Raw genomic sequence first — 60,948 nt, 5'->3', positions numbered from 1 at the left:
CTGGGGGACCAACACTTCAGAACAGAAGCCAAGAATCCTGCTAAAATCCCCCAGGGCATGTGACAGCTCCTTCCCTCCTGTCCTGTGACAGAATTTTCTGGCCCCAAATAGCAACGGTACCCAGTTTGAAAAAAACCCACCTTCTCCAAAGCAAAGATGATTAGGCACATCTTTATCTCCCAAGCTGCATCAGGCTATAGTTTTTCTCTTTCTTTCCCTACATATCACAGGTGATTTTTTTTTTTTTCCTAGCTTCCCTGCCATTTCATTACTATTTTCCCAACAGCTATTCACCACCCAGCTTCAAAGCCAAACAGTATAGTTTAAGCTCTTGTTATAGCAATGACGTCCTGCTTTAGGAATCAGTTTGTGGCTCAGTCACCTATTGCAGTGCATGCAAGATCAGCCCTTTCTTTCCTGCTTCAGTATCACCAATACTGTGTTTGCACACAATTCTGTGAATCAACCACGTGGGCTGGGCTCCGCCGGGAAGCCGTTCCTTCGGTGTTGCTCAAGACCAGCCAACGCAGCTGCCATCAACCAGATGGTCTGGATGGAACTGAAAAGTCTCTAAGATTCACACCCATGCCTGCTGAGTGGTCCTGCCCGTGAGCCTAGAGCCCTGAGACCACCACGAGAAGAAGGTAAGGTCGCTTCTTTGAGATGAGCAATCATGCGCTATCACCCAAATAAAACGGTGGTTGACTTTAGCTGCTAAGTATTGGGGTTATTTGTTATGCAGCAATAACTGGTGTGGGTCCTTCACTAACAGACCGCTTATTTGATGGAGATCAAGAAGCTCTCACACCTGTGCTTATACTTAATCCTAACCTGGAGGAGAAGTTCGCCATGGGACCTGGGTCGAGATCACCTGTGGTTTCTGGAAGGGAAATCCCTTAGAACAGGGGGACGCTGGATGCAGTGCAATGAATTTATCTGTTTTAGAGAGAATTTTGTTTATCCCTTGACCCGGTTATCATAAAATGGCTTTGCTGCCTCAACCATAGGATGACTCAACCATCAGCCCTTCATTGGATTTTTCCCAGAAAGGGCTGAAATGTGCATGTCCAGGAATCCTCATTATGTAAACAAAGAACATGACATTATTTGTTTGCACATAAGATTTTGACTATTGTTGGGAGTAGTGAGTCTGAGTCATAATGGAGATTTTTTAAATGTTTCCATTTGGGTGAATTGATATTTTTTTGATTGATCTCATTTTTATTCATCTCAATGCTTAAATGCTGGTGTAATCTAAGGTAGAATCAGTCTGTCTGTTTCTGTTTTATTTCATATGAACTCTGAATATTTTGTATATGTATAAGAAGTCTTCTGAGAGTATTTAAGATACTGTTTTGATCTTTCTTCACTAAAAGCATGAAGCCGTATTTTTTTTTTTCTGAGAGTAGTAGAAATCTGGAAGAGATTTAAATCATGATCAAAACAGAAAACCCATGAAATTTCAATGGTTTCTAAACTTGGAAAAAAATAATCTCTTGAGCCTCTTTCCTTTTGGGAGAGAGATCAGATTTTGACTCCCTATCACTGCACAAAATTCCCTTTTTGGTTTACTCTTCAGTGTACGTAAGATTCAATTTTACGTGATACATTGATTTTCCCACCCACCACATTATCGCATTTCATCTCCTTACAACATCTGAAAATATGAGGATAATCCAAATGATAGCTTAAAAAATCATTTCCTGGCACAGGGAGTTACTTAACAGGTAATATGATTTATACCTGGTCATGATTTCTCAGGAAAAGGTGGTCACGTTGCTTTCAGTAAGAAAGTGGGAATTAAACAGTGAAGAATACAGACAAGGCGATAAAAAGTAAGTTTACATGCAATTCTTTGTACGTACATCGGTGGGGGACACCTGCAGGATGGAAGATACAAAATTGTTGTGCCTACCAGCAGCAAATATCAGAGAATTCCCCTAGCCCCCTAGCGTGTGCATCTCTGTGTGCCATGAAACATTATAATGAAGCACATTTAATTTCTTTTGAAACAGAACCATAGCCCTTGGAAGCATGGTGGGGAGAGCCTGCCTGAAAAATCTCCCTAGGACTTACCTTTTATTGCACGTGATGGGAACGGGAGGCTTTAGGAACAGGCTGGAAAAGGCAAGGTGGAACAACGTGTAAAATGTTCTCCATCTCTTTTCTGCCGTTTCCAGAAGCAGGAAATAACTTCCCCGTGCAGTGGTTCTGGGCTCTGAGGGGTGAAAACTCAGCCCCCTGAATTAGAATTCCCTCAGTGGCTGCTGGGCAAGGAGCTCGGTATGGAGGTGATTTACCTGGATGGTTGCCAGCCTCGGGTCCCGGGGTGGGGAGAGCCAGGTTCCAGAAGACCCCTGGGCCTCCTGGGGCTCTTGATGCGTGTGTGTGTGTGTGTGTGTGTGTGTGTGTGTGCGCGCGCATGTGTGCGTGTGGAGGGAGCACAGATGGTGACTGGTGGAGTCCCCGGGGCTGGGTGGGGGGCAGGGAAGGCGCTGTGGTGCTGGGCATGGAGAGGCAGGCAGAGGGGGCCAGAGAGGCTCCCCAGACATGGCCCCTAGCCGTGCCCAGGTGTGAGGGTGGGTCAGAGGGGCATCAGGTGCCCGTCACTAATTCCTGGAAGTGATTTCTGTCTGCATTTACCTAATTGCCCACTTTACCCCCCAAAAGTGTTTAATTTTAAGCATAGGTGAACATGACAAATTATCATCTATCCATTGGTATGTATATATGTATGTACATGTGTATATAATATATAAGAATAAATAGATAATAGGTAGATACACAGACAGGTTATAGATAATACCTAGATATATAGGTGATAGATGATAAATAGATATGCAATAGACAGCTGATAGATACACAGGCAGAGATAGATGATAGATAGACAGGTAGGTAGATAGATGGATAGATGGACAGACATTGATAATGATAGGTAGGTAGGTGATAGATAGATAGATAGATAGAGAGAGAGAGAGAGAGAGAGAGAGATACATAAATTTAAACAGCTTTCACAGATCGTAGCAAATACTTGGCTTACCCTTTTGGAAACTCATTAAGTCCATGGTGGGTCACATTACACTGGGCAGGTTATGCATGTTTTGGACACTCCATGATTGCTTTGACCTGTTTTCTGAATTGCCTCCTAAGGCGCATGTGATCTTTCTGTGCCCGAGCTCTCAGCTGGTACAGAGAAGCGAGCTGGAGCAGACGGAAGGACTCGTGCCAAGGGATGGATATACCAGGGGAGCTGGCACTGCCTTCCCGGGCCACACGAACATGCTTCGGTAAGTCAGTAAGACAGACCGTTTCTAGGAGTCGATCCTCCAGTGTATCGCCTTTTGGAGAACTGACCCAACGCCACGTAGGAGGGGGTGAGGACTGGGGGCAGGAGGATGGCAGAGCTGCGCTCGGGTGGGGAACAGCTTGAGCCGGGACAACCCCATAGGCTGGAGTCAGCAGCAGACCGGGGCTGTGGCCTGGAGACACACATGGGTGACAAGTTCCAGCCATCTCCTGGAATGGGATGGGGACTGGACTGGCTCTGTGGGGCCTTGCCACCATCCAACATGCCTTGTTATGACTTGCTCTGTGTTGTCTGAGAAGGGACATGCTCTCTGCCGTGTGCACTGCCTCAACTCCCCTGAAATTCCAGGTGGGCGACTGCTGCCGTGACAAAGCTCCCGCCCCCAAATAGGGGCCAGCCCCTGCTTCTTAACTGAATCATAATTGACAGAATGCATTACTGTGCAAGTTTAAGCTGGAGAGTATGTTGATTGGATACCTTCATATATTGGCATGTCATTATCATTGCAGCCATAGCTAACGACTATTACATCACATAAATTATGTCTTTTTTCCCCGGTGGGGATAATTCAGATCTATTGTCAAGCAAGTTTAATGTAGACAATGTAATATTGTTTATATTCACTGTCATGTGTATTACATTTCTGGGGCTTATTTATTACGACTTGCAAATTTGTACCCTTAAACTACATCTGCCCAACCTCCTCGATATCCCATGGAGCTATCATTTTTTTCTTTTTGTAAGTTTGACTTCTGGTCTATTTCATATATAAGTGAAATCATACAGTATTTGTCTGTCTGGTTTATCACACTTAGCATAATGCCCTCAAGGTCCATCCACCGTATTGTCACAAATAGCCTGAACCCCTTTGTCATGGCTGAGTAATATTTCCCCGTGTATCTCTAGACCACGTTTTCTTTACCCAGTCATGTCTGTGGACAGACACTCAGGTGGTTTCCACGACTCAGCTATTGGGAAGAACGCTGCATTGAACATGGGGGTGCAGGTATCTTTTTCGAGATCCTGTTTTTATCGCCTTTGGGATTTCCGCTCCTGCTTTTAATTCTGCAGAATCCAGATGCATTTGTGGGAAAATCTGAGCTTCCCTTCTGAGCATTAACACCCACTTTAGAAAGTAAATCAAGTTTTAGAGCCAGCAATTCCATTAACATCCTGTCACATCATGATCCAGCTATTTCTACATATTCTTTCATTCAGGGCTTCTCTAAGTGCTGGTGACATTTGGGGCTGGATAAACTCTTGGCTGTGAGGCTGTGCTGTGCAATGTAGGGTGTTGAACAGCATCCCTGGGTGCCACCCCACCCCAAATGCCAGGGGCATCCCACACCCTCATTCTGAGGATCAAAAATGCCCCCCCACCCCACATTGCTGAGTGTCCCCTGGAGAGCAAAACCAGCCCTCTTTGGGTGTCACCGCTTTAGTCCCTTATTTTGGGACTACACATTGTTAATAAAATATTGCTTTCTCTCCCTGCATACGTCTATGAAGAATGCAGTGATGTGTCTGATACAGACTGTGGCTGGCTGAGTGCTGGCACACACCTGGCACGTGGGCTTTTCTTTAAAGTTTTCACAGATTAAAAAAAAAAAACCAAGGTAGATGTGAGATAAAGAATGGCGTGTCTGGTGACCCTTTTATGTGGCCAAACCTCTTGACTTGTGGAAAATTAGGAAGGTGAGAACGTTTTAATGGTCTGATGTGCAACAGGGTGCCTGGACTTGAGCCTCCTGTGCCTTGCACATAAAATCTATGAAGAGGGAAGATCTCATGTTACGTGCTCTGACCACAATAAAAAAAAATTCTTTTTAGAAAAAGAAATTCTGTTAAGCTGAAGAGGGAGAAGCTACCTCTGCTTGTCCTGTGTGGTGAAGGGAGGTATATTATCAAGAAATGCAAAGTGCCCTTCTCTGGGTAGGAATGTGGTGGGGTTATCATCAGGTTTGAGAGAGAGAAAAATAAAAACAAGCCCGTCACCGCTGCCATCGGTCCAGAGCCCTCCGAGGTTAGCGCTGCAGTCGCCCACTTATCTGCTGTGCGACAAATAACCCAACAGGCATAAAGCGCAAACCAACTGGGATTTTATGGTGCCCGTTACCATCCAGAAATCGGCTTAACGCTGCTTTCTGTCTGGGAGTTGTCTTCAAAATGGGCTCTCTCACCCTAATCCCTAAAACCATGGCAATTCCAGGGAATTCAAGGACTGGTTACCCTTGCAGCTTGGAGCTCGTCTTCAGTGCAACTGTGAAGTCGCTCTGATGTTCGGCCCCCTGTTTGGGGACATCGGTGTGTCCTTGCATGTGGGCTAATGTCCTTGGAAGCAAGAAAAACACGTCAAAGTGGAGAGAAAGACAAGAGACGTTTATTTCCGCCTGGCTCTGACTGCTTTCGTACGCACGCAAAGGAGCTGCGCCAGGTCACAGGGAATCACCCTCGTGTCATCTGTCTTGAAGTCCTAACAGGAACCCCCTCATGGTTTTGAGCTTCCCTCTGTTATGTTCTCATCAACCATTTGGCCCTCCGATAATCACCGGGGAAAGACAGTGCATGTGCTGACTGCGCTTCCCTTAACTTCGTAAGTGTGCAAGCAGGTCTGAGGATGACTCTTTGGCACGCCTGGCCTGCCACATTCCTTTTCCCGGCGTGATGGAAGGCAGAGTCGGGTTTCGGAGGCGCTGCTCTTAGATCTGCTTCCCTCCCTGTCGTAAGCTTTCAAGAATCGTATCATTTACTGCGTGGCAGCTCGGAGGAAAATATGCAGAGTGGTTGGGGGTGCCCAGCTGAAACCTCCTGGCGTGTGTGAGAACAGACGAACCTACAGTCGGGTTTGGGGGAGGTAAGAACAATGTTCTGTTATCGGGAACATCATCCTGTCAGAACCTCCTCATTTCTCATAACTGTACGCAGTGGGTGAATAAATTAAGAATGCATGAATGGATGGAACAGAAAAACCCGAACTGATGTATTTTTTTCTACCTGGATGTTAAATCAAGCCATGTGGGCGTCATGGGTGAGCACATGGCTCCTTCGGCCCCCTCCCACTCCCTTGAAGGCTCATGGGCTTTCGTGATAAAACACAGCCAGGGTCTCTTTCTCAATAAAGTCTTTTAAAAAAGTAAAAAAGGAGGGAAGCCTTTGAACCCACAGCACTCGGGGAGAGATGCAGACACGCAGGGACACGTGCGGTGGGATCCGTTCATAGGCAGTGTCCGGAGCAGGGGCATGCATGTCGTGCTAGGAGGGGATGGGGAGCTCATGGGGACGGGGTGGACACGTCCTGGAACTGGACACTGGTGGTGATTACACAGCTTATGAATGCCCTAAATGCCCCCAAAGTCATCTCAATTTAAAAAAACAAAACAAAAAAAACAGACACAGAATCAAGCCTGCCAGCTCATTTCTTCTTCAATCCAGACTTTGCAAGCCAATGAAAGAGAAGACCCTTCTGAGCTGGCAGGCTTCCCGGGGAGCAGAGAACCGTTGAGAAGTCATTAAATATGTTAGAGCACACTCCAAGTCCAAGTCAGGGTCACTCGGCACGCAGACAGGGTCCCCAGAAACGTCCTCTCAATGCCTTAACGTTGTTGAGGAGTCAGCCCTGGATAGACGTGGACGCAGAGGCCAGTGGGACACTGTAGGAAATGGGACTGGGAGGGACAAGATGACTGTGGGGTGAAGGCCTGGATTCTGGGATGAGACAAAGCCTCTCCTTGGTGACTCACACCGACAGGTTGTGTGTTCTAAAATATTTAATTATTTCTAAACTGTAAGTAAGTGTTAGCCAGGATTTTCCAGGGAAACAAAAGTAGGATGTGTGTGTGTGTGTATGTATGTATGTATACACACACACACACACACACACACACGTGTATATGGTTAGGCAGATAGATACCTATATATGCACATCATTTAGCATCTACGTCTATAACCATATCTATGCGTCATCTGTATTGTGTTTATGTGCATCTCTCATCTATCTGTCTATTATCTGTCTATCATCTATCTACCTGGTGTGTCATCTACCTACCTGTCACCTGTCTCCGTCTCTTTATCATGTGCCTTTACGTACGTATGTTCCTGCTTTGTGTGTGTCTGTCTACCGAGATTTATCTTAAGGAATTGGCACACATGGTAGTGAAGGCTTGGAGAAGCTAAACTTTGACAAGCAAGCCAGCGGGCTGGAGATTCAGACAGACCTGGGGGTTCAAGGCCAAGGTCACCCACTGCAGAATTCCCTCTTCTTCAGGGTGGGTCCGTCTTTGCACCATGCAGGCCTTCGGCTGATTGGATAAGGCCCACCCACATTATGGAAAGCAATCTCTCTGCTTTACTCAACGTCCAAAGATATGAATGTTGATCTCATCTGAAATCCACCCTCCCAGAAACATCTAGAATAATGTCTTAACACCTGGCAAACATCTGGGGGGGGGGTGCCATCGCCTAAGCAAGCTGACACTTAAAATTATCCCTCCCATAGTAATACACGCTGATTCACAACAGCCCAGGAAACGAGGGTGTAGGTGTCTGTAGGGGGAAATTCTGTCCCCTAGGGGACACTTGGCCATGTCTGGAGTTGTCACCTCTGGGAGGAGGAATGCTGCTGGGATCTAGTGGGTGGGGGCAGGAAATGCTGTTCACTATGTCATAGGGCACAGGATGGTCCCCTGGAGGGAACGGTCTGGCCCCAAAAGGCAGTCATGCTAAGATTGAGAAACCCTGATGCAGAGCAAGCGACAAGCGACATAAGTTGAAAGAGACAGATAAACATATCAGAATACTGTTGATTTTATGTGACCAGTTCCACGGCACTGCAGTTTGTTTTTGAAAATTAAATGTCTTTATTAGACATTTGCTAATGCATTGTGATATTTTTCCATGTATGTCTGTCTGTCTCTCTCACATTCTGTCATCCACCCATCTGTATCATCTATCTATCATCTATTATCTTCCTTGGTTTATGTCTATCCGTTCATTCATTATTTTTAAACCTGATCTGGTATTTCAAACCCTTGTAGAAAAAACTGTGATGCAACTTTTCTGCAGAAGAACAAATCCGTGAGAGCCACAATATTAACATTCTTCTCATAAAAACACATTCATAGGAGGGACAAAGAACGTAACAAGCATTTTCCAAGCCCATCCCAATTATAGATAATTCTGGGGTTTCCAAAGAAGTGACCTGTATGGGCCTGGAAAGGCAGAGAACTTTCATATCCCGTATCACATTCAATGAAAGTGCAGTTGGTTTAAAAATACATTTTCATAGGAATACAGAGCTAATTCTTTAACTCAATATTGTCTTTTATTTTGAAACAGGACAAGATTCCAAATAAAAATTCCATGCTTTGATGAGCTGACTTAAATTTAAAAGCCCAAGTTAAAATTGATATCACAATGGGAAGAGCACGGAGCCCTCTTGGGCACCCTTGGTGGGAATGTAAATTGGTGCGGCCACTGTGGAAAAGCAGGACAGCGGCTCCTCAAAACATTAAAAAAGAGTGCTCCCATCCGGTCCAGCAATCCCACTTCTTGGAGTATATCCAAAGGAAATGAAAAACACTAACTTGAAAAGTTTTCTGCACCCCCATGATCATAGCAGCATTATGTACAGTAGCTGAGATGGGAACAAACCTAAGTCTATCAATGGATGAACGTTTAAAGATGCATGTCTATACAATGGAATATTATTCAGCCATAAAGAATGAGGGACTCCTACCGTTTGGGACAACATGAATGGACCTTCAGGACAGCCTGCTAAGTGGGATACATCAAATAGAGGTAGACAGGCCATGTATCATATCACTGAGGTGTGCAATCTTTAAAAGAAGAGAAAGTCATAGAAAAAAAGATGAATCTTTGGCTGAGCAGAGGGAGAAAGTGGAGGGAGGGGTCTTGGAGGATGGTGGCCAAGCATACACATGTCCACGTGCAACAAATACGTCCTAGGGATGTGACGCACCACACGGGCACTGTAGCTAACACTGCTCTGGGATGGACAGGACAGTTGAGAGAGTAAATGCTCACAATTGTCACGGCAAGGACAAAGCTTATTTCCTTTCTTTTCCTCCTATTATCTCTCTGAGAAGGTGGATGTTAGTTGAAGCCGTTGGGACAATCATTTCCTAGTATACCTCAATCGAACCAGCACGCCGTACACCTTAAACATATATAGCCATGTTGATCAGTTCTCTCTCAATGCGACTGGAAAATATTGGATAGCCCAAAATAACTGCTTGTAGATAATACAGAGATCCTTTCACCAAAAATAACAATGGGGCTCCTTTTGTTTTTAATGTGAAGTTGTACTTTAATAACATGAATTTATCCCTTGGCTTCGAATCATCTCTAGGGAGAAGAGAAAATACATTCATGCTGAGAAGACAGCATTGAATTCTTTCCACCCAGCTTGCAGTCCTCATGGTCTGTGAAGAACAGGGCATTTGCCTGGATGATTTTCAAAGCCCTGTCAAGGTATGTGTTCTAATATTCTCATTTCGAGACGCAAAAGGGATATCTTACAGGAAGAATCGGTAAATGAGAGGGTCCATGTCACTGTGGAATTGCCAGCATTTGGACAGACCCTTGGAACAAGCGTCTATGTGAGACTCGGCTGCTCAGTGTGCTGGGTCACATATGTAACTGAATGCATGGGTTTGCATCTCAGAGGTGTCTCTGGGGTGACCTGCTGCCTATATGGGGTGGCAGGGAGGGGTGCTGTAGGAATGTGCATGTCCCCCCAGAGTTTGTTTGTGGGAACCTGACCCCTGGGTTGATGGATGGATGGTGGGTGGGTAGATGGATAGACGGGAAGATAGGTGGGTGAATGAATAGATGGGTGGGTAAACGAATTGGGTGGGTAAACGAATAGGTAGGTAGAGTCATTGCAAGACCGGGTTATTCCACCTCAGTGATGACATCTGGAGCGGGATGGCTCCCTGGGGTGGGCATCCTGTGCACTGTGGGGTGTTGAGGTGCATCCCTGGTCTCCACCCCACCCCGAGATGCCCTCCAAATTGTAAGATCCAAAATTGTCTCCAGATACTGCCAGGTGTCCCCTGGGGATGCAGTCATCCAGGTCAAGGAGCGTGGGGCCAGATGGACACAGGACCACTTAGAATGTGGTGCATTTTGTCTCTGCATGGCCAGCACTGGGACCAGATGAGGCCATGTGCAGAAGTGTTTTTCCCCATTTCTCTGCTTCTTTCAGGGGCTCGTTTCCAATGCTTTGGAAAGCCCCTGGCTCTCCGAGGAGGCTCACATCTTCCTGGCTTCGTGGATCCAGCAATTAAGTGTTGCCACATTCTTTTTCAGTTCTGACAATGACTTGTGGAATCAGGAATAAAAAAATAAAATAAATCAAGCAGAATAAGGCAAGGGAAGCCTTGACTCTCATCTGTTGCCTTTAGGGGCCTTTGCTCTCCTTGAGATATTTTCGAGGATCATAAAATTGTGTAGAAACATCAGGCATTTTTCTGTAGTTGCTGCAGGATCGTATCACATCGTGGTCCCAGCGGATTTTGCAAACCTCTTTAAAGCTACGTAGGCCAAAGGGATTTGGACGCGATGAGTCTGAACATTTAAAAAAGAAACTTTATTGTTGCCTAATCTTTGCAGGAAAGAAGAAACCACACTTTGTAGTCCTTTGAACTGCAAACGTATCGGTCACTTGGACACAGAGTATTTGCTGGTATGGCGGATTGCCGTTTTGTGGACGATCAAACAACGATATAAATTAACTAGAAACATATGCAGGTTGACTTTCCTGCTCTCTTTTTACTGGAAACACTCCATGTACATGTAATCGCCCCCAAAATATTTTTTTTTGGACTAGGTCCACAGGATCCTTTCGGTTCAGAGTCCCCAGGAGAGGGCAGTGCATGCCACAACCCTGCTCTTTTCCTCTGGGATTTGGGAGCTGTTTTTATTTTTCTAGTAGATTTCTCTCCCTCTGCTTTAAAAGGAAGTTTCTCTGGGAAATTATTCATAAATTTTTTCTTATATTTATTATTAGTTATTTTATAGAATACGCACAGTGCACCCATGCTTTTGCAATAGCTGATCGTTTCACTTCACCCACAAAAATCCAAGGGACTTGAGTTTCCTCATCCACCGAGTTTCATATTCTGCTCAGATGGAAACATGAGATCACTTTTTTAAAAAAATGAAGCAGGTGTGTGAGTTACTGCAAGTGAGGATTCCTGTGAAAGGGGTGCAAGCACCGAAACCCATGTGCCTTTGGCATCTGTGGACGGTGTTTTTGAGCAAAAGTCGGATCCTCAGAAAAGGTTGCCGTTCCTTGTCCACGGGGAAAGTAGTATCATGGGAAAATCAGAAACGCTTGCTCTGTCCAAGCGTTAGGTTTTATAAAGAAACCATAGTAAAATAGGCATCGTCAAAAACAAAATAGAAAGGTGAAACTTTGCTTAGACAAGTCCCTTAAAACAAATCTCCATTAAAAAAGAAAACTTAAATTGTAAGTCTTTTGAGGGCAAATGAAAGACCTACAGTTGTTGCATGCCATCAAGTATTTAATGATTGCCGCACGGACTATCTTGATGTCTGCATTGTTTTACTAATCAGACTGTAGTAACTGGGTGTGCCTAGTGTTCAAGAGAAAGCGTGCCACGTGAGCATTGTGCAGCATAATCACGCCGATACATATTTCTCCATTCTTTCTTTCTTTCCTACTCTGGTTTTTTTTTTTTTCACCTTTTTCTCCTGTGAGTGGGCATGTTACAGATTAAAAAAGAGCCCTGTGTAGATGAAACATTTCCCAATGATTTTTGTACACAGCCTCAGACCTCAGCCTCTAGCTACACGTCATTCTTTTGGGATCTTTCTCAAGATTTTCCCTATCTGCCACCACTTCAGGCTTCACAGCTTGGTCACCCATCCAGTTGGGGATCTCTTAGCCACCTGCGCTGCCTGGTCCATGTCTCCCTAGTTTATTTTATACATATCCCGGGAGCAGGTCATCCAAGAAGATTGGTGGACTCCTAAGGGACCTTCAAGATTCTTCTGGGCTCTCTAAAAATACATGAATTAAGTTCAGAGCATTAACACACCTACTTCCAGACTAGTCGTTGTCCTATGTCATAAAGCAAAACCTCACATTTCCAAGCAGTCCCACGTTTTAAGTTGTGAAGTAAACAGACTTGGATAATATTTAGGTCTGAGCAAAGTGCATATGTCGGTAAGGCGCTCGGAGTTTCTCGTATTTTCTGAATTTTGAAAATAATCTCAGTCAGGTGGATTTTCTGAGCTAGTAGGAGCCTCAGAAACAAGGTAGTGCCGTGCACAGCAAAAGTCATGCACAGTTCCCGTTCATTGCTTGCAATGGTAAAATCTTAGAAACAAATCAATGTCCATTCACAGCCTCGACTAGGACACACAGTGAAAATAAATGAAGTGTGACTTAATGTATCCTTAAGAAAAATCTCAGAAAATATATTTTGGCGAGAAACAAAGTTGCAGAGGGTTATAGAAACATTTATAGGATGTCTCACGTGTGTACAGGGAAGGTTGATATTGTTTAAAAATAAGTATGGATGGGGTGAAATACGAAAGCAAGGATGTGAATGATAAACCCGTCCTTTAGCATTCTGGTTGACGCTTGCAGAGGTGACAGGAAATAGTGTGTGACTGGTCCTATCAGCCACTGCCTGCATGTCTACATATCCCGTGTTTTTCTCTGAAGTTCCTTGGGCATTTGTTAGATTATCCTTAAACTCTTGTTTACACTAACTCAACAGCCCCCTAGGGAACCTGGAAATTTAATGGCATTTAACCAATGCTCCCCAACATCTAAATGCAATATTTGTATAAAACACCCAATTCAGATAGAGACCATGTGAAGAGATAGGAAATTAAAGTCTTCTTTATCGAAATAAACAACCACTTTCTGAGGTTTGCTCAGGACAGGTTTCCAGAATAAAACCAAACAGGAAACAAGTAACTAGACAAAAAGTCTATGTCTCTCTCCCTCTTTTTTTTTTCAGTCCCTTATTTTCCTCTTGGACGGACTCCCTTGTCAAAAATTACATTTTGGATGGTCTTGCATTTGGTCTGAAAACGGCAGTGTTATTCTTTATAAAAGATGGCATGAGTTACTCTCTGTCTTTCTTCGTCTGACTTTACACTTCCGCAATGCTCCCAAATTTCACCCAGACAGAGAATTGTCATGGCCGAGCACATCTTCTTAGAGTTTTGGGAGCTAAAACCCTCCCAGAGGGCTGAGTGGCTTAGAAGGAGCAAAGCGCATCTCAGCAAACCCCACCTTCCTCAAGAACATGGTCCACACTGAGCTCCAAAGCCTCTAAGTGGATTCTGTACCCTAATCCAGGCATTCACTCCATGAGGGCCGGAAGGTGGTAGGTGTTCAGCATTTCACACTTGACTAGCCTTTGGAAAAATATCAGGCACTCCTGTTCTAATCCCCAGACGTGTGTTGCTTTGACAGATGTCCAGGTATGAGTATAGGATGATTGTGCCCCATTCGGGCATGTCAACTGGACCCATTGGCCAGTCATAATAACTATTCAGTGTGTGATCCCGTGCACACCGGCTCATTGGCAAATACTGACGGGCCTCCTCTTAAAGTTCAGTTTGGTTTGGATTCGTAAATACTTCTTCAAGCTGTGACGTCGGGCCACAGATGAGTCAGCTCTGAAATAAAAATACATCATGCGCCATTATGCTCAGGGCTATTTCCGTGGACCACGGAAGTCGGCACCAGTATCTACAGGAACTTACCACTGACGCAGCAAGTGGCCGAACGTCTTGCAATCCTCGGGGCATTGCATGTGGCTGCTGCAAGCTCCTTGTTTTCCCCCAAAGAACCCTGTTCCGTGCAAAACCTTCAACAAGGACTCCCTCCCCTATGACTTAGGAAATTAAGGACGGCAACGATTCTCCAACACAAAATAACATGTCTCAAAAGTATAAAAGTCTTAAGTATAAACCTGAGAGCTTTCTGGAACGATTAGAGTTGGAAACCCAAATGTAATACAAATGGGCATCAACGCTTGACCAAGAGTCTGTCTGACTTGCAACGTGATCATCCTTCAAAACATTGTCTCGGCCAGTGTGTGCATGGTGGTGCCAACTGCTTCAACAAACACCCGTGCCCCTTTTATATTAGGGTTACTGCGTTTGACTAGGAAGGATTTTTTACTGTGGTCTTCCCCCTTTTTAGCATAAGTTATACCAGGCTTATTTCACAAAAACTCATGAGTGTCTACCATCTGTCTGTCTAACGTCTATCTGCTGTGTATCTAGTGATCTGTTTGTCTACCTACTGTCTATCCTATCCTATCATCGATCTACAGATACCTGTATCTGTATCTGTATCTGTATCTATTATCTATCTATACATTGTGTGTTCTGTACATAAAAATGATCATGTTTAAATGGTGACAGCAAGGGTTGTAGTCGTTTATCTCGGCTCTAGCTGGGGTCAGCTCGCCGCTCCCACTGCATTATTTTTTAAATAATTTGTTCAGATAAAACTGACATAACACAGAATTAACCATTTCAGAGCAAACAGTCCAGGGGGCATTTAGTACATGCACAGAGCTTTGCAACCAACTCCTCTATCTAGTTCTGGAATATTCCATCCCCCAAAGGGGACCCCATTCCCACAAGCAGGCCGCTCCACCCCTCCCAGCCCCTGACAGCCACAAATCCACGTCTGTCTGTGCACCTGCCTGTTCTGGGCATTTCCTGTGAACGGATCCCACTGCGTGTGTCCCCGGGTGTCTGCGTCTCTCCCTGCACACCGTGGGCTCAGCTCCGTCCACGCTGTGCACGTGTCAGGGCTTCCCACCTTTCCACGGCTGCAATGACGCAGCACGACTGCAGCAAGATATCATATGCTTCCTTCCCACAAACTCCCCAGACACACATCTTCACCAAAGACCTGGGAGCCTGCCTCCCAGGGCTGCGAAGGGCTCACGTTCCACGGGCTGGACCTGCAGGCGTCTCTGAGTCCGGCTCCAGGTGTGATGAATGCTAAAGTCACTTCAGAGCTGGGAATACATGTGGCGAAGCTGCAATCATCCCCTGCAGGGACTATCCTGCAATCTCACTCACACGGCTTCCCCCCGACCCCCCCAAAAAAATTGGGAAAACCAGACAGTGGCCGAGTCCTCATCTTGATTCTCCTTGTCATTAAATGGCTGCATCATCTCCAGAATCATACATTTCGTGACAATCAGCCTCCGACCATGACACTGTAGCTTTACCTGCCTCCTGGGCTCCAGTTTCCTTCTGCATCCATTTCCATCCCAGACCAGCATTCACCCCCGACCCCCACCACCAACATCCTCACTTCCGTTGATGCTACATCACCAGCCCACAGCCTGCAAGGGGGTATCAGTCCCCCAAACCCCTTTTTTGGAGGCTGTACCTGGGCTCAGATTCCTATGGAGACTGTTGCCTATTATGGATCAACAGTGTCCCACCTGCCAGGTCTGTAGCGTGCCTGGGCATCTCTCTCCATGCCCATGCACAGCGTTTGCCTTCCGGGTCCACATGGGTCCTGCAAACCTTTGCAAACACATATCTCACCCTCTTCTCTCTCAGAAGACAGACTTACATAGATGTCATGATGCAGGTTTACAGCCACCAGGACCCCGTGCTATATTCCCAGACACACATGTCCCCAAACCCTTCATTTCCATCCCCATCTCCCTTGAGATATGATGCCATCTGTTAGTGGCCTCTGGTCCAGTGCCATGGGGTCACTTGGGCAATCGTACAACTGTAAATGTGAGTGTATCATTCTCTTGAATCAAATCTTTTCCAGCCACCCTCCATCACTTAACAGCAGAAATTGGTACATTTTTTTTTTTTTTTTTTACCTGGCCGGGTAGTAAATAATCTTTAACTTTGCATGTTACCTGGTTTCCACGGCAGCTCAGCTCTGCCCTGGAAACTATGTCAGTGAATGGATGTGACTGTGTGCCAATAAAACTTTATTGACAAAAAACAGCGAGTGGGCCAGATTGGGCCCGTGGGCTATAGTTTGCTGGCCTCTGACTTAGAGGACAGCGTACCAATGTTGAAGCCATCATGAATGAAGGTTCTTCATGGCCTGAGCTTACCCATGAAATGATCCTTTCTCCTGCTGTGTTCTCCAATGAGGGCCAATTCTGCAGGCATCCCCTTTGCCATAGGGACAGGCTGAGTAGAAGCTAGTGATGTACGCAGACTGTTTTAGCACAAAACATAGCCCTAAGCCCTAATATGTTGGAGCCCTCCCTGCCCAGTATCCCAGGATGGAACCTCATTGGGAGGTCTTGAAAGAGGGCATTAAGGTGCAAGCAGGTCACCAGGGTGAGCCCCAATCCCACAGGACTAGTGTCCTTATAAAAGGAGGAGATAAGGACATGGACCCACACAGAGGGATGACCTTGTGAGGTCCAGGGAGAAGACGGCATCCACACCCCCAGGGGGAACCAGCCCTGCTCACACCTGGATGTCAGATTCCAGCTTCCAGGACTGGGAGACAATAATGTGCTTGTTTAAGTCCCCTTGTCTTTTGTTATGGCAGAAACTCATACAGGCATCTTCTTGGTATCCCACAGATCACACTGCTTCTCGTCTTCTTAGCTCAGTCTCAATCTGGTGCTGTTGAGTTGTAAGGGGACAATATCGCAGAGATTCAAGGCAGAGTCACTTCATTGTACCTCAAAGGAAAATCAGAGGTGGACTCTCCTTGGAAATCTCAGACACTGCCCTCCCCATTTCCTTTGCATTTGGGAAGGTGACTTAGGAGAATGAAGCGGGTCTGATTTTTCCATTCTGCCTTTAGTTCACCAGATGCTACGATAGATTAATTTTTCTTGGTGCAATAATCTTCACTTATTTTTTTATATCCAATGCTGTTTCTAGTCTGGCTGAAGGAAGTGGAAAATTTTAGGCCACAGTCCCAGGATTTCAGACCATTTCCCAGTTCTGGCTATTGAAATAAAAATATTATATGTTCTCCTCTGTGATTGTGTCCAAGTGGACCTTCTGTCTTCATCACGTTCTCCTGGTAGTTGACGACCATTTTTTTATTTCTCCCTGTTGCCTTTGCTACGTTGAAAACACGCTCTCAATGTTCTTATTTTAAGTGACACTTTACGAGCCTTTCACAGAATTGGCGTGTCGGCCTTTGTAACGAGCCAGTGTACACATTCTGGGGAGTGTAAAGGCATTTGGCCACACCTGGGTCTTCTCACACCTGAGACGTGTTTGCGTTGGCTGAGACACGTCGACCTTACCGGGACTTGACACCTAAGTTTTGCCAGTAAAATAAGTAAGTGGGTGCGTCTTTAAAATTCACATGCACATATATTACACTTGAGTAGCTCAAGATGCCTCATCCCATCTTGTTGAATAGGAGAAAGAAAGCGCCAACCATCCATGTGTGCGTTAGAATATTGCAATTACTGCACAAAGCGCAGTACTGAAAAACAGAATATGCTGAGATGGGAAGAGGATGCTTTTTGCTAGCAACCATCTTTCTAGTGTTTTCCTTCTGAGAACTCCGTAGCATCAATTGCAACAATCGGCTCTTGGATATGATTGCTGTTACGGATGGCCCACGCTCGTGGGAGATAACCACTGTGCAGTTGAGATTCTTCTTGTGATTTCAGTGCTGGCGAATGCACGTAGTGAGAGGATACACAGAAATAACTTTTCGTTACCATTTGGCGGATTGTAAACTGGGAGCCAGTGTGTTACATGCCATTTGTCCCGTGACAGACCCAGTTTTTATACTGTCTCTGCTTACTACCTATGGGAACTTGGCGGAGGGCCCCAGTCATTTGGGGCTTGTGTTCCCTTTATGCATAAGATGAAGACGGTCACAGTGGCCATCCCAGGAGATGATTCGGTTATGGGATGTCCTGAGTGTGAACGGCTTAATGAAATGCCTTAAAAATATCAAGGAGATCCAAGGTTCTTTCTCTTTCTTCTCTTCTATTTCAATGCTATTTTCTTGTTCCTGGAAGAAAGTGAGATTTGGTCAGAAACCAGTAGAGAAAAGTCTAGGTGTCACTTGCTGATATCCAATATCAGAGTTCCCTGGAGCTGGGTCTTGAGTTCACAAAGGTTTCTGCCTTTAGGAAATGCCATTGGTGAGAATTCATGGGAACCCAACACTTAAGAACCTTGGTCAAGATGCACCTGCGTCTTGCTCTATTCAACCCCCTGAGACCACTGGGGCTGCTGTGACACAGCTTCATAGGCTGGGGGCTTATAAACAACACACATTTATTTCTCACGGTTCTGTAGAAGTCTGAGGTCAAGGTGCAGGCATATTCAGTGTCTGCTGAGAGCTCGCTTCGTGGTCCATGGATAATGTCTGTGCTGTGCCCTGACACGGTGGAAGGGGCTGGGCGCTCTCTGGAGAGTTATCTTGCAAAACTGAATTTGTGAAACTGTATTGACCTAATAATGCATATTATGAGATAACTTTCTGTGTTTATTGTCTTGAATTTTATCCACATGCTAAGAGTTAGCCTTACATGTTCCATATAAACACGGTTTCCCAACTTCTTCTACTCCACAGGACACATTTCCTCAGAAATAAATCTTACCTACTAGATGTTCTCTTTAAAGTGAAATGCAGCTCATTTGTCCCGTAGGTATTCTTCTGAAGGGCAAAGAGGGAGTGTGTAAGGAGAAGGGAGCAGACAACCGAAGGCCCAAAGTGCCGAGTGAGCAACTCACTTGTCCACCAAGGGGAAAGGAATGTGTCAGCTCTTCCAGAAGCAAGCGTTGACTCACAAATCTCCTTTGCCTCCATGTCTCCCCTGCCCTAACTTGGATCATTTCATGACCACCTGAACAGAAACTTCTGGTTGATACCAAAGTCTCTTCTCAATGGAACTCAAGTTTTCTATGGGTTAATATGACACCACCCCGGCCCCTCTTAATAAGCAAACTGTAGCTCCTAAATTATGTTCATGCAGCTACGTGTGACCACATGACTAAGTTCAGTAGGATTTTAGTTCACGTGTTGTGGGACATTTAGGAAGGTTGCCAAAAAAGAATTGACTCAATTGAAACGTAGGCCCTTTGGTTCCTCATTGCTCCCTTATTCCTGCTTCCAGGGATGTAGGCATGATGGCTGGAGCTTCAGCATCCATATTGAGCCACGATGCAACCACAACGATGGAAGAGCAGAGAGAGAAAAGGAGTCTAGATTCCTGAGTATCTTGGAGCCACCATACCAACCCTGAACCTTAGGCCACATTGTCTATCGTTTTCAGGTTTGCTGTTTTTACTTTTGTCCTCTCTGAGCCTGACACTTCTCTGCTATTAATTCTCTTTAAGGAAAACTACCTGGTGCGTGTTTCAGAAACATCTGGCTGTCACCAGAGGATTGCCAACTTCATCCACATCTTATTTAACTGTGATTTCGATTTCATACTCACTATGTGTCTCCAGTTTACTTGCTCTCAGTGTCAATCCACTAGGGTCCGACTGCAATTATTTGAGGAAACCAAATATTTTTATAGTTTAACCCAGAATGGAATTATGTAATTGTTTGTTTATTGTTCCCTTTGGTCAAGTTGGGAGCAGATGACAGTCAACTATGTCAAGGTCAAAACTCTGTGTGTGTGCGCATTTGGGGTGAGTTGGGGAGGGGAGTGAAAGAGAGACCCCCTAAAAGGATGCAGCCCCCAAGAGTGTGAAGAAATTAGCATTTCCCCAATACAGTTAAGAATATAGATTTGCCATCCTCTCCGGTTCTCCTTGTTTAGCATAGTTTCTACAGTGGGAAGAGCATAAAGTGCCTGGTCTGTTCCTACTGCAGATGTTTTTCTCATGACATCTGCTTTATGACATTAATTATTTGATTGCCGACCTTCACCTTTGATGGAGGGTTAGAAAATGAGCTGTGTAAAACTCACAAGCCCATTAGGGAAACCTCTTAGGATTACAGCAAAGACAAGCAGTCCAGCTTGGGGTGTGATTTTTTGGCAAGAAACACCCTTATAGGTGTCTACATCCATTCACATGCTGTTTCCCCACTGGCTTGGAATTACAGGAAAACGATCTTTCCTATTTGAATGGCCGTGATGAGCGCCTTCTGCCCTGTAATTTCAGCCCAGTGACAGAGGTGCCGGCAACAAGAACCATTTGGCAAGTTTCAGTTAGGTTTTTTTTCCCCTCTCGATCTCTCGTTGAGGAACACCGGTGCCCCTGACCCTCCTGGCCTCCCTGTGGGATGATAGGGTATGAAGCCAGGACTCCGATGGCCAAACTGAACACTGAATAGAATTGTAAGCCACATGTAGGCAGAACAGGAGGTCTCTCTGCTAGGTCTGTCTCTCCTGGAAGTGGGTCCCAGCTGTTCCAGTCGGACAGCCACCTCTAGAGTTGCATGACCTTCTGATGAAGTCCTTATCCATCCTGGATAAGCTAAGGGCTCCTTGTACCTTAACTCCTCACAGCAGGCAGAAAACACTGGAATTTTCAGCAGCCTCAAAAGCCTTAGCAGGAGAATGCCTTCAGGGTGGGATTTTAATTAAGCCCCTAGGGCTGTAGAGACACTATTTTACCTCCAGGGAGTGAGGGAGGGGATGAACATACATGTGTGTTTGCAGATATAGTGAGTTTTAGTGACTCGGGGACCTCCGAGTGGACAGACTTGTCAGACCGCTGGGGTTCGAGTGTCCCGACCGCACAGCCAGAGACGGGGGACTCATTTGCATTTGGAAATATGTGAGGGCGCGTAAGTCGGTGAGGTCACTTACATAAACAGAAACTGGCCGAGGCTAACGCTTACAGATACAGGGATGTGGGGGAGAGGATGTGATAAATGATCGCTGATGGAGGGAGAGAGACCAGGGGAGGGTGATGAAGGCCAGGAGGGAGAACAGAGCTCCAGGAAGGGATAAGTGACCAGCTCAAAGGAGATAAGCTCTTGGAAGCAGGTCCTTGGGAGGCACATGAGATCACGGCATGTACCCCCCGGGCAGCCTCAGCACAAGGGGTCAGACTGAGCAGTCCCTGGGGGCTGAGGAAGGGGAGAAAATGCCAGAGGCCTCACCGTGAGCACAGAGTGGGCGGAGGAGACTGTCAGCAGGTCAGGAGATGCCTGTGGTTAGTACGTGACTCATGAAGGGGCAGCCGGGGAGACTGGCTAGAGGGAGGGCTGGACGCTCGCATTGCCCACTCAGTTTCTCAGCGTGAGATGCCAGCTTTGCATCACAGACGGACTTGTCTCGCTGTGTCATGTTCCTTAGCAATACTCTGTCTTTATAAGGTGTCTCCATTCTTGTGAACCATCTCTTCGTGTCCCTCAACATACTCATGAATCATGTTTTGCCCTCCTGCGTGTGTTCCCCTTGGTGTAAATTATCATGCTGAGTAAGCCAGAGGGATCTGTTTGTTTCCTTTTTTGAACTGCACAGAACTCCCAAGGTACAGGAATCAGACTGATGTCATAGAAACCTCAGCATATGCTTTTCATTAATGGTGGAAAATTTCTTTCTCATCGGCAAAGGAGTTTATGTAAGCTAAACTCTTTATTACCTAAAAAAAAAAAAAAGTTAGCCATGTCCTGGGAAATGTTATCTGGAGATAGAGGAAAAGACAGGAAAGTTAATGAAAAAGATTCTCTACTGTGTATATCAAATGCCGCGTCCTCTATCATATGTATTTTGTCAAGCTATAAGAGTGCTTAATAAAAGCATCTTGAGTTCATATGGGAGGCTGAATATGTGTCAGTTATTTCAAAAATATGCCAAATTGATAGAATCTTGAAGCTCCACATGCAAAAAGTAAAAAAAAGTTCTCATCCCCTGCAGTTTCATCAGAATCCTCAGCTGTTTATGCGTGTTTCCTACTTTAGTGAGGCTATTTATTCACCAGTTTGGGAGAAGCTGGTTAGGAGGAAGGGCGTCTCCTTCTCCATGTTTCCACGGTTGAGCATTGTCTCCTTCCTTGCACAGTAGACATGACGCACGAACATCTCGGACCCCTGACTCGTTGAAGGCTGCTGGGTGTGCACGGGCCCCGTGGGGCTGTTTTCATGCGGTGCAGGAGTGCCCAGGGGCAGGCCACACCCGAGGAGGCGGACTGGCCAGAAAGTGCCCACCTGGAATGCTGTGAAGGCTCGTATTGTCTTCCAGGGGAGAGGACAGCAGAATGGAAACGGGAGAGGCGAGATGGCCAGGGCTGAGGATAACTTGAGGATGATTGGTCGCTGTTGAAGACAACCAAACTCCTTCTTGGAGAGACTGCATGCGGGGGGGGGGGTGGAAAGTGCTGGCTGGGCTCTGGCCCCGCTTGGTCCTTCTGAGCTCTTGCAGCCTCTCCCAAACATCTATAAAACTCCATGGGGAAGATTTCCAAAGTCCACTGGAGTCCTGAAACACTTGTGTCTTTCCAGCAAAGGAATGGCATTAAACAGGTGGTTGCTTTCTATCCGCATTCTCACCCTTTCCCAGGGAGTAATGGGGCTGGGATAATTTTTAAAAATACAACCTTTCAGAATTGTGACAGTGTGTTTCTCTAATAGCTACAATAAATGTCCCCAAAGATATCAGGTCTCCATCTCTAGAACCTGGGACTGCGACCTTATTTGCAGGCTGTCCGGGTCAGAGCTCAGCCTTGCTGCAAATCCGTCCATTCCAGGTGTGAAGAGGTGGAATGGAATCCTAAGGAGAATGTGTTGAGGGAAATCATTTTCAAATGCACGTTGAGCATGCAGCAATATGATTGCCTGACATGTCCCTCCATTCGGTGTATCTATTTGAGAGTCTAACAGGCACTTAAGAACCTTTACTAAAGATGAATGAGGTCAGCTTTGCAAAATGACTTTCAGTTGCATGGAGCCTCTAGACACTTTCCGTGTCCAAACCTAGCCTTCGCTTACCGCCTAGATATGTTTCCCTCCGTGAGCCAGCCCAGGAGCCTGCTCACCTACGTGCTCTAGGCAAACGGAACGGAACAGAGAAGTCTAGCCCTCCTCCGCTCAGAGGGTCTATGGGTTCCTTTCAAACGCATCGTGACTATTTAGGGGGAACTGCCTTCTTTTTAACTAAGAATTCTGGGTCACTGAGAAATTAAAAAGAATTAGGTTCTTAAAATTTGACAGATGACACCGAGATATACCAATGACTGTGGTACCAATTGAAATCGCTAACAGCTAATTGTTGGGTGACTTTCCATCAGAGGCTTAGCTGTATGGCTTGTGGGTATTTGTATAAATTCATAGAATATGAAATGCATATGGGATATATGAACTCTGTTTCATAGCTATCAATCCTCTCTCTCTCTCTCTTATCTATCAAATCTATCAATCTTTCATTGCTATCTACCAAATACATAAATCTCTCATCTATCCATGTCCATTCTCTCTCTGTCTAAGACCCATCACTTCTTATCTACATCTGCCATCGGCCCAGCTGCCTATATTGTTCTGTAGATATCTCACAGTAGTCCAGAGCCATGATAGATCTCCATGGGGTATTTAATTTTATTAAACCTTATTATTGCTCTGTAGAGTCCCTTGAATTTGTGTGTTGACCAGTTTTTCTGAGCTTGTGAAATACTTCTGTCTGGTAGAGGACAGAAAGCAAATTGCACGTGTGTGAACTTCTCAAACACCAGATTTTCCAGGAAGTGGGAATTTACTCTAGAATTGGCCTGTCATCAAGCCCATATGCATCTGTATGAATCTTCTTATATTTACCTTCTAGAGGCTCACCTGGGTTTCACTGTCAGGATGTAATTTTGTCTTATTTCACTACAGATACAGTAACCGATAACTATCTGATGTTTATTAAGCTATTTTACCCACTGTGGATGTAGTTTTTAAGCATCGCAGTCATGTTTCCACTCTTGAGCAATGAAGACACAGATGGAGTTTACTGTGCGAAATAGCCCAGTTTCCCTGGCAAGTGAAAAAATGCTCCACCTCCCCAATACTAAGGGTAATAAAAACAGCACATATATCTCAATAATATATTCATTTACTATTATCAAGGGGTGTGACCAGACCATTGCTCCTTCAAGGATGCTGTCATCCTAACAGCAGCTTGCGATACATTTTCTAAAATGCATGGAATTATTTTTGGCAGATGGTCACCAAGACCAGGAAGGATCGTGCACAGCGATTCCATACAGTGGTTCTGATGACGTCAAGTTATCTTCTGCTTGAAACTTCTCATGATACTTCACAAAGAGATTGGCTTGCTCTCATCCAGGTATCATCTGGGAGACTGATGGAAATATTTCTGTGGCTCAGTGACTTCTAAGGCTGACATTGGGACATTGCCTTGACTAAAATGGTCTTAAGTGATACCCAAGGGTACAGAAGATCAGACACTTGTCTTTCTCTCTCTCGTGTGTCTCTGTGTGTTTGAGTCAGAGAGGAGGAGAGACCTTCAATGCCATTCATTTGGGTCAAGCAACCACCTGAGATCTATACTGTGACACTACTTGGGGAGGATGGCTTGAAAGACCATTGGTCCTATACAGTATAGATTCTATTTTCATCTCACCCTGGACCATCTGCAAGCCGAATTCTTAGACGTCATCTGTTGAAATTCTCCACAGAATTGCTACTTTTGAGCAGCACTTTGTTATTAAGCACTGGGTGTCAAAATGAAAATATTTGCAGCAGAGAGCATTTTACCAATTGTGTTCCTGTCTTCACTGACGGGGTATTCTTCAGGACATTTTTGGTATTTATGACTCAGAGCTTATGACTGGAACAACTTTCCTTCCCAGGAAGAACTGTTGGGAAATGGTTATTCACATAACAGAACATGTGTCAGTTTTTCCTTTGGCTGCCAGGAAGCTCATAAGTAAATTGTTTTTTAAAATCTCATCACTGTCTTTGACAGGGACATATTTATTTTAAGAGATTACAGGGGAAGAGGGTGGGTGGAAAAGTAAAAGTTCAAATACTCTGCCTTCTAAAGTCTCCGTTATGATGAAATGACCTTTTAATGTTTCTGAGGAATTGTGAACACCATCAAAAGTAGGGAAAGTATTATATTGGATCCCCTGTGTACCCATAATGCTGAATAATTACCAGCCCAAGGGCAATCCTGCTTCATCTATCTCCATACCCACTCCCTTCCTATAATCCCCAAACTTATCTGCAGCTAATCCCAGACATAAGATGATTGCATTCAGTTATTTACTTATATATTATTTTGTTATACATCTTCTTCAGCAGTATGTACAGTACATGCAAAAACTGTGTGTTGGGGGTATGCACATGCATGAATACACAAACTCATGTTTTTTCCACATTCCCTCAACTTGTTCAACCATATTACTCAGTGTTGACACTTAAGTCCCAGCCTTGGGAACCAGCCCAGGACCATCACTGGCTGAAGAGTCCAATTGTCCAATCTTGCTGTGGTGTTGATGGCCCTTACCTGAACTTGTTCCTTTTCTTAATCCCTGACGGCATTTTCCAGAAGGGAAAGATGCAATTTAAAAAAAAAAATGCATCTTGTTATTGAAATATTTGTAAGATGCTCCCAGGACCAGAGGAAACCAATAGTTCTTGTTTTCCCCTGTCATACCTGGAGCTGGTACCGGTGGCTGGATTCACCAGTGAGGGGGTGTTGTTTTCTTTGGGGATTCCGGAAGGGGATCCCATTCTGTGCTAGCATGACAGTTTGCCTACGTGGTTTCAGCTCACCTCTCAGAGGGGCACCAGGATGGGGCACTTCCACCTCAATCACCCCCTCAGGGCTCTATAAACCAAACGGGAGGCTGTCGTGGGGAACGCACATTGGGTTCATAGTTTATATTCTTGCAAAATTGGTATTTGTGGTTCATCCATTTAGCAATTAGGGTTTTCTCCGTTGGTGTGAGCTTGGCAGGGAGAAGCTATGGTGTGGCTCCTTTCAGAGGGAGAATTAATGGACTGAGTTTTCCAAAAGGAGATGAGTCAGACCAGGGAATGCCATTGCAAGCTGCTTGGGGCTAGCTAGAGGAAAAATGGGAACTCTAGGGCCACACCCGTTGCTGGGGCCTGTCAGTGGTGAAATCCCCTTACAGGAGTTTATCAAGAAGGGGGGACCCTAATTTGCAGAGCATAAAGAGAGAATGCCCGTAGAATTCTACAGGACGGCTCTGCAGAAATAAGTGTCATCCATTGCTTAAGGTTTTTCATTCCGTCCTGAGTTCTACTCAAAGATGCAAAGCGTGTCTTGGAAGAACATTTTCTGGAAAAGGCCACAGAATAAATTCTTTTGGCTTTTTGGCCGTACATACGGTCTCTGATGCAACTCGAAGCAGTAAGCAGATGTAGAGGATTATCTAGGCAAATGGAGTGGTTGTGTCCCATAAAACGTCATTCATGGACCCTTGTAATTGAATGTCACATCATTTTCAGGTGTCGAAAGAGAGCTGTCAGAGGAGAAAGTGGCTCACGGGGTTATGGAAGCTGAGAAGCGCCACAGTCCGACGTCTGCAAGCTAGAACCTCCTTTCCACGCAGCTGCCCGCACCGCAGCACTTACAGTCTCTGCTCTCTGGCCGAGGATACTTGGCACCTGGGACGCGCACCTGGCTCTAATTCTCCAGGTAGATCTACCATCATTACACGGGAGCTGGGAGGTTGCTCTGGGCTATTGTGGGCATGCCAGGGACAGGACAGGAGCGCACCGTCCAGCTGGCACCATGGGGCAGGCATCTGGTTCCCCTACGGATGCCGCAGGAGAGCCCTCCGTCTGGTGCCGGCATCACGGGGCTGCAGAGCCGGCCAGCAGTGGTACTGCTTGTGCTCAGTGGTCCCATGAGGTGTGGGTGTTCCTCTTTACACCACGGGCCCTGGGGCTGTCATTCTTGTCTGTGAGCCATGCAACCTGGTCCTCTTTCCTGGGCCACTGCATCCCCTTCTAATAGGGTCTGTGTTCAGAAGATGCCCTCTTCCAAGGGCCCAATCCTCCTAGCTCTCCCTAGGGGAGCAGCCACCCCATTTCTTTTCCACAATGGTTGGAAATAACAGTAAATTATGTTTCCTTCCTGCTCAAATCAACTAGATAAATAGATCAGATAGATGGATGGATGGATAGATAGATAGATGATGGATAGATAGATACATAGATAGATAGATAGATAGATAGATAGATAGATAGATAGATAGATAGATAGATAGATAGATAGACAGATAAATGATAACTAACCAGGTAAAGAGATAAAAAGATAATTGATAGATGATAGATAGATAGATAGATAGATAGATAGATAGATAGATAGATAGATAGACAGACAGATAGATAAATGATAACTAACCAGGTAGAGAGATAAAAAGATGATTGATAGATGATAGATAGATAGATAGATAGATAGATAGATAGATAGATAGATAGATAGATAGATAGAGATAGATGATAGATTGCTAGACAGGAAGAAAGATAAAAAGACATTATAGATGAAAGATGAAAGATAGATAATAGCTGAAAGACAGATAGATGATAAATGTAGACCCTGATATCTCAGTCTCTATGTCTATCTCTCTTTGTCTCTGTCTCTCTTTTTCTCTGGAATACCCTAATACACAACCCAAAGGAGACACAGTAACAGGAGCCCCAGAAAAGACAAACACCAGCACCCGTGGGGTTCAGGGCAGGGCTAATGCACATGACATCCGTGAAAGATTCGAGCTCTTTCGATTAACACCTGGTGCCGTGTCTAGACAGGTCTTTGGTTTTACTGCATCTGAGCAGAGCCCCCTCCACACGTGCATGGAATTTCTGGCCAGCCTTTCTTGCATGATATTCTAAATACCTGTGGTCTGTCAGCCGGGAGGTCAAGATAAGCGGCTTTTATGAAGAAATTTAAACCTCAGACTCCGAGTGGCATTTCCAGGCTCTTACATCAGTTCTCACACTGTCAAGAGTGTCCTGAGGTTCACAGGGACTAAACAATCCTGCAGCCAAAATGCAGTTTTTAAAGTCACATTTCCCCTGCCTCAAGAATGCTTTGCGTACCTTACAGCTCCAGCTATTCAGCAGGTGCCCTTTGGACGGTGAGGGAAGCCACCTCCTTTTACCAGGCTAGCGCGTCCGTGTGGACAACGGAAATTCCCAGCCTCTCGGCTCTGCCTAAAGCATTTTCCAGGATCCTGGAAGGTTGCTCTGGGCTGTCGTGGGCACGGCAGCAGCTCCAGCATGCAGCTGTGTGTTGGGTGGGCAGGCTGTCTACACTATTCAGCAACCTATTCAGCAGCTGTGTGTTGGGTGGGCAGGCTGTCTACACTATTCGCATGCATTTTGTTTTTATTGCCTGGCACTCTGACGGGACAGCCACACACCCTGTCAATCTGCTCCTTCCTCCTACACATGGGTAACTCAGAAGTAAAGGCGCTGTGACCCCCGGTTGTATTTTACATCCAGCGCGATTGTCTTGTAGTCCCTTCCTGGTAATTTTCCCCTCGCCTGTGAACCAAGAAGACAAAGCACCACATTAACTAGACTTGCCCATGTCTCTGCGGACGTGTGTTTCTTTCCATTACGCTGTGCGTCTTTGTTCAAGCCTTCTTTGCAGGCGTATTGCCCATCTGACTCCCAGTCCGAAATTGCCCACATGGGGTGCTAACTCTCCGGGGGCATCCCGAGCTGCTGTGTGGCTAGACGCCACGCAAAGAGCCTCACCTTGTTGGGGACACTGCCTTCTGGTACATCAGCCTGCTTCTTTCTCGCTCCATCCAGAACTTTCTGATATACCAGAGTAGAAGATGATCTCTGCCATACTTAAAAAAAAAAAATTTTATTTTTTATAGGAGTCTTAGGTTGACACCATAATGAAGAGCAAAGTATAGACACTCCTCAATGCCCATGGCCCCCCCCAGCACACACACAGTCTCCCCCATTATCAGACTGGCCTCTTTCCATTAGTCATTTGAATTTAAGGTTCCTTTTACAGGGTCCTTTTGAAATGGGAGCTCTCGCAGAGTTTTACACTTCAGGCAAAAGATAAAGTCATGCATGTGCCTACTTATAGTAGAATGTCTAAATAAATATTCTGCGATTCCCCTATGGGCATCTTTCTTCTCCTCAGAATCATCAACCAATAATTGCTTCCTTGGCCTGCTTACGTTTCTAAGCGGTCCTACTCTCCCAGTGTGGTAGCCGGGCAGAAATACGAACGCACAAATATTTAAGTGTATCCATTAGCCACAACCTCCCACATCACACCGCAGGTATTTCTCAATGTCTAGCCTCTTCGTGAAATATATAGGCGTGGGGACTCACCCAATTTAGTGTTTTGGAAATGTTCTATAAATGTTAAAAAGTGTCTCGCCAGCACGCATTCTTGCACGCTCAGCTCACAAAATCCCGTCATCTCTTCCATGATCCCACCCTGGATCCGTGCCGCTGGCAGATGTCGCTTCTCGGGGCTCCACGGTGCTCTGGGTGAATGGCTGCATAATGAGCTGCCATTCAGTGATGTTGATGGGCAGCAGCCCAGCCAGGTGATGGAGAAGGTAGGCCGGGAGCATGTGGCCCGGATTCTAGGGGAATGGGAGCTTTGGCCCAGAATGGCAGGTAACTTGGTCTTGGGGTATGAATATGGGATAGTCCACACTTCCAGCCATCTGCTGCCTTCTGCATCAACGTGGCGGGTGGCCCGATTCTTAGACATCTCCCTGTAATACGAGCCCGCAAGCACGTCTGGGTTGGAGTTGAATAATGACAAGCCAAATCTGAACTTGTCAGCAAATCTGTGGAGCCAGACATCGCTCGCTGTCTTCGGGAAGAGCTGAGAACTTCAGCTGCCGCCCCGTTGACCGCTTGCTCTGGCCACGGTGGAATGCGACCTGTCTTCTGAGAATAGATGGGCTCCTCTGAGACCCAGGGAACCACGAAGAAATGCACGAAGAATTTCTCCAGCAGTTGACGCAGATGGTAAAAGCACACCGAAAAATGACGATTCACCTCCAGCAGAGAGAAATGCCAACCCAGGCCCATAGCATAGTGGCCACATCTTCCACCTGGTGACCATTTTGACGAGCTCCGCGATATGCTTTGTTTCAGAACTTTGAGGACTTTGGCTTGCAATTCCCAATCCCCCTTCCTAAAAAGAAAAAAATCCTCCAAATATTTTCCTCTTCTATGTAGAATTGCTCAAGGCAAAATCTGGAAGTCATTAATGATTGCTTCCCTTTTTAGTCTCGATCCAAATAATGATACATCCTGTAGCGTCCACCAGCAAACCCATCTCCTGGCCCGCGGCAGTGCTTGAATTTCTCCCTCCATGTAGCCTGCGTCTCCTTCTGACAGGTCCCTGGTGTGTCCTTTTTCTGTCCTACGCTCGGCCATGCTCTGCACTAAAGGTGAAGAGGTTAATGTTATCAAACTCTTCATCAGCTGCCAGCACAAACTAGGTGCTTCAGAATTGTTACTCATTATTATTCTAAGAATAATTAACTCCCGGATGCATTTATCTTTCAGTTGTTAGCCCAACGTTTATTACCGTCTGAATGGTTTTACGGCTACCTCAGAAGTGACCTGAGCATTCTCGTGTGTATGGAGGGTCTCAAGGTGCACTGCAGTTTCCGCAGTGTGTGGCTCTTAAAACTGGGATGATGTGGGTGGGTGGGATTTACACAAGAGGGCATCAGATGCATGGCACCATGGGAAAAGTCGTGGGCATGGTTAGCCTGAAAGGGCTTCACCACAACAGCAACACTGCGCTGCATGCCCCATCTGTAGCATACGGGAGCCGGCTTCATGTCCACTGCTGCATCTTTCTGTAAAAACAATGTTAAACAATCCCCACTCGAGTTCATGCACCACACGGTGATACACGACACCACAGACCATAGAGCACATTTCATTCTAGCTTTAGAAACCAAATCAACTGACTCTCTGGAGCTTCAGTGAGTTGCACACCGGGTGCATGTGTAGAGTTTTCTTCACTGGATAATCGATGGATGCCAGGGTGCCCTGCTCAGGGCAGCTCCAGGAAGCCCAAGGAAAATGGGATGCCTGTATGAAACATCTGTACAGCACCGCTCTCAAACGTTAGCGTGCTCCCGTGGAATCTCAATGATTCTGACTCTAAGCCCTGGAGAGGCTTGAGAATATCCATTTGCAGTGTGCTTCCAAATGAAGCTTGATGTGGTGGTGGTGGTCCGTGTGTTGAATGGGAAGGTCCCAGAGCTGTGTTACCTAACACAGTCACCACCAGCCACCTACAGCTAATACATTTAAATTATTTAACATGTATGTATTTATTATTTTTCATCGCTGAGATAATGGGGGCAACCTAACTGTCCATCAATAGATGAATGGGTGAAGATACATGCACACACCACACACACACACACACACACACACACACACAATGGCAAGTGACTCAGCCATAAAAAAAGAATGAGATCTTGCCACTTGTGACAACAGGAATGGACCTAAAGCCTATTGTGCCAAGTGAAATAAGTCAGACAAAGACAAATACGTAGTGATGTCACTTCTATGCAAAATCTAAAAAGCAAAGCGAAATGAACCATCCAACAAAAAAAAAGCGAAATAGACTCATAAGCACAGAGGACAAAGTTGTTTGCCAGAGGGAAGTGGATGGGTGTTAGGCAAACAGATGAAAGGGATTCACTTGTCTGCCCTCTGATAAAACCATCATGGAAATGAAAAGTACAGCATAGGGAATATGCTCAATAATATCATGATATCTTTGTATATGGAAAAGAAGATAACTACACTTACGGTGACCGTTGCCTAACAGAATTGTTAAGTCCCTATGTTGTACACCTGAAACCCACATAACATCGTATGTGAACTACACTTCCATTTAAAAACCCGAAGAAAAATTAAGTTGTGACCAACATTCGCTGTCATCTGCGAGGCATGAAATTATCACATTAAGAAGTCTGGGTATCTTGAGGTAATGCTAACGGGTGAAAAAGCAGAGACTATCATTGAAAATTTCATTATCCATTGTTTTCTTATTTTCTTACCCTGTGGCTAAATAAATGATCACAGTTTATTTATCTTAAATAACTAGTCCCTTGCAGGGGGTCTTTCCAAGTGGTGAGTGAGAGACCCAGGATCCTTCCAAACGGCTGCTCTGTCATCCCCAACACCTGCCTCCCGAGGGACCATTCTTTCCAACCACGGGTTATTTGCTGTTGGTATTTCCCTTGCTGCTGTTTGAATTCCGTGACCGTGACGCTGACTGTGAAAAGGCCTGTGCATTCTCATTCTCAGGAGGTCTCCACCGTGCACACCCTTCCACCCCCATCGCTTCGGCCAGAAGCCAACCACACAGACACACCGAGCTGTTCAGACCAGCTGGGTAGTGGAGTCAAGCTGAGAAGAGGGGGGAGATTGGTTTTGTATCTGTTCGCAGCCTCGACCAGGGACTAACCCGTCTCTCGATAGTCTGTCAGACACTCAGAACAGTCATCCCCTGCTACCGACTCTAACTTGGGGCAGTGCCTTTGGAAATCCGTGTGGCACCATCTTGTGAAACTCAACACCAGCCATAGGCCCTCGCTGGTTTGAACTGTACAGCAACACTTGCACACCTGTCCCAGGAGAAGCAGGTTCAAAGAGGTATTGTCTGTGATGGTGAAAACCTGCACACATCCCACAGGTGTGTTGACCGAAGAATGCATATGTCAAGTGTGAAATAGTCACACAGTGGAACTGTGTACAAAAGTGACATGAATCAATCACATCTACATGCAAGCGTATGGGTGAGTCTTAGACTGTTGAGTCTCCAGGGGTGGAGAAATGGCCTAGGTTCTTGAAGTGGGTGGTGCATCCATGCTTATTTTCTTACTCTGCTTCTTATTTGGTTTTTCTCAGTACCTTCGTAGCTTTGCATGTTTCCTTTGAAGATCTGCAATGTTTCACACACAAAACAAGTTAGTTTTAGATGCATTCAGTCGCTCCTGCGGGGCTTCCCACCCCAAAACAGGTTCCCATCCCTTTGACTCAAGAGTGTATTCTCCAGGGCCGTTTTGTGCCGTGACCGTCCTTTGCAAAGCTGATGGCTCAAGGAGTAGACACCTGACCCCAAATACGTCCTACAGCCGTGTCCACACTGTGACTCTTGTTCCGCTTGTGTCTCAGTGAGTACATCCCTTTGCTGGCCCTCGGCACCAGAAATGCTCACCCGGGGTCTTCCCCTGCTTTGCACACGCCTCTCCGCTACAATGTCCTTGGAGTCCCCCCAACAGAAGGAGTGACTCAACCTTGACCCTCCGTTTGCGGCGTGTGACCTTCCTTTTAGTGTTTGGTGTCCTTCGTCCCTCGGTTCGTCCTGCAGTCGCTGAGCGAACTGGGAGGGAAGGGGGTGTCTCTCCATTTTTCCCTGTCCTGCCCCCCGCATGTGCCTGTGTCCCCCACTGAATACCGTGGGGTGTTTGCTACCCAGTACCAGGCATTAGAAGCACAGCGCAATGAAGAGCTGTGGATGCTGTTGTGTCTGTGAGCTCAAGGATCCGTGGCTGAGGTGGGGTCCCCAGAAAGCAGAAAGCAAATGAGGGGGTGCAGCCCTGAGGGAGGGAGGGAATGGGAATGAGGAGGAGAGGAGGGGCAGAGAGAGCGAGGCGTGTCCTCACCACTGGACAGGTGAGGCTCATTGCTCTGTCTCTGAAACCTCCTCCCCAGGCACAAAAGGAGCCAAGTCTCAAGATGAACCTTCATGCAGAAGAAAGGAGGAGAAATTATGTGCTGGCTGACCCCTGACTGCCAAGGTCAGACACCCCCTCCTGCTTCAGACCTGCCTGTGTTTCTGGGCAATCATATCTCAGCTCAAACGGAAGCCTGAATATGTTTGCATACATATGTGTGTATGTGTGAATATGTGAATACATATATATTCTCTAGAGAATACCTAATATTTAATATTAGATATAAGATATACATAAGATAATGTGTTATATTATGCAAAAGATACATGTGAGTATACATATCATATAGATGAGTCTATGTGTATATGTGTGAATATGTGAATATATTCTCTGGAGAATATGTAATAGTCAATATTTGATATTACATATAAGATCTACATAAGATGTTACATATTATGCAAAAGATACATGTAATACATGTATATATTACACACATAATATCATATGAGTCTAGATGTATGTATATATTATATATAATATACATTATTATATAGATGTACCCATATATATGTTTGTCTTATGTAATAATATATGTGTGTGTGTGTGTGTGTGTATCGTAGTCTGTTTGGGCTGTGAAAATGCCACAGACTGGGTGGCTTATAATCAGCAGACATTTATTTTTCTCAGTTCTGGAGGCTGGGGGTCCAAGATCAAGGTGCCAGGAGATTGGGTGTCTGCTGAGAACCTGTTCCCTGGTTCATGAATGGCTGACTTCTCCCTGTGTCCTCATGTGGAGGAGGTGGGGAAGGAGCTCTGGGGGTCTCTTTATAAGGGCACTAATTGCATTCATGAGGGCCCCACCCTCATCACATACTCCCCTCCCAAGGACCGCACCTGCTAATACCATCCCTTCGGGGGTTAGATCTTCAACAGGTGGACATTGGGGGATCACAGACATGCAGAGCATTGTAACATATGTGTAAAGAGATTTGCTTTAGGGAATTAGCTCCTGTGGTTATGGAGGCCGAGAAGCCCCACACCTGCAGTCGGCAGGCTGGAGACCCAGCAGAGCCATGGTGTGATCTCCAGTCTGAGTCTGAGGCCAGGGGAAGACAGCTGGCCCTGCTCCAAGACATGCAATCAGAGGATTTCCTTGTTCTTCGTGGGAGGGCAGGTCCTTTCGTCCATGGAGCCCCACAACTGATTGGATGTGGCCCACCCAGCTTGGGGAGAGCCATCCGCTTTACTCAGTCCACCCATTCAGATGCTCAACCTCACCCTCACAGACACACCCAGAATCGTGTTTGACTAAATTCCTGGGCACCCCATGGCGCCCAGCCCATTTGACCCACAAAATGAACCATCATGATGTCTACATGTGTGTGTGTGTGTGTGTGCACATATGTATGCATGCATCATACAAGGCATGAAGCATTGGACTACCACGCAAGAAAGAACACTGCAAATTTTGCTGCAAAATGTGCATTGTCATAATATTCTACAGTCATCCTGAAGCGACATTTGTAATGTCCTGTTGAGAGAAAGATCAGAAAAAGATGCCCGTCTGGTAACTGTGTGATGACCACGATGTCTGGGGCTGCAGCCATGGCTAAAATGAATGGTTCCCTTTAAACAATGTGTAGGCTGCGTGGAAAACAAAACTGACAGCTACCACTGATTGATAGGGCAGGACGTGTTCTCATTCTCTTTCTCAAAGCAGCCACTGCAACCAGAAAACGCATGCCACGCATACGATGTTTCAGATTCTTTTCCCTGGGAATGCTGGAGGTTTATAACTGTGTGCATCAAGTCCAAGGAACAACCAAATAATCTTATTTGCAGGAGATCGAACAAATAGGGCTCACGATCAATGAAGACAAAAAGCACAAGTTGCAAGAATCTTTGCACAGGCTATAGACACACACAGTCTCCACAATATGCCTTAGAACTGTATATATTTATGAGAAACAAGCCTCACCACGACTCTAATATTTCAAACCAGAGCATGTCTGGAGAACCTAAGTATGCCTATTTCCCAGTAACAAACACCTAATTAGATCGCATGGAATGGTATACTTGTAAACAACCCTGTAGTGAGATACACCGCAGAATGACTCAACACGGCTTGCTCAACTTCCCTGTTGGGCAACCGACATTCAATTTCATTTACGAAATGTTGCACTCAAAATCTGTCACAGAAGAATCAACACAGGAGTTGAATTTTAAAGAAAATTTGGACTGTTCCTTAACTGCTAGACAGAATTATGGGCTAGATTCTATCAGCCTACATGACCTTGTTCAGAGGCGGCTCAGCCCTGAAGAATTGGCCCCAGGGTTTAAGAAGGTTCTAGCTCGTTAATCCGTGTGTATTAATGAGTATCACTATATTAATATTAATGTTAATTTCTTGTAGTAGATTCTGAAGCATAAAGATGTTCTACAATGCCTTTACTTCCCCCAATTGCATCTAAGCATAGCTTAGCTGCACACATATTTTAAAAAAAGGGGGGTGGGGGTGGACAAGAGAGAACACAAGACCCCAGAACATCTAGATCTGAATATATCTAGCTGATATGCTGAATACCCAAGACATTCGTAGATGTTTTGATCTCTATCCAGAGCAGATAAGATGGTTCCCAATGAACGATGCCGGCCACCTTATAAAGTCAAGAGGCAGAGACGCACACCCTGTCCAACAAAGATGAACACTTGATGGGCAGAAAGTATTTGTACAGAGTGTGAAGAAGGTTGTATATCCTGCAGAGGACTTCGCAAATGTTATGCGTGCACAGTGAAATTTCTTGGAAGGGCCATCTTTGAATTTCTGCTGAAACACCAGCAGAATTGTAGAGTTACTATATCCAGGCACGAACATAAATGTCATTAAGGATGTCCTCATCGTCACTGTACTCAGACTTTAGAAGCCATTCTGGTTTCTGAGCGTGATGTACATATATTGGATGTTGATGTATTTCTCACTGAGGCCAAGGCACATGTATGGAACATCTTCTGACACCTGCTCCTCTTTGTGCTTGGATATCTGACTCAGATCTCAACAGCATTTATGTCTGAAACGTTATGTCCTGTTTATTACACCTGCTCTTTCCTGATCTTGCATTTCTGAGTAAAGGACATGACCACTGAGTCAACTGTTTAAGGGCAAAAGCCAAGACCCGTTCCTGATTTCTCTTCTTCCTTCCATTATCCTCAGAGAAACTTCCAATTCATTAAATAATACTGCTGCCTCCAAAAGCTATTCTGAAGCTGTTCATGTCCTTCACCCCCAGTAAAGCCACTCATCCAATCCATCCCCATCACTTACCTCATCCCTACAGTAGCCGCCTGGGTGGGTTTATGCTTCCATGATCACACCCATAACATGCTCTCTCCTCACCAGCCACAGGATGTGGAAGAATGTACACCAGAGCATTCCACACTCAATTACACACACACACACGCACACACACACCATAACTTCTCATCACATTTAGGATAAGATCGGGTTTCCTTCCCAGACACCACATGGCCATGCATTCTTTGATCCTACTGTCTTGCCAACATGTTTTACCAGGTGTTTTTTCCATGCACTTCTCTGGGTGGGGATAATCCAGCTCTTCAAAGGATGGGTCTAAAGATTCCTGGATCAGCCTAAGCGTCACCTAATTCACAGTTGACCACCACACCTTTCTCTTGAATGCAACCAGCCAAGACATACATCATGGCCAAGAATGGTTGGAACCACAAAACCACATGGTATGTCACCACGACATAAGCTTTTCTTACCAGGTGTGTGGCGTCAGTAGTTGTTCTGCCCCTTGTCATGTAAAAGGGAGTCACTCAGCATAATGGCCTCTTTAATCTACGCATGAGATAAATTGTCAATAGCTTACAGATCATGGATGAATGGTGATTCATTTGTGAATTGCCATTAATGGAGGGTCAATATAAACTTTGCCTACACAGAGGTTTCCTTCCTGCAGTCAGTAGGCACTGAAGGATTTGAATGAGTTGACATGGGGCTTGCCTTTGAGCTCTACGTTGGAGCAGGGAGAAAAACAGCTGTAAAACGCAGAGACATGAATTGTCCCTTGGGCTTCCTTAAATTGCAGGATGAGTGAAACTTGATGTATTATGAGTATGGCTAATGCAAAGATAGTTGTGGTTAAGACAACCTTTCCCATATATGGGGGAAAAAATTTCAGACGTTTACAGTAAATGTATGTGTAAATATGGGCCAAGACCTATCAGCGCTGCTGTGAGGTTTCCACAAGTCTCATTTTGAAAATGCAATCACGTATTGGGGGAGCGCGTTCCTTGAACCACATACCGAGAAATAATGGCCCCCTCCCATCCCTCTGGCCTGCGGTCTGGCACACAGGTTTTGGCACACAAGAGAAGCGATTTTCTGTGTAATGATAAGGAGGAGGAGAAATTCAGAACCTCACTGACCTTGACCAGAAGCAGTGAGAAAAATAAATCTGTGTCCTGGTTGTATAGCGTCTCCCCAGAATTCCCATTCTCTTGGAGCTTCAGAAGGTCACTCTGGAAATAGGGTCTTTGCAGGTATAAGAGGTCAGACTGGAGGAGGCTGGAACCCTAAATCCAAGGACTAGTGTCCTTAAGAGTGGTGAGAAGACGTAGTGGCGTGCACGTGACTGCGGAGCAGAGATTGGAGCAATGCATCTACACATCATGGACTTGCAAGGATTGCGTGCAGCCTCCAGAAACTAGGAGAGAGAGGCAGGGAGCATCTCCACCCCTGGAACCTCCAAAGGAGCCAATCCTGCTGACGCCTTGCTCTCGGACTTCTGGCCACCTGATCTGGGGAAGAATATAGATCACTGTTTTCAACAACACGGCCTACGGCATTTTGTTAGCAAAGCCGCAAGAACTGGATACACTCAGTGTCGTTGATAAACTGTGTTAGGGAGAGAGTGCACCATCTGCAAATTTTACAACCTTTCAGGCACATCTTATGCCGGAGATTCCCAGGAGGAGTAGGTGACATAGAAACTGCAGGAAGTACCCCAAAATATCAGGCACCACCAAGTCCTCATCCATGCCACAAGTCTGGGATGGCTTTCTCTAAATGACCCCGTAAAATTCCTTTGAGCCTATAATTCAATCTATTTTTTTTTTTTTATTCATAAGAAACGTAAAATTTCTTCACCCGGAGCCTGGAGACACTGCCCCTCCCACAAGCTGGAAAAGTGTAGAAACAAGAAATTGAGCTCCTGATATCAGCTGCTGCCAAACCCTAGAGATAAATCATCCCTGAACTCAGGCCCACAGGCACTCATCAGGAAATTACACTTTTATCTTGTGTGTCTCTCACTGCCAAATGTTCTTGAGTAGCAATTAAGGCTGAGTTTGTAGAGTGAACATTCTAGGGAGGAGACGACCAGAATGTTTTCAAGACCAAGCACGGGGGATACAGTCTGGTCCTTTCCGTGTAGAGGTGAGCGGGGGTGGTGGGAGCAGGACGTCCTTGTGAAGCCACGATGGATTTCATATCCGGGAGGTCTGCTTGCGTTTCATCCAGTAGAAGGCTTGGCATCAGCCCCCTGCCCCATCACCACCCTCCTGCTGTTTACGCTTTTCCCCATTCGCCGGGTCTCAGCCCACCTGGTCTGCCTTCTACCCCAATCATTCCACCGTAATAGTACCCTTGAGCAGCCCACCGGCCGAAATGGGTCTAAAAGCAATGGACTGTTCAATCGTTTTACTGAGCCCACAGCTGCTATAGCTGTTCCTTGAAATACTCCTAGAATTTAATGATTGTTCTGGAATCAACTGTGTCCCCCACAATCCACATGTTGAGGCCTTTACCCCCAAACCTCAGAGCAGGGCTGCATTTGGACGTGGGGTCTTTAAAGAGGGGATGAAGGAACATGAGGTCACCACAATGAGGCTGTGGTCTGGTAAGACTGTTGTCCTGGTAAGGAGAGGAGGTCAGGACACAGACAGTCACACACACAGGGACGACCCCCTGAGGACACAAGGAGAGGACAGCATCCACACGCCCAGGGGTGAGGTTCAGGAGGAGCAGCCCTGCCCACACCTGGACCTCAGATTCCAACCTCCAGGTACCTGGACATATAAAGGTGGCATGTACGCTGCCCTGAATGGGGTTCTTTTTAGGGCGGCCCTAGGCAACTAGAATTGGGATATTATTCTACATTGTTTCTCCAATTGCTCCATCAGCTCCGTCATTTGGCAGAGTTATCCTGCTTGCTAAATGTTGCAGTTGGATTTTAAATATGCCCCAAGGAAGATTTACAGCACTTGTTGCAAACACTCATGAGCCCACCATTCATCTTAAGGGGTAGGACGTATCGGTGTCCTCTAGGACATCTGTGGGGTGTTTGTGACTTTGCTGTGGCTCTGAATCTTTCTCTGCACAATGCCCTCCTCACCCACAAGATCAATTACCTCGTACTCATCCATGATTCATATATATTCACATATATTTTGTAAAATCTATATTCCTATATGTCCATATGAATACATATATGTATATGTTCATATGTCATATTCATGAATACATGAGTGTGGACATACATGAATATGAACACATGCAATTATCAGACTTTTCCCCTGTGCTTTAGAGCATACATGGAACAATCTTCTCATGATTTTCAAGCTTCTTGGTTCCAGAAACCCTTCCCATTACTAAAAATTATCAAGGACCCCAAAGAGCTTTTGTTTACGGGCATTATATCTGTGAATATTTATCACATGAGGGACTAAAAGTGAGAAGTTAAAAACACAGAAATTCATTTTAAAGTAATCAAAATAATCTACCTCTATGGAAAATCAATGTTCTTCTCAAAATAAAAAATAAATAGGGAGCCGAGCGGCATCATTTGACATTTTTGCCAAAGTCTGGCTTAACTGAAGACAGCTGAAGTTGTGTATCAGATTTGGCATCGATCTGTTGTCAGTATGCTCTTTTGGTTAAAAAATATATGAAAAATATTGAGCCTCACACAGATGTGTAGTTGGAAGAGGTAGGCATGTTTTTACAGACTTTTTAGATCATATGGATATACTTCTTGAAGGCTACACTGAAGTTTGCTTGGTGGCGGTTTCTTGACTGTGACATCATATCAATCAAGCTTTCATGATCTGTCAGACTAAAACCCCATGGCTGTCCCTCACACTTTGAGGCATCTTTTACCCACATGTGACTCTATGGCCTCACACATCGGGCATTTGCAAAATATCTGTGGCAGAGTTTGAACATATTCCAGACACTGATATTTCGTCATAAGACATGGGGGGAAAAAATCACATATACGATGATCAGTCATGCAGAGATCCTAAGTATTAGGAATCTATCAAGCTCACAGGAAGGGAAGAGAATGCAAATGGATTCAGGGAGTGAAGTCCCATTCATGGCAATTCAGATCCTACAAGCCTATAGTATCAGAGGAGCCTCAAAGAAGCCATCTTCCAGCTGTGGAAACAGGCACTGGGGTGAGGAAATGATGAAATAAAACACGATGGGAGGCAGAACCCTACCTGCCCCCCTGCAGTACACACACCTCCTCATCGCTCCACCAAGCTCTAATCTAGGCGCCTCTGGGAAGGATTTCATAGATGCAATAATTGTCCCAAATCAGTCGCCCTTAACAAAAGGTCTGGGTGGGCCTGACCTAATCAGGTGAGCCATTCAAAAAAAACGGGAGTCTAAGACATGCAAAGTCAGAGACATTCAGAACATGAAGGGTGTTCCATGCAAGGGGGATTCTCTATTGGCCTGTAGAAATTTGTGCTAGTGAATTCATGTTGTTTGGAGCTGCTAAGTTGTTTGGAGGCAGCAGTAGGAAATTATCTGAGCAGTTTTGCAAATGCTTTCTAGGAAGGACATTTGGGGCATTTGACCGGGATACGGAAGGAACCTGAAACAAGTGGATCGGAGCCTACTGGTTGTTAATGGAATTGTGTTTTTAAAGCAACAAGGAGTCCATGACTATATTCTGTTTCCAAAGTTGCATTAGCAGAAGGGGACAAAGAGGCCAGAAAGCCCCTAGGAAGCGTGACGTAATAATGTGGGCCCCAAGGATCCTTGATTTATAGAGAGCGGACTGCTGGTCTACCATTCCTTTCATTTATCCAAGGGAGGTGTATTCTTAGTGTCTGTATTTTCCTGGTTGCCATTATTCATCAGAATCTGGGATGAAGATGACTCATCTTTGAGTTGACAGATCCCTGGACTATCATGAACCATGGCCTGGTCAGGGATGAAGACATGAAGGCTTGTGGGCCAATCTGGCCCTCCACCTGTTTGCATAAATAAACTTTTATTGGCACACAGCCACACCCACTTGTTTGCATTTTATGTGTGTGACTCATTTTGCACTGCAAAGGGAAACGGAGTCCTCGCCACAAAGATCTTGGGACTCACAAAGCTGAAAATGTTTGCTATCCATCCCTTCCTGGAGGAACTTTGCCGACCCCTGGTCCAGACGCACTGCACAAGTTTTGGTCAAAAAGATATTTCCATGCATTTAAGTCATATTTTCTTGTATATGTACTCACATTTCTACAGAAAACAAGTCTCCCTGAAGGATAAAAATCATTGCTGTGTCCAATAACAGAAATGATACACAGAATTCTTCGATTCCATCCGTCTGTGCGGAATGTAAGGTTCCAGTCCATCAACAATGAACGCGAAAGATAAAACCCTGGGTGCGTGGATGTTTGTGACTCTCGTGTTTCCTCTCAGTATGAGAAAGGAATTAACACTAAATTCCTCTTTATGGCCCATCACACCTTTATTAAACATGGACGTTTTTACGACTGGACGCGAATCACACTCACTCACTACTTTGGCTTACAGCCATCACCAACGTCTTTCCCTAGAGCTAGAGCTCCAGGTAATTATCCCCTGATCTGTCTGAGGGAAATTGGAAGCACCCAGGAGTTGCCCTGATCCAATTACACCAACACAATAAAGCACAAAGCTCCAGAAAAAGCCTGAACGTAATTGTTCACACACCCGTTCGCCCCGACCCTTAGCTGAGCAGTGCTGCTGAGGACATAACCCTTGAAATAATTCAGCCAGTTGTGCTGGTGCCTCAGACGCTGAAGTGAGTTACCGATTATTTATGCTCAAAACTTACTTCTGGTTTTGTTTGAAAGTGTGTGTGTCTCATGGGAAAGGCGGTCTGGTATCAGTGCTTGATTCTGTGAGCTATGGTGTTGCAAATAGTCTTTGGTTCTATGGGTGGGGAGCTCCGTGCCCGGGTTCCCATGTGATTCCCCCTGCAGAGGACATTCTGTCTAGCATGCTGGCCCTGTCTTCTCTGGGCTTCTCCAGCCTCCAAAATGAGTGCATTTCCTCAAGTTTTTGAGGACTGCAGAACCCTCTTCCTTATTAAAGGACTGGGCTAATTCGGTGAGCCCAAAATGGACCACTTGTTGTAATTTGAATTCCTCTTATTTCCATCTGTTTTAAAAGAGAAGCACCATGCTGAGAAATCCCTGGCGGCAGCCCTGAGACCTTGCCGGACGACTGACATTTACTCAGGCTTCTCTGGGTCGTCCCGGCTGTTTTAGAACAGGAACACACATCCTCTTGTGCGTTGAGATGCATCGTTTCCAGAGTTTGTGTGTGTCTGGGCTTCCCTACCACACACACACTCCACGTGCACGTGTGACTCACACTGGGCACACATGACAGAGTGCACGTATGCATGTATACCACATATGCCATATGCACACACCCTCACGCACACAACAGATCACGTACACATGCATACGTATCACCACACTTGTATATACACACACTCATGCACATGACAGATCTCTCTCACACTCACACACACATACACCATGCGCATACATGTGCACTTCACACACACGTGGCCCATATTCTTGAACCCACACACACACCCAAACGTGCTTCCTATAACTCACATGTGAGAAGCCAGAACATTTGACAACAGACTTTGAAGATAAAAAGTAATTTATACCTTGTACGTAAAAAATGTTTGAGGAAGCATTTAGCCATTTTCATCCAAAAACTGATCATTTTCCCCCCTTAGGAAACACCAGCAAAAGATCCCCAAAGACCTTAGACTATGTCTGGATGGAAGAATTATAATCACTATGCAGTTTGAATCAATCCCACATTCTCTTGTTCACTGTCGCATCTCCCTGGTTGGACTGCTCAACGGGTGACGTCAAGTGTGAATTCATGAAGACATTAAGACACCACCAGCCTTCATTTTTACCTTTGCGGACGTACAGAGAGGCAGAAAACTACTGAAACAACCATATCCCTAAAAATGCAGTAAAAAAAAAAAATGAAACTTTTAATAGCATCCCGCTTTAGTGCTGCCGTCGAGAAAATACTTTTGACTTTTGTGACCCACCAACTCCTGGGGTTGCAGACATGTCCCCGTGGCTAGATAGGTGGCACCAGGTTTGTAGGGAACAGATCCGCAAAGGTGTAGCCCACAATCCAGGGAGGACAAATAATAGGACAAATCTCCTTTCTTGAATCATTTTTTTTATCTTGAAAACTCCCACTGGAAAGTTGCAGAAAAGAATTTGGTACAGGAAAATCCATGCTACATGTTCTGAAAATAATCCCCCCATCTCCGTGGGGGTAGGATACTAAGTGTCTGTCTAGCTCCCTAAGCCCAGTGGGGTATTGCCCGATGGATGGCTCTCTGGATGGCTCTCTCAGGCACTTTGCTGGGGTGTTCAGCCCCCCACAGTGGCCCCTCGTAGTCTGACCTAATACTCACTCTCCCTTCATCCTTTACTGCTAGGTACCAGAGCTGTCCTGTGGGACCAATACGGCAAAACTAAGATACCTCAATCCCTGGAGCCCGTGATAAAAGACATCTCAACTTTTATTTTTGTTCTTTTTCTCTCCTAAACCGCCCACTCTGGGGAAAGCCAGCTGCCACCTGGTCACAGCGATTTCAGATGGCATCAACCTTGTCCAACTAGGACGAGATCATTCATATTTGTTCTTCGAAGCCTCTAAACTTTGGGGGTAACGGGGGACGAATGCATCCTTCACGGAGTGACTCGGGGCAGCCACTCGTTCCATGTTGAGACACCACCATCTGTGGCCTTTATTGTTGCCACAGGAGGGGCAGAAAGGGGCAGGTCCAGCCTGTTTAACACCTCAGACGCATCCTTGTATAAATCCTATTCTTCAGTGAGACAACAGTGTTTTCCACGGTCCGAAAATGGAAGGGATCATAAGAATGCCAGAAAAGAAACATAGACAGCAAGGATTTTCATGGACAAACTCTGGTGCATGTATTTGTAGCAACAATAATAATAGAAATAAATATTACAGGATGAAATGAGGGGACATTCATAGACAAATACTTTCTAAAACATCAATAATTTCTTTTGAGGAAGACAACAAAATCACGAAATGCTTGCAGGGGTTTAAAGATTGATGTACATCTAACCTCTGTTACTTTTAAGTTATGAATCTCTTGTTCATTTCTACTCTCTCAGCCCAGAAATGTTTAGAAGCACAGAAAATAGGGTCAGAAGGTACCCAAAGCATGCTCAAATGATTCTGAATGGTTATGAAATTGGATGAATTTTGGAGAGGACTGCTTTATCAGCAGTATTGTTAAGAATCTACTGTGCGTGGTGAATCATTTAAAACACACCCACTTTTGCTTACTTTTAATATTGTGTTTAAATTTCCAACAGATACGTATCCCGTTCTTTCTTGTTGGTAGAACAGATTTCTCCCATTGTCCGCACATGGCATGGCACTGTTGAGAGAGATCTGTTTACTGGGCAGGTCTTCTACCCAAATCCCATCGTCCATGGTCCCACCTACAGGGGTATGTATGCATGTCCAGGGGACTGCGTGATCTTCGTATGTCCATAATGCTCATTTCTGTGAGCATTCCCCAAATTCCTGTTCATCTTGTCCCTTTTATCTCTACATGATTTCATGGTTTGATTGACAAGCTTTCTTTTCAAGTTATATGCATATAGCCCCACCTTCTTTTATTAAAAAAAGCAATGGCTTTTAATGGCTTAAAACATTTTTGAGCCTCTATTTTAGTAGATCAATGCGGAATCTAATTCTTGTTCTAAGCTGTAGGTCTAAAAATGATTGTGGGACCATATGTTCGCTGATGTTGGTGACTTATGTTATTAAACCTTTCCTGAAAGGTTCACTATAAAAGCTGAAATACATTCTTAGCTTTTAATAGTCAGGTAGATTTTAAGGAAAAATATATGTGAACGTACAAAGGAGGCATTTTTTGTATTCATTTTGGACTCCTGTCAATAAAGGTTGACTAAAAAAAAAAATCACAGAGGTTCCAAATATTACACTGGGTTGGGATTCAGAGTTAATGCCTCAGGCAAACATTATACACCTGCTATTTATTGGGTTCTGTGTGTTGCTAGAATCGTCAGAATAAATTTCCTATTTTTAGGAACTCAAAGGTCTTGTCCCTCCTCCAAGATTCAGATTCACCTTCCCCCGTGCATTTAATAATCTGGATGACCCTGAATTCTGCAGAAAGCCTTCAGGTTCATGAAATGTATTTACTGTTTCGAGACCATTTTATATGTTTGCGCCCCATTAAATGACATCATCAGAAGCGTGCATAAAGGATTGCTTCAGAAAATTTAAACGTCACAGTTTGCACGCCCCTGTGGCCTCCCCCAGCTCAGGTGAGTAAAGACCAGATCCCAGTTTCAGGAACGCTGCTCTGGCGTTAGCAGCCTTTCGGGTGGGGGAGAGACCAGAGAAACTCAGCTGAAATGCAGAAAGCAAACACTGAATTCCTGATTTATCTTTTTCTCCACAAACTAACTTATTTTCCCCACACTGACCCCAGACAAGCTGCATTTTCTACAGCAGACTATGTGTCATAAATAAGTCACACACTTGGGTTGGTGTGTTAGTAAATTTTCTACCAGAAATACAGACATTTTAAATTCCATGGTGTTTTACGGGCAAAAACTTTCTGACGTTTTTACGGCCTTCAGATCATATTTCTTAAGTTTCTTCGTACATTGGCATGACCACGGCTGCTGCCGATATTCACGGAGTGCATGCAGTATGTCAGCCCAGCTTCTGTGACATTTTAACACAAGAAATTACCTCTGGATTTGTTCCGACTTTCTCTACATTATTATTTTTTTTTCCCCTTCAAGCAAACCATCTATTTATCCACTGGACAATATTCCAGTAACTAAACGTGAAATTGTATTCGCATGATACATTTTCAAGCAATAAAGTTGCTGATTTATTTGTTTAATGAGTTGGAATTTTGTTGCATGTTGTTTCTTTCAGGGGAAGTGAAAAGATTACATTTTGTTAACTAAAACATCAACATACTATAAACAAGCTGGAAGACTAGGGAATGAGTCATAACATGTAGGGAATTACATTTCTGACCAAGTTGTCCAAGTTTTATTTCTCCTGCGTTACCCTCTCTGCTTGATGCACCGTGCTGTTTGTTTGATTGTGACTCATTTGAGAGAATTCTGGGGACGCGGCTGTGTACCTCAGGGTCATCCATGTGTCTCCATCTGATTTCCTGGGCCATTTTCACCGCAGAGAAAGGAAGAAGGCATGGCCCCTCCAGGAACTTGGCATTCCCATTAGCAATCCTCAGCCACTTCGAAGTTTCGTTAATTATTCACAAGCATCCTGATTCCTGCCACCCTGAAACCAGCTTTTGTGGCTCATTGAGATGTGTCCCACTGAATGCAAAAGGCCCATTCTTATTGTTCCTGTTGCCTTGGGATTATATATTTGGATTTCCTACATTTTGCAAATCAAGCTTCACACCATCCCTCATGCCAGCATCCCTCACGCCAGGTGCCTGGGGGGTTCAGTTCTTGGTTCAGACCTCTCTCCCCGGCTGGCAGATGACCCCCTCTGTGCTGTGTCCTCACCTGGTAGAGAGAAAGGCAAACCTTTGGTGTCTTTCCATTCTGTTATAATATCCTTAATTCCATTATCCCCTCCCCAAATCCCCACCTCCAAACACCTTCCACTAGAGTTAGGACTTCAACCTTTGAGCTTTGTTCTTGCTGGGGGGGTATGCAAGCTTCAGTTCATAACAGAATGCAATGTTTTTATATCTTACTACATACCCCCTAGGCAATCTAAAGGGAAGAAAAAAGGTGGAACAAGCCCATTAATTCCATCCATAATTGGGATACTTTGCACAAGACAACATAACGTTAAGTGAGGAGAGTAGGACATAACGCCATTCATACCACAAGAAACACGTATTTCCAAACACGTATCTCCTAAAAGCAGAAGACCGTTCAGCGAACTATTAACAGCATTTGTCCCTTGGCTGTGAGGTTGTGAGCAATGTTTCTTTAAAACAATGTTTGTAGCAGCTTTGCTGAGATACAATGCATGCACCCCACCACCCACGCGTTCAGAGTGCATCGTTCCGTGGTTTTCTGCACAGTTGCTAAGCGTTGCATCATGATCACCAGTCCGTGTGGAACATTCCATCATCCCCAGAAGAAACCCTTTTCGTTATTCCCCATTTCCCCCCAGCCCACCCAGCCCCTAGCAACCACCAATCTATTTCCTGTCTCAATGGTTTCACCTAATCTGGACCTTAGTATATTCTTTGGTTTTCCATGTGTTGTATAAGGTGAACATATTCCTCTGGCAGGAATTGAAACAAACACTGAAAGTGACTTCCTAATAAAAGGAAATAGGCATGAAGGAAGAGCCTAAAGTCACTGACCTGAGAACATACGAGCATCACGATTCCAAAACAAGGAACCGAGTCCCCCATTGGCCTGCGTGACCCCCGCTGCCTCACACTCACCTTTCCCTCCTTCAGTCTCTCATTCTTAGGTGCTTGCACCTTCTGAGCAAAGCTGACAGTTTTCGTTTTAAGTCAAAAGAGGCGGATCCTTCCAGAACTCTCAGCCCTGCGTGTAATACATGCCCCGTGAGCTGCCCCTTAGCAAGGCTCCCACAGGCATTTCGTGGAAAACCGGATCAACCGTCCTTGGCAAACCTGTACAAACACCACCAATTGGAAAGATAGAGATTCACAAACACTGTTCCTTTGCTGAGAGGGTAAATATTGACCCCATGGCTTGTGGTCTCTTCAGCTGGGAACCAAAGTCTAGTGTGGGACCCCATACAAAAGGGCATGCCAGTATGTAATAGAATACAATGTAATGTAATGTAATATATATAACAGCACAACATATAGTATAACAGAACACAGTATATAATATAACACAACACAATAGATAATATAATACAAACATAATATAACAATATATAACACAATATAATAATATATAATACAATACAATATATAACACAATATAATATAATACATAGTGTATAATAACAGGACATATCAATACAATACATTATGTAATTTAATACAGTATCACAACACAATATAATACAAGACAACAGGGCATCATATATTAATGTACAACATAATATATCATATGACATAATAATGGCAAATCTTGGTCATCAGTGAAGACTTATCCAGCTGATGAATAATGTCAGGTTCCAGGCTATGGGAATTTTCAGAGTAGAACTGTAAGGGGAGTAATGAAATCGTCCCAATGATAAAAAAACAGAACATGAGCTCGTTTCCATAAGGTATGTATTGGTAGATGTTTGTCTGGCAAATCGCTGAAAACACATATGAAAGAGCCCTCTGTATGCTATGTTTGCAACACCTTCAAAATCTATAAAGACTTCAAAGTGAAAATCTAAAATGCTGAAAAGGGGTGCAAGGAAAGCGGCTCCCGTGGTGCACGCTTAGTGCGACATGACAGAACCGTGACCACGTGTCACTAGGCTGCAAGGAGCTTTGGGGATGCTGCAATCGAGGCGAGGAAAGTAAGACCCAAAAGACTCGGTTGTTGGTTTTAAATTTTAAAGTCACATAATCAATAAAAAAAAAAAGAATCAGTTTGTCACATTTGAGGCCCAAGGGCCTAAATGCCCAACCACAAAGGAAGGCTGGCATTTCTCAGATGTTTGGGCAACTTAGAGTCTGAGACCCTGATGAATGTTTTTACTGGAGGTCAGGAGCCTGTAGAATCCATGCCAAGTCGGGGAGGTGGGGGAGTGGGGTGCCGTGTTACTGAAAACCCATCCTTGTTCCCATAGTCAAATCATGAAATGCAGTGACTAGGTTTTGAGGAAAGAAAAGGAGAGTTTATGAATCTGCCAGCTAATGAGAGAGGGCCAAGCTTGTGCCTTAAAAGGAACCAGCGTCCCCTCAAAGCACCAGGAGTTAGTTAGGGCTTTTGAAGGGGAAATGGTGGGAGCGAGGCTGTGGGTTCACAGACATAAACGAGCCACTTGCAAGGATCTAAGCACACGTTCTTGCCCCTGTATTCAAATGCTTTTTGTTTTTCTTACCAGCTCGTCCTCAGTGCCCCAGGACAGGATGGCTTGGGTTCTGCAAAATTAGATTTCTGCATTACCTCTGACCCTTAGACTCGGAAAATTGGGACAACAAAGAGAAGCGGCCACCTGTTAATGGTTATAAGGTTTTGGGGGCTACTTGAGTTCATCTTCCAGTTAATGCTGCAATTGAATTTTAAACCAGGGATTTAATTTTCCTCTTTTATAGAAGCAGTCAAATGGATCAGGCAAATGGCATGGGGCCTATAGAGAAAACAGAGTTGTGGGCACAAAGATTAAGTGAAAAAACGGTGTTTTCAGGAAAGGATAAATATCCCTCCTTACTCAGGACGGCTGGCCCTGAAACATAGTCCCAAAGACGTTTAGAAGCAGATGAATCTAAGCAATAAAGGGTTCAGGGAAATGAACCCGCTAATAGATCAGCGGGGAAGGCCAGGAGGCGATGGGAAACCCTAACCAACAATATCCTGCATTACACGACGCTCGTAGCTAACGCTGGAAGGTAAACTTGCCATTTTTAAAAAAACACATCGTAATGTGATTTTTCTCCTCGTAGACACTCTCCAGTTGCCACCACGGTAATGTTTCTCAATTTGCATCTGTTTATACGGCCCCAAGCCCCTCAAACGGGCTCTATTCCAAGAGTAAACACGCTCCACCAAAGGCTATTAAAAATCTGTGGTCGCCAAGGCTGGGTTAGCCTAAGTGCTTTATAAACATCCTGCTTGAAAGGAGAAGCATTTGGCTCAGAATGCCTCCCATCCACCCGGTACGGGGAGAATTTGATCTGCGATGTGACTTACCATTTTCCCAGGAACAGAGCCGATGCTGAAAATGTTTAAAGATGTGCAAATGGGTTCCCCCTAAAGAAACTCCCCTCTCGCAGGTGATGGGGAAAGATTCATAGCTGATCCCAACCAAACCAGACCCAACTTTACACATGACCACAGAGCCTGGGGTTCAAGAGCAAACAATGTGTGGGTCTCAAAGCCCATCGTGTATTCCAGAGTTATCAGAAAACAGTCTCTTGTTGGCTTTCCCTTAATGCAACAGACAGCACGCTCATCCTGAATTAGCAACCGGCCTCCTCCCGTGCAAAACTGGGAAACCCCTAAGAGATGGTCAAATCCTCTCAAATCTCCAGCATATAATGTGATCATTGCTCATCACATGCACATGTGATAAAACCACGTGCTTCTCTCCACCAAGAAGTGTTTCAACGAAGGGCTGTTACTTTCCCCTGTTGGTGCTGTGAGCTCATTTGAACAGAAGCCTATTTGCAGATATCCTTTCGTTCCCAGAAATCCTCCCGCGTTGAGGGCTTATAATGCACAAATGCAACGAATCCCAAAACTCCGGGAGGCGGGTGCGCGCCTGCTAGAAACACACCACCATAGCTCCACGTCTCAAATTAATTTTTCCTGACTCAGTAACTCTTCCATTAGTATTGTGTTAATTCAATAACTCTTGAGTTACTTTTCGTTTGAATCACCTTCCAGACAGCGCCCTCAGAAGCCAGGGTTTGGAGACAGAATTTTTTCTGATTGTCCTTTTGCGTATTAAGCAGGAAGCAGAGTGGGCTGATCCATACGTTTCTTGTTTAATTTTTTTAACGTTAAAATTGTTTTTAAAATCTGACTTTCAAATTTGAGATCGTTTTCGATTCATGGGCGGATGTAAGGAAAAACACAGACAGGCTCCGCGTGCCAGTTGCGCTTTCCCCCTTTTATCAACATCTTGCAAAACGATGGTATAAAATCATACCCAGGATATTGGCTGTTCCCATGCAACACCATGGGGACCCACTATGTTGCCCTTTTATAGCTACACTGACTGCCCTTCCCCCTGCAACACGCATCCATTCTCTATGTCTGCAACTGTCTCTATAATCGGACTTGTGCAGTATGCAAGCATTTAGGGTTGATTTTTCCACTCAGAGGAATTCCCCAGAGATTCATCCGAATTCCCAATTCCATCAATAGTTCACAGCACGTTGTTGCTATTTTTGCTGTTGCTGGTGGGAAACCCACCAAAATTATTCTTTAATAGACACAAAGCATGGGCAGGGGTGTCTCCTTAGATGAAAGCTTTCCAAGATGCAGGCTTGGCAGGGAGAGAGCCTGTGTTGGCTGGGCACGGTCTTCAGACTCCGGGCTGCACTTGCTGGAGGCGAGGGCATGGGGGCCCCAGGGTCACGTGCATGCAGATTCGCGGCAGAGCGTCATCTGCTGTAGCTGATGCTGAAGACGGAGGACATACTGGGGACCCGTGGACGCTGTCACCTGGCACTGAGGTGGCCCTCTTTGACTCAAACTCACATCCATGCTGGAGCACTTGTCTTTGCATAAAGAGCTCACGTCCCAAGTGTGGGCATTAGGCAGGGTCTGTGGTCAGGTACGTACTGACTCCACTCCTAGCTTCCCTCGGTGGCCCTTGACCTGCCACCTTCTCGATAGGAGCACTCCCTGCTCCAAGCACATGGTCGCTTGCTCAGCCCAGCTCCAAAGTCCTTTGTAGGTGCCAGTCCCCTCACTGCCGTTCCTGGTGAGGACAGGTGGATTTCAGTGTGGTTTTTCTTGAAAAAAACTCTGAGAGATGGGCTTGCATTCGGTAGGAGATCCCAGATGGAAGGCCCGGGAGGTTTCCTTCATCTTCTCTCAACACTGTTCCCTCAGGGGCCATCCTTGGGGATGGGGGCATTATTCACAGCATGTCTGTTGCCCCTGGGAAGCTTGGGGCCTTGTCGGTCAAGTCCAGGATGGGTCCAGGGCTCCTGGCCCTGGGCCTCCTCTGAGTGGCTGTGCTTCCGGCTCCCAGCACAGCCTGCATTAACACCTCTGCCCCAGATCCCCGGGCCTGGGAAGTTTTAAAGAAAACCATACATTTACTTTTTCTAAATGGCTGGGCCTTGGGGCGTTGTGCATAGTATCTGGTGCAGTCCTGCTGAACCCCAGGATGACACTTCCCACGATGAGCTGGACGCTATCGCCTCAGGAAAAAGCAGATGCACCCCCCTCGCCCAGAGTTCTGCAGATACGACAGCAGTGGGCATGAGAATGGAAAATTCCTGTTTTCAGTATGTCTGAAATGTAAAAAGATGTTAAACTCATGGTGAAGATGGAGGTAACGACTTTTTTTTAAAAAAGAACAGATTTTTAAAAGAATGAAATGCTTTTGTTAAAAAATATGAATATATATTTATATACACACATACATGCCTTTATATACCCGTATTTATATACACACATACATGGATAGATTTATATATACACATATATGAATAGATACACATACATACATCTATGTGTGTGTATCTATGTACAGTATGTGTATACATGTATACACATATGTGTAAATGTACAGGTAATTTTGCATTCATGTGTACACATGTATACATAGATACACATATACATCTGTTTGCTGGGAAATTTTTAATCAAAGAAAACTAATGTGCAATGTATATCTCTGTGTTTATATACCTGTATGTACATGCATATATGTACAAATACATGCATATGTATGTATTTTCCACGCATGTATATATGTATGTATACATATTTAAACACAGACATGCATCTCTTTGCTGAAATAACCCAACACACTCAACTAAAAGGAAGTTTCGATGCCAGGGGATCCTTTTGAGCTCAGGGAAGTGGAGACATGGCAAATGCATAAAGGGGTGTAAGGATCACAGAGCAAAGGACAGGATGGTTGCAGATTATCCCATCGAAACTCCTGAAGGAGAGAGAGAGGCCGAGTCACATTTGGAGAAGCAATGATGGCTTGTTTTCGAAGATCCACAAGAAAAAGTCTCCTTCTCCAATTCCCAAAGTGTGGCATGGAAAAAGCAAACACAAAATGCAACACAGGGAAGGAAAATCTAAAACATCCAGAGCACAGCCCCCCCGAAATGCAGGTCATCTCAGAGGGGTTTCCAGGGGGGGACCTGCAGAAGTCGTGTCCCGAACTTCAGGAGAAGATGGAAACGAGAATAACTTTAAAGCTCTCGAGGGAAATCGCTGCCCGTCTAAAATCTTGTGCTGAGTTGAGTCTTTCCTGAGTACGGAGGAATTTATCTGCAAAGCCAGCAAAGGTTCCCTCTTCTTGACTCTCCTTGTTAGACTTACCGAGGGACACTCACAAGAACAGAGGGGACGTCAGGCGGCTGGACAGAAGGCGTGAAGTGTGGAGGAGCCCAGAGTGTCAATCAAACCCAACATGCACCTCGTGGACCACGATAACATTATGTCCAATCTGGCAGCCTGATAGCTGTGAAGGGAGGACCACAATTAGGGGGGATGACAGCGTGGAGGGTAGGACAGTGAGGGTCAAAGCCACGTGCTTCTTGGGGAAGAGAGTGAACACGCTGGCTTTATGATTTTCCTGCTGATGTTATCATTCATATTCAATTTAAAGTGAATCAGGAAAACTGAACACAGCTTCCTCTTAAAAAAGATAGGAGGAATATATATTTTTTTAAAGCTTAGGTATTAGAAAAGAGAAATACTAGAAGCAGAAAAAAAAAGGGAACAGTTAATAGAAAGTACAAAACAAACACACGAAATGAAATTGAGAAATACGAACAACCCTAAGAAATACACATGGACGGAAAATACCTCTTAACAGATGTGAACCCCCAGATCAGACTGGAAAATAATCATCTCTGTCCTTGCTTTGACAAGGCTCTGAAACGAAAAACAGAGAAATCCTTAACGGAGAGAGGTGAAGCAAAAACATGCAATAATAAGTTAGATGAAGAAATAGGAAGCAATTTTTCTTTTGCAAATAAAACATTCATTTTTTTTTTTTTTGGCAAATAAAAGTCTTCTATTTTGCAAATAGGAAGGAGGCTTGATTTTCCAACTCAAGGAAAACGTGTTTTTAAATTTAAGGAATTTAAAAAATACAGGAGTAAAGAAGGTTAGTGAGCAGTTAGTTTTTTAAATGTCACTAAAACGTTGTAAAAAAAAAATGTTACACTTCTTTGCACGTAGTCGAGTAGCCCTTAAAAGCAGGGAGCAACATTTGGCAGAATTCAAAGATTAAACTGTTCAGCCCGGAATCCCGCCTTCCATAGATCTTCCTCAGGGTGAATCTGCCTGCAAGGGAAGGAGAGACAAATGCTTGTCTTTCTGGGGGTTTTTTTTTTTTTTGGCAGCTGAACTGGATGGGCTTCCTGCCTTTTTCTCCCTAAGAGGACCTCCTTTAGCATCCTCACTGACAGCAGAGCTGCCTCCATTCAAACACAAACACTGGCAGCGTGTTCTGGGCCTGGGACGGGAGGAGAACGCGGTGTCATCAGAGTAACAATTAGTGGTTTGAGATACAGTGTAAACTGAATGAAGCTCCCCCATATTTTTCTTTGATGGACCCTTTGACCGTCCATCTCACGCCAGGGTCCTGTTTACACTAAATACATTCTGCTCAGTTACTCCTGCTGAGATCCTCCTACGTGGCCACCCTCGAACATGTGTGATCCATTAAAGAGGATTTTTGCAAGGGTCTGAAAAATCCGGGACCCAGGGGTTTTCTTATCCCCCATGTATTTTCACAGAACCATGGGACACAGTCTCGGAGATGACAGCCAGAACGTTAACAGTTGGAAAAAGAGTTGCATCGATTCACATTTTTCACCCACCAGCTCCCTTTAAAAAAATGAAAACAGTGGGATGAAAATAAAAAGATGGCCCCAATCAAAACCAGATGCGTGCAGCTTTGACGACCTTTCCGTGTCTGGTTTCCTCTCCGCCTTATTTTGCATTTCTTCAGAAATAGATGCGACTTCTGAAAATGACTTTGCATGGCCCCCTGTCTCCTTTGTTGGGGGCAACGTGGTTATATGGGCGCATAAAGAGCAGGCCCCTGATTCCGCTCAGCTAGGGGAAACTGAACTTACTTGTATGAGGAAATGTCTGGAAGAAATCAGTCACTTTTGCTTGCTTCTAAGTACCAGTCCAGGCAGTAAGCAGTGTAAGAGTCATTTAGATATTTTCCTTCAGTCCTTCTCTGTTGAGATGGCCACACCCAGGGCAAAACTTCCATCCTGTCAACGAGACCTTGAGTTTTATGCCTTTGACATTTCTAAGGGACACAGTGCATCATCTCTGTCTGCTTTGCTGCAAGACATCTTATTGCCATACAAATAGGAGCGCCCTCCGTCTATGCAAAGGCACAGATCGAATGAAGATCTGGAAGGGACTTGCTACAGTCGCTGGGTTTTGACTTGGACTTCTGGGCATGGCTGCACGTCATGACATTGCTTGAAAACGTGGTTAAATAAAGAGATATGCCACGGTTTCCATGCAGTGGGCTCACCTTGAGTCTATAACACATTCGAAGTCAGCTCTGAGCTTTATCGTTACCTGTCTTCAGTTGAGCTTTCCACCCTGTAAAAACAAGGACAGGAAGCAGATGGCACTGGCGAGAACCCAGTGAGGTTTCCCCCAGGAAGCTTCACAATGTAAATCACCAGAACCTCCCAGCCGTGCTTCAAAAAAGCAATTTTCTCCTTCCCTTCTCGCCAAAAGAAAAATGCATGAACCCTGATTCTCATACAGTCTTCCTATTTAGTACTCGACCAGGGTCTTCTGTTTTCTTAGCTCTAAAGAAAATCTGACCCATGATTTCTAAGTTTTCCTTTAAAAATCCCAGTTAGTCAGTCAATGGATGCATGCACACAGCCACCCCATTTTCTCTTTGCCCTACAGAGAAGGCAGCTGTCTGCGGAACAGAATTTGTTTTCACGGCCTATCTGATTTTTTGTCCCTTTTTCTTATAAAATTCTGTTATCATGGGTGGCCTTCTATTCCCGACAATAATAAGCACTTGAGCTGGACTGGGTATTAACTGGTGAATAAATGTGGAAAATGCTAAGTAAATGCATGATGGAATTCATTTCGCCTCGTCTCTCCAGAGAAATCTCGTTTACCCGCAACCCTGGTAATAAGAAACATTTCTGGGTTGGTTATTGTAGAAATTATGACTACTATATTAATTTTACCTCATGTGAACTTTTCAAGTGGCTGCTCAATTTATGAAGAACTTTAAAAAAATCGCCTTGAAAGAAAAGCATGTTGAACCACACTGAAAGGTTGCAGCCAAAAATATCTGCCTCAACAGCCTGACCACACTTCAGCAGAAAAAATTCCATTGACCTAATTTAGAAATAAATCAGTTAATATTCCCAAATTATGGATTACTCCATGGTGGGTAAGAACTTTTCAAACGCTGAATGTTCCCCAGTTCTGTTCATTATCTCGTTGATGGAATGGCACTGGGTTTGTGGAAATTGAATTGAATTTTACAGACTGCCACAAAAACACACACACATTTTTTTAAATCCTGGAAGGTATTAAAGCACATCCTAAAAATGAACATTTATCAGAAGGATTCCCTGGTTTCTTTCATAAGGAAAATAATTCTGGTTTTTGCAAGGCACTGCTGTTGAAAAGGATCTCAGGTGGTTTTATTTCCTTCCTTGTTTTTTATTTTTTTAACTGTAGTTTTAAATTTTTGGCGTGTTGTCTCACCCTGTTTCGGTTATAGAAACTCAGATGTTCCATTGATCTGTGTGTTATTTTTGCAGTCCTGTTTCAGGGATGCCTGCCCTTGCAACACTGAGCTCCCCCCAACCCCGCCACGTAGCCAAGGTTGGCATCATCTTCCATCCTGCTTACTAACCTTTTTTTTATGCCTACGCTGTGGAAATGCTATTTCCATCACCATGCTACTCAACGTACAGAGAAACTCAAACCTAACTGCATGCCGTGATGGTTTATTAAAAGGTGTTTGGACGTTGGAGAGGCACATCTGATGTCATCACCGAATCCAAGACGGAGAAAAGCGCACAACAAATGCAAACACTAGGCTTCTTGCTGTGAAATGCAGCAAGCACGAATAAAGTAATAAGAATGTGAACAAATCTTTACAACCTTCCTGTTTTAATTGGGTGTTCAAAGAATTCTGATTCTCCTCTTTGGTGTGTATAATAGTCACCGAGCATCATTCACACGGCAACATTTTGAGCTTAGCATGAAATGTTTTGGAGCCTACAGCTTTTTTTTTTTTTGCAACGGCCAGTCTTATCTCTGCAACAGCATGTTCTGTGGAGTTTATTCGGTCTGGATGCAAACAGGATTGGGGAATGAGCTCTGTCATTTTTGCTGCCATCAGACCAGAAGAGCAGGACAGATAGTTGGAAACGACAGCTTGAGGGACGTGCCTCACAAGCACAAAACACTCGAGAGCATCCCTGACATTAGCCACCTTTTGCTCGTATCTTTTATTTTCCTGCCTTCAAACAGAGCCCTGACCATGCTTCCCCTTGGGCTTCACAGCCTTCTTACTCTGCGGTGCCTGCCAGTCATCTCAGCTCCCAGACACCTGAATCCCGTTGTCTGCAGAGAAGTGTGTTGGGTTTTCTTCAGCTGTTTTCACCCGGGTGCACTTACAAAGCCTGCTCTGTCGTTGGGTTATCCAAATCACCCGTCACAATACGAACGTTCAGGCACTCGGTAGAGGTGAGATCTGCACAGCATTGGGAATGTGCTAGATGCCACTGAATCGTACACTCAAAAATGGCTAAAACGGTGCTGTGAATTGTGTCCCTTTCGAATTCATATGTTGACATCGTAACCCCATGTTGCGTCCTTTATTTGGAATTAGGGTCACTGTAGATGTAATGAAATCAAACTAGATTAGGGAAGGACTCCGATCCCATATGACTGGTGTCCTTATGAACGTGGTAAATTTGGACTCAGACACACACACGAGGCAGTCACCACACACACACACAGAGACAGAGATTAGAGTGATGTAGCCAGAAGCACAGAGCAGCACGGAGGGACAGTGGCCACCTGAGCTGGAATCGACCCTCCCCTGGGGCGGCCAGAGGGACGCAGCCCTGACTACACTTTGATCTTAGACTTCCTGTCTCCAGAAGTGAGAGACTATTTGGTGGATGGTACTTTGTTCCAGCAGCCCTAAGAAATGACCACAAATGGTGCAATTTACGATCTTTGTGTTTTAACCACCATAAAAAGAGTAGGTCCTAAGGATGTAGCATATGCATCAGCTTAAAAAGCAGTTGACGTAAATGCATGGAGACGTAACGTGGAATGAAAGACGGTGTCCATACATCCCGGGGGACATCCGAAGAATCAGCCCCTTGCAATAAGGGAGGTGCAGACCTCCACGGGGATGACACATAGGTAGATGTTGTTGGAGTTTGCTCAGATGCCATCTCCATCTTCCCAGTCCTAGTGTGAGGAAGAACTCTGCCCTGGGGCTGCAGCAGGAGAGGAAGCATTCAAGGTGAGCACCGTGGGGAGGTTTCTTCATGCAGGACCACCGTGCACCTGCCCTCGGATGGTGAGTCCGCTTCCCAGGTGTACAGCACAGAGACCGAGCTGCACGCATCCCTTCCTACCCAAGGAGGACCCGCCCATCAGAGGGCTTTGGGAAACGCGGGGCTGAGGGATGGGCACACCCATGGAGGTGAGAACAGGTGGACACCATGTGCAGCAACTCCAGGTGGGCGCTGGGAGACAGGTGCATTGAAGGACCTCCACCCCCGATTGGCCAACTTGCAGAGACTTGTTGGTTTATGGAAGGCTGTTCCCGGAGCTCATGGTCCGTGATGGACTGAACTAGTTTAAAAGAGGCTATGTTGGCTCCTGGTTGCCATGGCTACGGAAGCAACAGTCTTGTCCTAAGTTTGGGAGAGGTTTTTTATTCATTAGAGAGGGTGACTCAATGAGGACGAATCTGGGGCAGCCCGGCATGGTGGGGACCAGTGCCCTTATCTGACTGCTGGGATTCCTCCGGGGAGATTTCAGATAGCTAAAAAAATGGGGTCGACAGTACATCCTTTAGAGCATACTGTGTGAACACATTTGTGTATGTATATATGTGAAGTGTGTATATTAGACATTCTTTCTATAAAAATTTTATGTTAAATATATATTTATAAATCACATATATTTAAATATAAACATTAAATGTATGTGATACGGACACACATACATATCTGTCTGTCACTGCTGTTTATGTATGCATGTCTGCTGTGTGTCTTATTGGTATGTGCATATTTGTTACTGTTTAATATACATACATATACATACACACACACACATATTCAAGAACAAACGTAGGGCAGGCTAGTGCGGAAGGGGCCAGGTGGTATCTGCCAATGTGGCTCCATATGGGTACATTTGAAATACCTGAAAAAATGCTGTCAACATTATGCCCTTTAGAAATCTTCTGAAATTATGTTTATATATAAGCATACATAAATATATACATATATAATACTAAATATATACAAACATATACTTGTATAAATTAACATGGCAGTATGTATGTAGCACACACACATGTATAATATACAATATATACACACACATATTTATTTATATATTATATTTGAATATAAATATATATTTAATGTATATTCTATACACGCATATATACATACATACACACACGTGCCCATGTGCATATCTGTATTGCTTGTTTATATATGCATGTAAGTGCATATTTTCCCATGAATGTATGCAGATTTTTTATCATTGTTTATTATGGATATATATTTGTATGTTATATATTTTGCATATATTGGTAGTGGCTGTATGTATATTGTTTATGTATGAAGGTG

The 60,948-nt window shown here is 44.9% G+C and overlaps 1 long non-coding RNA gene across 4 annotated transcripts; it reads left to right on the top strand.

The window, feature by feature from the left end:
• The first annotated feature begins 2,420 nt into the window (after nucleotides 1-2,420).
• LOC108408219 (uncharacterized) lies at nucleotides 2,421-47,101 on the top strand. Of its 4 annotated transcripts, XR_012127288.1 has the most exons (7): nucleotides 2,421-3,287; nucleotides 9,675-9,796; nucleotides 19,429-19,587; nucleotides 24,412-24,537; nucleotides 26,691-33,774; nucleotides 33,933-34,018; nucleotides 44,680-47,101. It is a non-coding gene; the product is annotated as an uncharacterized lncRNA (long non-coding RNA). The 4 variants fall into 4 exon arrangements; XR_012127289.1 differs by lacking the exon at nucleotides 44,680-47,101 and having other exon boundaries at nucleotides 2,425-3,287; nucleotides 26,691-26,880; nucleotides 33,274-34,381; XR_012127287.1 differs by lacking the exon at nucleotides 44,680-47,101 and having other exon boundaries at nucleotides 2,425-3,287; nucleotides 26,691-34,381.
• The last annotated feature ends 13,847 nt before the right edge of the window (nucleotides 47,102-60,948 follow it).

This window comes from Manis javanica, chromosome X (genome assembly GCF_040802235.1).
Source record: "Manis javanica isolate MJ-LG chromosome X, MJ_LKY, whole genome shotgun sequence".
NCBI lineage: Eukaryota > Metazoa > Chordata > Mammalia > Pholidota > Manidae > Manis > Manis javanica.
This window is presented reverse-complemented; position numbering and strand designations above follow the sequence as displayed.